This window comes from Ambystoma mexicanum, chromosome 8, assembly GCF_040938575.1.
Source record: "Ambystoma mexicanum isolate Mex_15411 chromosome 8, UKY_AmexF1_1, whole genome shotgun sequence".
Classification (NCBI taxonomy): Eukaryota; Metazoa; Chordata; class Amphibia; order Caudata; family Ambystomatidae; genus Ambystoma; species Ambystoma mexicanum.
In genome coordinates, this window is record NC_090929.1 from 1,165,885,880 (window position 1) to 1,165,957,968 (window position 72,089).

The window sequence follows — 72,089 nt, forward strand, 5'->3', positions numbered from 1 at the left end:
TTCATTTTTACTACAGTGACGCTATTAGGGCATACTTCCAAGTTCAACTTTAACACTGTGACGCTATTGAGCATACTCAATGATGTTGGGAATGGTATACACGCATTTCACTGCAGTATTTTTCATCGCATGTTTTTTCATCGCATTTTTATTTTGAAAAAAAACTCTTTTTGTTTTTTTTGGGGGGGTTAAAAAATTAAATATATGGTTGTGGGTGTAAGGGGATAAAAAAAAAAAGGGGTGCTTGGGGGGTAACCCCCCCCCAAAAAAGTGTTTTTCGAGAAAAAAAATGCGATGAAAAAACCTGCGATTAAAAATACTGCGGCGAAATAACGTAGAACCCTTGGGAATACCGTATAGATTCAACAATTAACACAGACTAAATATGTCTATGTAGTGAATACTAAGTCCGGCTATACTTATTTGATTAAACACGGAGGGGCTATTCTGAGGTGCATGCAAATGTAAGAAAGTGTTCCTCCGTGAAGGAGAAACACTTTACTCACAAACACTATATTCTGATGAAGAAAGAATGTGGTACAGGGACATGGACGCTTCAGCTTTTGCATGTGCTTGATTTATGGATTAACAACAGCCCGAGCAACCTTTGAAAATGCAGGGAAGCCACATGGAGACGATTTTCTTCCCAGCTTCACTGGTTTAGCACGACAAAAAATAAGTAACAATACAGTACCTTTGAGGTGCCCTTAAACTCTACTGCACACTTCTTCCCTTTATAAACAATGCATTTCTTAGACTGCAGCACCACCTTTCTAGTTTAATGAAAGCTTAAGAAATATTTCTTAAACTTGAGAAGTGGCAGTCTATTAAGAAATGCTTGTAATGTCACTGGAGCACATTCTTCCCCCACAAGGTGTGATTTTAGCAGCTTTTGCTGGTGGAAAGCACAACATCCCCCCTCCAATATTTCCAATCACCTCAGAATGATGGAGCTGGAAACTGGAGGGTCCAATGTCATAATTCCACATATGGTTACACAAGCTCAGAATCATGCCCTTGATCACCTGAATTTCTGCTGACATGGCTGACATAATGTATTTTTTTTTATTGATTTGCAGATTGAGTGGGGTTCGTGGCCAAGATCTGACGGTATACACGCATTTCGTCCAAGTATTTTTCATCGTGGGATTTTTCATCGCCGACCCTTTCATCGCCAACATTTTTTTTTAAAAACATTTTTTAGGGGGGGGTGTTTGTGCAGGTTTTTGTATGATTATTTAAGTAACGGGGGTTTGGGGGGGCGCACTAAATAAAAAAAAAAAAAAAAAAAAAATGTTGGCGATGAAAGGGTCGGCGATGAAAAGTCCCACGATGAAATTTCGTTCGCCGAAATAACGCAGAACCGATCTGACATGCAAGTTATTGTTCTGGAATTGGTGTTCAGATCTGTACGCGGAATAGAAGGTTGGTACATTAGATGACGGTAAGGTAGAACATTGAAATGTACATATAAGTTATCTGAGGGTGTGGTAGAGAATTGAAAGATGATTTAGATGAGGAAGAAATGTGAAATAGGATAATCTGGTTATTTATTTTAAAATCCCACATTCATTGGAAGCAGGCAGGAGATTACCGGCCTGTAACTGAGTATCCCATCTGTTTGTGACTACTGCTAGCGATCAGACTATCCTAGTGACCTATTTGCATGATGTTTGCACATGAGGCATTGATTGCTAGTGAGTCAAGTGACTACAGCAGCAAAGTAATTTCCATCACTTATGTTATGTGTTGTATTATATGTCACTTGTATGGTGCCTACTGCCATTGATGTGGCCTCAAAGAACTGTGGGGTTGAACACCCCCCGGAAGACCGTAGTCAGAGATGTAAGAGGTGAAGATATGGGCTCTAAAATATGTGCATGAATTTTTAACCGCCATAAAGGTGGGTAGGGAGTGGCAAGGTCCCCAGCAGCAGCCCATAGTTAGCAGGTGAGAGAATGGGTGCCAGGAAAAATTGTTAGGGGAATGGGTTAGTTAGACAGGTCAAAATATGTGAAAGGCTGGTCTGAATTTTGCGTAGATCTCAGCTGTAATCCTAGTTGTAGTAGCCTTTTCTAGATTGCCCTGCCTATAACTTGTTGGTACTATTCAATTTGAATAACCTTGTCTTTTCTCCCTTATAAATTGCTGGAGTGCCATTTTGCTCACACCTCATTTTGTGTTTAACTTGTCCAGAATTGATTGGGGGGTGGTTTTATAATATTAAGACTGTGATTTTGTGCTGCTTTATGATAGTGAACTGTTTTATAAATGATGGTATAAATAAATGTATATTTTACTCAGAAAGCTTGACTCAGTGTTTGTTTGAACCATGGTAATTGTTGTCCTTTGTGTAATCTCTTGTACTGCTCACTTTACTCTTGAGATACTTCTGGCTGCCCAGCCATCATTGCCATCATTACTGTGTAGTACAGGCTTGTACCAAAGGTGAAACTGTACTTACACTTGTAGTCTTAATTGTGTGTAGTGTTCCCAAAGGGTATTGCACATGATTCTGCCTAACACTGGTGTACAGTGGTGAGGATAAAGTATAGTGGTTACACTTAGAGTGCTGCTATTACCTTAGCTCAACTAACCACAAGGCTAAACACCACTAAAAGCAATTTTAATAATGTCTGATATGGAAAGCTACAGTCAGGAGACCCTCCTTACTTACACTGTTGATCATTTGAAAAATCTGTGTAGAGATAGGAATCTCTCTGTTAAGGCAAAAAGTCATAATTAATTGAAAAGTTGTTAGAGAATCAAAGTCAGAGGAGTGGGTCTGGAATGCCTACCCCTCCAGCAAATATGGAAAGTGATGAGGAAGATAATGTTTCAAATGTTATGGATGAGTTAGTTGAGGCAGATGAGTCTCCCAATGTAGGCCGTATTGCTTCTTGTAGGCTGTATTGCTCCTCTACCTGCTCAGAAACCTCAACCTGTGTCCACTAGGACCCCATCAGGTCCTACACTCAGCCCTGAATTCATTGCTCTTGAAAAGATGAGGCTTGAATTGGAATTCAAACGTATTAATGCTCAATCTGAACAAAAGCATCAAGAACTTAAACTCAGAGAAATTGAGTTGAATCATGCACTAGAAATGAAAAAAGTTGTCTATTGAGAATGCCTCTCTCCCAGAGTCTTCTAGGTCTTCCAATCCTAAGAGACCCAGTGTGCCTAAAGAAATTGTGGGTATGTGTGAGGCTAAGCTTGATATTTTGGATTGGTTGGCAATGTTAGAGTATAACCATGGGATTCAAGATATTACAGAGAATCAGTTGCTTCCTTGGCTCTTCTCTAGGCTACCCACTTTTGCATCTGATGTTGTGATGGAGTTGGGGAGGTGGATAAGACGGATTATGAGTATGAGAAGCTAGCTTTAATTGCTAGATTTGGAAAGACCCCTTCCCAGTACCTTAAGAGGTTTAGGACCCTCAAAAAGCATGATGGTACCCCTTGGGCTACCTGGGACTGTGAATGTTTGAAGAATTTAGAGGGTTGGGTTAACCCCTTAAGTGCCAAGGACGAGATATCTCATCCTTGACATTACCTCCGTAGTGGAGAGGTGCACCCCCTTTCACATTACAAACTTCCCTGGCGGTGTAGGGTGCCCGTCAGACCCCTAAAGTGCAGCCTGCCATTTTCATTTTTTTTATTTGTTTACCAAACTTGCCTTGGTGCAGAGAGGCACATTGGTGTGCCAATCTGGCCCCAGGGTGCCCATACCTCACTGCCCCACCCATTGGGGGGCCTGTCCCACCATTTTTGGTGCCCCCCCCAAATGGAGGGGGGATGTACCTCATGCAGCTGTTTGTAGGAGGCACAGGGAGGCCTGCGTGAGGTACCCCTGCCACCCATTTGGGGTGAGGGGGAGAGGGCCACCAGAAATTGTGGGACAGGCCCCTCAGTGGATGGGCAGTCAGGTTTGGGCACCCTGGGGCCAGATTGGCACACCAATGTGCCCCTCTGCACCAAGGAGAGTTGGGTTACCAAAGGAAAAAAGTGAAAATTGTGGACCGCATTTTAGGGGGGGCCTGTGGGGCACTCCAAACCGACTGTGAATTTTCTAATGGGAAGGGGTGGTGACCCCCTCACCCACAATGAAGTGGGGGCCATGTCATGCAGCCCTCCTTGGGGGCAGATATCTGCTCCTAGGAAGGGACACCTGAGCCCAGGGAGGAAAGCAGGACAGCGACAGGACAGAGGGACATGTCTCTGAAATTGGCTGGAAATAAAGACAATTCTCAGACATTTCGCTCTGCCACCCAGCGAAACACACCGTCAACAACACATGGGCTACCTTCCCACGTCCCCACATGTGTCCCGATGAAAACGGTACCCCACATGTGTGGTTGAACCTACCTGGGGTGCAAAAGAAAAAGGGTAACCCACTGGTAACCCCAAACCTTTCGGCACAGCACATTTTGTTCATGTGGGCAACCTACAGATTTGGGCCCAGAGTGTCAAAGCCAGCAAGGAAAACAGGGAACCCCATGCATTTCCGAAAAGAGGACACCCTTGGGAATCCACAGAGGTCTGCCTTGCACAAATTGCCCCAGTTTTTTTGTCCACAATTCCCGACAAAGTGTGATATTTCGTGGGCAAATAACACAATGTTCAATTTGTCTGGGGTACTGGGAAATAAATTCTGGGCCGCTTCACGCCAGTCAGACCTCTATGCATTCCCACAGGTGCCTCTTTTCGAAAATGCATGGGGTACCCTGTTTTCCTTAGTGGCTTGGACACCCTGGGCCCATATCTGTATGTTGTGCCCGTCTGAAAACATCATGAATTTCAGCTGTCGGAAAAGACTTGGGGTTGGGGGTGTTTTAGACTTTCCCCTTGGCGCCCAGGTAGGTGCATCCACACATGTGAGGTACTGTTTTCATCGGGACACGTGTGGGAATGCGGGAAGGTAGGCCATGTGTTGTTGGCAGTGTGTTTCAGTGGGTAAATTTAGTGAAATGTGCGGAAATTGTTTTTTTTGCCACATTTTGGACTTTGCCAGGGTTTCTGGGTAATGAATTCTGGGCCAATTTGTGCAAGTCAGACCTCTGCGGATTCCCACGGATGTCTTCTTTTCAGAAATGCATGGGGCTCCCTGTTTTCCTTGGTGGCTTGGACACCATAGGCCCATATCTGTATGGTGTGCCCATCTGAAAAAATCGTGAAATTCAGCTGTCGGAAAAGACTTGGGGTTAGGGGTGTTTTAGGATTTCCCCTTGGCGCTCAGATAGGTGCACACACAACTGCGAGGTACCGTTTTCATCGGAACATGTGTAGAAACGTGGAAAGGTAGGCCAAGTGTTGTTGGCAGCGTGTTTCGGTGAGTGAGCTGAGTGAAATGTGGGGAAATTGGTTTTTTTTCACTACATTTCAGACTTTACCGGGGTTTCTGGGTAATACATTCTGGGCCGATTTGCGCAAGTCAGACCTCTGCGGATTCCGACAGAGGTCATCTTTTCGGCAATGCATGGGGTTCCCTGTTTTCCTTGGTGGTTTGGACACCCTAGGCCCATATCTGTATGGTGTGCCAATCTGAAAAATTTGTGAAATTCAGCTGTTGGAAAAGACTTGGGGTTAGGGGCGTTTTAGGCTTTCCCCTTGGCACTCAGGTAGGTGCACCCACACATGTGAGGTACGTGAGATACCATTTTCATCAGGACTTGTGTGGGAACGCGAGAAGGTAGGCCATGTGTTGTTGGCATCGTGTTTCAGTGTGTGGGCCGAGTGAAATTTGGGGAAATTGGGTTTCTTTCCCCACATTTCGGAATTTGCTGGGGTTTCTGGGTAATACATTCTGGGCTGATTTGCAAAAGTCAGACCTCTGAGGATTCAGATTCTGACAGATGTCCTCTTTTCAGGAATGCATGGGGTTCCCTGTTTTCCTTGGTGACTTGGACACCCTAGGCCCATATCTGTATGGTGTGCCCATCTGAAAATATCGTGAAATTCAGCTGTTGGAAAAGACTTGGGGTTAGGGGTGTTTTAGGCTTTCCCCTTGGCACTCAGGTAGGTGCACCCACACATGCGAGGTACGTGAGGTACCATTTTCATCAGGACTCGTGTGTGAACGCAAGAAGGTAGTCCATGTGTTGTTGGCATCGTGTTTCAGTGTGTGGGCCGAGTGAAATTTGGGGAAATTGGGTTTCTTTCCCCACATTTCGGAATTTGCTGGGGTTTCTGGGTAATACATTCTGGGCTGATTTGCAAAAGTCAGACCTCTGAGGATTCGGATTCTGACAGATGTCCTCTTTTCAGGAATGCATGGGGTTCCCTGTTTTCCTTGGTGACTTGGACACCCTAGGCTCATATCTGTATGGTGTGCCCATCTGAAAAAATCGTGAAATTCAGCTGTCAGAAAAGACTTGGTGTGAGGGGTGTTTTAGGCTTTCCCCATGGCGCCCAGGTAGGTGCACCCAAACATGTGAGGTACCATTTTCATTGGGACATGTGTGGGAACGCGGGAAGGTAGGCCATGTGTCGTTGGCATCGTGTTTCAGTTGGTGAGCCGAGTGAAAAGGGGGGAAATTGTTTTTTTTCCTCGACATTTCAGACGTTGCTGGGGTTTCTGGATAATAAATTCTGGGCCGATTTGTGCAAGTCAGACCTCTGCGGATTCCGACGGATGTCCTCATTTGGAAATGCATGGGGTTCCCTGTTTTCCTTGGTGGCCTGAACACCCTAGGGCCATATCTGTATGGTGTGCCCATCTGAAAAAATCGTGAAATTCAGCTGTCGGAAAAGACTTGGGGTTAGGGGTGTTTTAGGATTTCCCCTTGGCGCTCAGATAGGTGCACACACACATGCGAGGTACCGTTTTCATCGGAACATGTGTAGAAATGTGGGAAGGTAACCCATGTGTTGTTGGCGGCGTGTTTTGGTGGGGGACCTGAGTGAAATGTGCGGAAATTCTTTTTTTTGCATGACATTTCAGACTTTGCCAAGGTTTCTGGGTAATAAATTCTGGGTAATTTGCGCAAGTCAGACCTCTGCGGATTCCCACGGATGTCCTCTTTTCGGAAATGCATGGTGTTCCCTGTTTTCGTTGGTGGCTTGGACACCCTAGGCCCAGATCTGTATGGTGTGCCCATCTGAAAATATCGTGAAATTCAGCTGTTGGAAAAGACTTGGGGTTAGGGGTGTTTTAGGCTTTCCCCTTGGCACTCAGGTAGGTGCACCCACATATGTGAGGTACGTGAGGTACCATTTTCATCAGGACTCGTGTGGGAACGCGAGAAGGTAGGCCATGTGTTGTTGGCATCGTGTTTCAGTGTGTGGGCCGAGTGAAATTTGGGGTAATTGGGTTTCTTTCCTCACATTTTGGAATTTGCTGGGGTTTCTGGATAATACATTCTGGGCTGATTTGCAAAAGTCAGACCTCTGAGGATTCAGATTCTGACAGATGTCCTCTTTTCAGGAATGCATGGGGTTCCCTGTTTTCCTTGGTGACTTGGACACCCTAGGCTCATATCTGTATGGTGTGCCCATCTGAAAAAATCGTGAAATTCAGCTGTCAGAAAAGACTTGGTGTTAGGGGTGTTTTAGGCTTTCCCCATGGTGCCCAGGTAGGTGCACCCAAACATGTGAGGTACCATTTTCATTGGGATATGTGTGGGAACGCGGGAAGGTAGGCCATGTGTTGTTGACATCGTGTTTCAGTTGGTGAGCCGAGTCAAAATGGGGGAAATTATTTTTTTTCCCCGACATTTCAGACGTTGCTGGGGTTTCTGGGTAATAAATTCTGGGCCGATTTGTGCAAGTCAGACCTCTGCGGATTCCGACCGATGTCCTCATTTGGAAATGCATGGGGTTCCCTGTTTTCCTTGGTGGCCTGAACACCCTAGGGCCATATCTGTATGGTGTGCCCACCTGAAAAAATCGTGAAATTCAGCTGTCGGAAAAGACTTGGGGTTAGGGGTGTTTTAGGATTTCCCCTTGGCGCTCAGATAGGTGCACACACACATGCGAGGTACAGTTTTCATCGGAACATGTGTAGAAACGTGGAAAGGTAGGCCATGTGTTGTTGGCAGCGTGTTTCGGTGGGTGAGCTGAGTGAAATGTGGGGAAATTGGGTTTTTTTCACTACATTTCAGAATTTACACCGATTTCTATGTAATACATTCTGGGACGATTTGCGCAAGTCAGACCTCTGCGGATTCCGACAGAGGTCCTCTTTTCGGCAATGCATGGGGTTCCCTGTTTTCCTTGGTGGCTTGGACACCCTAGGCCCATATCTATATGGTGTGCCAATCTGAAAAATTTGTGAAATTCACCTGTCGGAAAAGACTTGGGATTGGGGTGTTTTAGGCTTTCCCCTTGGCACCCAGGTAAGTTCACCCACACATGTGAGGTACCGTTTCATTGGGACACATGTGGGAACGCAGAAGGTAGCCCATGTGTTGTTGGCGGCGTGTTTCGGTGGGGGACCTGAGTGAAATGTGCGGAAATTCTTTTTTTTTGCACGACATTTCAGACTTTGCCAGGGTTTCTGGGTAATTTATTCTGGGTAATTTGCGCAAGTCAGACCTCTGCGGATTCCCACGGATGTCCTCTTTTCGGAAATGCATGGTGTTCCCTGTTTTCGTTAGTGGCTTGGACACCCTAGGCCCATATCTGTATGGTGTGCCCATCTGAAAATATTGTGAAATTCAGCTGTTGGAAAAGACTTGGGGTTAGGGGTGTTTTAGGCTTTCCCCTTGGCGCTCAGGTAGGTGCACCCACACATGTGAGGTACCATTTTCTTCAGAACTCGTGTGGGAACGCGAGAAGGTAGGCCATGTGTTGTTGGCATCGTGTTTCAGTGTGTGGGCCGAGTGAAATTTGGGGAAATTGGGTTTCTTTCCCCACATTTCGGAATTTTCTGGGGTTTCTGGGTAATACATCCTGTGCTGATTTGCAAAAGTCAGACCTCTGAGGATTCGGATTCTGACAGATGTCCTCTTTTCAGAAATGCATGGGGTTCCCTGTTTTCCTTGGTGACTTGGACACCCTAGGCTCATATCTGTATGGTGTGCCCATCTGAAAAAATCGTGAAATTCAGCTGTCAGAAAAGACTTGGTGTTAGGGGTGTTTTAGGCTTTCCCCATGGCGCCCAGGTAGGTGAACCCAAACATGTGAGGTACCATTTTCATTGGGACATGTGTGGGAACGCTGGAAGGTAGGCCATGTGTTGTTGGCAGTGTGTTTCGGTGGGTGAGCAGAGTAAAATGTGCGGAAATTGTTTTTTTTCACCACACTTCGGACTTTGCCAGGTTTCTGGGTAATAAATTCTGGGCCGATTTATGCAAGACAGACCTCTGTCGATGCCCACGGATATCCTCTTTTGAGAAATGCATGGGGCTCCCTGTTTTCCTTGGTGGCTTGGACACCATTGGTCCTTATCTGTATGGTGTGCCCATCTGAAAAAATCCTGAAATTCAGCTGTCGGAAAAGACTTGGGGTTAGGGGTGTTTTAAGATTTCCCCTTGGCGCTCAGGTAGATGCTCCCACACATGTGAGGTACCGATTTCATTGGGACATGTGTGGGAACACGGGAAGGTAGGCCATGTGTTGTTGGCATCGTGTTTCAGTTGGTGAGCCGAGTGAAAAGGGGGGAAATTGTTTTTTTTCCCCGACATTTCAGACTTTGCTGGGGTTTCTGGGTAATAAATTCTGGGGCGATTTGTGCAAGTCAGACCTCTGCGGATTCCGACGGATGTCCTCATTGGGAAATGCATGGGGTTCCCTGTTTTCCTTGGTGGCCTGAACACCCTAGGACCATATCTGTATGGTGTGCCCATCTGAAAAAATCGTGAAATTCAGCTGTCCGAAAAGACTTGGGGTTAGGGGTGTTTTAGGCTTTCCCCTTGGGGCCCAGGTAGGTGCAGCCACACATGTGAGGTACCGTTTTCATTGGGACACATGTGGGAATGCGGGAAGGTAGCCCATGTGTTGTTGGCGGCGTGTTTCTGTGGGTGAGCCAAGTGAAATATGCCAAAATTCTTTTTTTTTTACCACATTTTGGATTTGCCAGGGTTTCTGGGTAATACATTCTGGGCTGATTTGTGCAAGTCAGACCTCTGCAGATTCCTACAGATGTCCTCTTTTCGGAAATGCATGGGGTTCCCTGTTTTCCTTGGTGGATTGGACTCCCTAGGCCCATATCTGTATGGTGTGCCCGTCTGCAGAAATTGTGAAATTCAGCTGTCGGAAAAGACTTAGAGTTAGGGGTGTTTTCGGCTTTCCCCTTGGCGCCCAGGTAGGTGCACCCACACATGTGAGGTACCGTTTTCATCGGCACACATGTGGGAATGCGGGAAGGTATGACATTTGTTGTGTTTGTGTGGTTTTCATAACGTTTCGACCCATTTGCTGGTGCCCTTTGTCACACAACCCTATAATTTCCCAAATGTGCCCTACATTTAGTTGCTGCTTTAGGCACTATATACTTTTGTAACCTGCACAAGTCACCTACCCTTGAAAAGGTATGCCTGTGCTCTTTCAAAAAATGTATGCTTGCCATTCTTCACCACATTGGTTTTCCAGTTTTACACATACAGTACGTCTGTTCAGGCCGTAAGCATAAAACTCCTGTGTTCCATGGCTCAGTGTTTGGCTTGTGGTTTTGCTTGTTTTGTGAAACACTACAACAAATGTGTGATTTCCTAACTGCAAGAGTCGGTAAAATGTAGCGGAGCATTGTTTTCCCCAAAATTCATAGAAGCCATTGCCGTACCAAAACAACCATGTCCACCACATACCTATTTGTTTTGTAATTTTCCAGCTTTTTCCCCAAACTATGGCATTTTCCCCTACCTAGTTGTTGCCCGACCTGCGCAAATCACCCCTTCCTAAACTTGGAATTTTGTCTACTTTTCAGAAATGTATGCCTTTCTGTCCTCCAATTCGGCTTTCCTACCGTTTTCTTCCATTCCGTCCAAGCATGTCCAATTGGCAAAAATGGCAAACATTGCCTACCTCTCACAAAACGGTTGATAACCACATCAAAATATTCTTTTTTTCTTTCCACTCAACCTGCTCTTGAAATCCAGGAAAATAGGGAACTCAGCACAGAAAACCATTTGTTCCTAGTTCCTACAAGGAAAGAAACACAGGCTTCTTTGTACATCATTTTATTGGCATTTTTTGAAAAAACACAACATTTTCGCGCTCTTTGGTTATTTTCTATCACCCCCCACCCCCCCCCACAGCAACCTAGGATTCCTGGGTGGGGTTACAACCGCCTAAATGTGGGAAAAAAGGGGCCACATTTGGCCAAGATATCTCATGTAAAAAAAAAAAGTTACAAGGCATTGAATGGCAACATACCAAAATCACCGAAAAAGGCCTTGGCAATGGGGGGAAAAACACATGGCACTTAAAGGGTTAAGGGTTACAGAGTTAACACTAATGAAGGTATGAACAATCTTGATATGTTGGAGTCAATATATGATGCCTGCTCTCCTGAGCTCAGATAGTACTTGACTGATTCTAAGGAGATAGATCCAAATAAGTGAGCTAAGGCTGCTGACTTGTGGGTTGCCAACAGGGCTACTCACAAGGATTCTGGGGCAACTCAGAAGATGAATGAGGGAAAGCAGCCAATGAAAGATATCAAGGAGAATTCTAATACCTCCAATCCAAAAGAGGGCCACAAACATAACAAGGGTAAGCCCCAAGGAAAACTGAATCAGGCTAGTGTACCTCCTGGCGCAAACCCAGAGGTGAGTTAGAACAAACCCCAATTCATCAAAACATTTGGTAAATGTTATGTTTGTGGGTCAACTGACCATGTGAAAGGGGATCCCAGATGCAAGGGCAAACCTTCAGGGGTCCACACTGTCTCCTTAGCCTTCTCCCCAGAGGAAGAAGTACCTATGACAAGTGGACGCTTTCACTTACTGGCTGATGAACCCATGAGTCTCATCTAGTGTTTCTTTAGTGTCCCTGGGTTTGTGGGAACATAATTTAGATGTCTATAACTCCCTAACTCCCTCCCTGATAATACTAAAGAGTATTATAACGATAGTGTCCTTGTAAATGGCCAGGAGACTCCTGCCATCAGAGACACTGGAGCCAGCATAACTGTGGTTGATGAATCATTTTTCAAGGTAGAGGATGTTGCTAAGACACCCAAATACCTAACCGAGTTAGCTGGAGGCCCTGTGCAAATGCTTCCCCAGTTACCAGCTCTCATCCAGTGCAATGACATGACTGTCAAAATACCTGTTAGTTTGTAGATTTAAGTTCTTGGAAGAGTCCTGTTGGGTAATGACCTGAAAACTCTTGCAGTTGTGTCTAGTACCACCAGGCCTCCCAGTAAAATGAAACAGGCACTCACTAAGCCTGCCAGGAGAGGACCTTGAGGGGACCACCAGGGGACTTAATAGGGGAAATTATCACCCCCAGTCCACAGGATTTACTAACTGCTATTTAAAAAAAAAGAAAGCGGCAAAGGGGAAACCTAAAACCTCCCAGAAGAAAGCAGATAGCACCCCTGTGCTACCAACCAGGACAACCCCAAGATTGCCCAAAGTCACACCTGTGACTCCGCCACCAGCTGAGGCTGAGTGTGAGGTACAGCCCTATGTGGTTGATCCAGCTACTGAAGAATCAGAACTGGAAGAGGACCTTACTCTAGTTGGAGATTTGGATCCTGCTGACCATCCTGAGCTGCAGTCTTTACTGGAAGAAGGTAGACCCAACAGGGCAGACTCCAGCAGAGGACAAAGAGAGTGTCCTACTCTTGAAGGTCGTCGCCTACAGGCAGCTTCACAGCTTGATGGGCAAGAGCCTGGGAAACACAGGTTGCATTGGGAAGATGGCCTCTTCTACAGTGAACTGACTGAGTCTATCCCTGGTGACTGCAACAGACTTGTAGTGCCCCTATAAAACAGACTCCAGTTCCTACAGTTGGCACCATGAGATACCTTTGGCTGTTCACTTGTGTTACAAAAAGACCAAGGAAAGGCTCTCTTTATACTTCTACTGGCCTAAGAGGGGTACAGAATTTGACAAATTCTGTAGGAGCTGTCACACTTGCCAAATTTATGGCAAGAGTGGAGACAAGAAAGTGGCACCATTGGTGCCTCCCCCAGTGGTGGGAGTTCCTTTTGAGAGGGTGGGAATCGACATTGCTTGTCCCCTTGTCCCTCCCACATCTTCAGGAAACAGGTTTATCCTGGTTGTAGTAGACCATGCTACTAGATATCCTGAGGCGATACCTACGAGAACTGTTACAGCTCAGGCTGTGGCTAAGGCTCAACTTGGTATTTTTACCACAGTAGGTTTTCCTAATGAAGTGATATCCGACAGGGGGTCCAATTTTATGTCCCACTACATGCAAGCCATGTGGAAAAACTGTGGATTGGTTAAAATGTTTAATCGTACTATGAAGAGCATGATAGGTGCTTTAGAAGAACCCCTTAAAAGAAAGTGGGAGCTTCTACTGCCATGCTTTCTCTTTGCTTATAGAGAAGCCCCTCAGGAGGGAGTTGGATATAGTCCCTTTGAATTTCTTTATGGCCATCCAGTCAGAGGTCCTTTGACCCTGATTTAGGAGGGGTTGGAGAGTGCTCCTTCCCCAAGCCAGTCAGAGTGACTGACTATGTGATCGTTCTCCGAAGGAGAATGTCACACATGATGGCGAAAGCTAGTGATAATTTGAAAGCAGGTCAGGCTTTGGTCAAACATTGGCATAACCAGAAGGCCAACATGGTTGAGTTTGCTCAAGACCAGCTTGTGTTAGTTATGGTGCCAACAAGGCAGAGGGCCTTGCAGGACAAGTGTATAGGACCCTTCAAGGTTGTGGGAAAACTTGGAGAGGTGAACTATCTGGTGGACGTAGGCAATTCGAAGGAGGCTCCCAGAGTCTTTCACACCAACCGTTTGAAGGCCTATGTCTCGAGACCAGAAGTGGGAGCTTTGCTTCTAGCTTCAGCTCAAAAGGAGGAGGAGAGTGAACCTCTACCTGACCTACTCAAAGGACAGGCTCTAGATGAGAAAATAGAAGGAGTTAATCTCTCTTCTAATCGGACATCTCAACAACATGAGGAGTGCAAGTTTCTGTTAAATCAATTTGCCTGCCTGTTTTCACTATCACCATGCTTGACCCTTTGGGGCCAAAATGATATTCTAACCGGTGACTGTTTACCTGTAAAAAGCAGAGGTTATAGAATTTCAGACCATGTAAGGACCCACATAAAGGAGGAGGTCAACAAGATGCTTGATCTCGGGGTTATAGAGCCATCTACAAGTCCATGGTCTAGTCCAGTTGTTCTAGTACCAAAGGCAAGGTCCAAGGAGTTGAGATTCTCTGTGGACTATAGAGCTCTAAATGCAGTCAGAAAGACTGGTGCCCATACTTTACCAAGGACAGATGAACTGGTGGTTGAACTTGTTGCAGCCAAGTACTGCAGTACATTTGTTCTTACTTCAGGCTATTGGCAAATAGCCCTGACAGACCATGCCAAGGAGAAAACTGCATTTTCGACCCCAGCAGGCCTCTACCAGTTTAAGGTTATGTATTTTGGATTAAAGAATGCACCTGCTACTTTCCAAAGGATGGTTAATCAAGTTCTGAATTGGATGGAGGACTTATGCAAGGCATACTCGGATGACATTGCAGTGTTCAGCCCTACTTGGAAAGAACATGTTGACCACTTAGGATATGTTTTGCAGGCTCTTCAGCAGGCCCATCTGACCATAAAGGCAAGTAAATGTCAAATTGGTCAGAGCAAGGTGGTCTACCTTGGTCATGAGGTAGGAGGAGGTGAAATAAGGCCATTGCCGAGCAAAACAAGCTGTACAAAACTGGGCCACCCCTACTAAACAAACCCATGTGAGAGCCTTCCTAGGTCTCACTGGGTACTATAGGAACTTCATAGAGAACTATGGGTCCATAGCTTCTCCCTTGAATGTGGTCTCCTCTCCAAAATTCCACCAAAAAAACAGTCAGATGGATTGAGGAGTGCATTCAAGCCTTTGAAAACCTTAAGAAAGCCCTTTGTCAAGCCCCAGTCCTAAGAGCTCCTGATTATCACCCTTCATTGTGCAAACAGATGTCTCAAATACAGGTATAGGTGCAGTCCAAAGTCAACTGGATGAGAAAGGGAGGGAACACCCCATTTGTTTTATAAGCAGGAAGCTGAAGGAACCAGAAACAAGGTGGGCAACCATTGAGCGTGAGTGCTTTGCTATTGTGTGGACTCTGAAGAAGTTTAGACCATACTTGAATGCATCTACTTTTGTGATTCAGACAGACCACCAACCCTTGAGATGGTTGATGCAAATAAAAGAGGAGAACCCAAAACTACTAAGGTCAATCTGCCTGCAATGGTTTGATTTCACCATTGAGCACAGTTCAGGATATCACCACCAAAATGCTGATGGTCTCTCTAGGACGTTTGACTGACTAGAGTGAAGAAATTCATCCAGGAGTGGATTCAATCTTCCTGTTCCTTAGTTTGTAGGGGGGGGGGGGGGCGAGTGTAATTTCCCTTACCTTTTGCGTCCCTCAGCAGCTTTGCTGGACTTCTAGTGTTTACTTTTTTCACTTGGTAAGAGTGTGAGCCTTTTTTCCCACTCTTACATGTGCTGTGCTGTGTGTTGTACATGTTTATGCTCATGGACTACAGAGTCTCACCCACTCCATAGGCATAATCCTTTAACTGTGTGTCACCCAGCACCTTTAGGGCAGTGACACAGGGTTATCTTTTCAGACTTCCCACTTTACATTCCGTTTTCTGGGACTGACTACGGTCTCCCAGAAAATGTAAAGTTACCATTGACTTTACTTGTCTTTTTAAATATACAGACCCAGTACACCCTATCTTCCAATAGAGTACTGGAGGGGTTAATAGTTATCCCCCTTTGTCTGATCCTCATGGAACATTAGTATGTTCCCCTTTCTCTAAGATTTGGCTGGTGGCAGTGGTATCTACCATTTTTATTCTATCACAGACTATGAACATAGCATTTGGTACCATTGGAGGCTATGGTGGTAGCCTCGAACACAAATCCGGTAATCCACATTTATTTTAACTTGGTTGCGGTCGAGTTCTTTTGCCATATCTTTTTGTCAAGGTCTTTCTAGTGTGTTACACTGTGCGCCAAACCAGGTTTGGTTCCTTTGTTCAGCGTCCTTTGACGGGCTTATGCACATAAGCCCTCCTTAGGCACCTGAGTGTCTGGGTGGACATGCACTAGCAAAAACAACCCCTGTGTTTAATCAGAAATAAAAACACACCGAATGTCAGGATGCTATGTAGCACATTTCATTGAGGCTGGAGAGAAGCCAGTTTTGCTGGGCGCAAAGAGGATTCATTGTCTTGGTGGGGGGAGTTAAGAAGTCTTTGCCAATGCATTACAAATATAAATATGCTGACAGATTATGAAAACTGCATTTTTCTAAGCTGCCTTTAAACTTTTCTTCCTATTTCTGGCACATGTTACAGTATGCAATGTTGATGTTTTCTCTGCGTTTATTTAATTCTATTTTACCAAATGAAGAAAAAATTCCAGAGAACGTTATTGTGAAAGCCATGTGTGATCTGTTATTCTGTGACTGTTTATTTTATTATATAGAGTGTGGAGAGTGGGGTATCAGTTCCATTAGTGGCAATAATTAGTGTTTTTAGTGCAGCACCAAGTCTGACATTCTCCTAGCTAAAGCATCTCATAGATAAAAGAGTATAACAGCGAACTATTGTCCCATGCTTTAGCAAATAAAAATCAGAGAAACACAATCTTGTGCTCTACTGCATACAGATGAAAGGGTCCTAGAGATAAAATTCCCTACAGTCCCTGATGCAGAGAGAGACAAGTCTGTCTTTGGCGGTGTGGTAGCCAATGGTGTTGAAGGCTGCTGATAGGTCGAGTAGGATTAAGGCGGCCCAGCCTTCCGAGGATAAGATCACCCCAGAGGGAAACTAGGCATGATTCAGTTCTGCGTGGGGTCTGAAGCTGTAATTGGTGGGGTTGAGGTTCTGGTTGAATTCTGTGAACTGGCATAGTTGTGAGTATGGTTGGTTAGTTTAGCTATACATCGGTTGTTTGAGATAGGTCTGTAATTGGTCAGGACAAAATGGTTAAGTGTGGGATTCTTTAACATGGGCTTGATATAGGAGGTTTTGAATTCTGCTGGAAAGTGCCAGAAATTAGAGAAGTGTTGACAATGGATCTTGTGAGGTCGCCAGCACAGGTGGATTTCAAGATTTCTTTTAGTAACGTGGGTTTGCAGTGATGATGTCCTGAGTGAGGTCAAGGCGGAGGTAGGGGTGACCGATGCTATGTATTTCAGAGTCAGTGGTGTTGTTTCTTTCTAGGACTGTGTTGTGGAAGTGGTTTGGGGGGGAGTTATATAGGGTTTGGGTGTGGATAGGAGTGAAGGCGTGCATGCTGGTAATTCAAATTCAGAGATAAGCTTGTGGAGTTCCCTTGAGGGGTTAGGCGCCTTGCTGATTATATTCCAGTAATAGATTTTTTGGCCCTCCATGTTTCTGCCTACTAAGCCTTGAGCTGGGAGGTGTAGGCTCATTTGTTCGACGGTAAATGGTCTGCATGCCATCTGAGTTCTAGGATGTAGTTCTGAGAATTAAGATTTTTAATGGCAGTGGTGAACCATTTGAGGGAGAGGCATTGGGCCTTTTTACAATTTTGGCAGTCCGGAAATACGGGTGCTGGAAACAACGTACCAACATCCTTTCCGGACTGCCAAACTCTGAGTTTGCTGGTAGGGGCACAGAACTCCCGTCATGCCTGACCTGCCGGGAGTTCAGGCTCTCACTGGCCATGTTTTCACTGAAGATGCACCACTCTTAGCAACATTGCAGGTGCTTCAGTGTTCCAATTAATGGGAAGACCTCTGGGACTCCATGGGAAAGGGGATTTACTGTTCCGCTGCCGTTCATGATATCTTGGTAACGCCGGGATGTCAGGCAGTGAAAACAGTGTTACGGAGTCAGTGGTATCCCACCATTTACTGGCTGGTTTTACCGCTGACCTCGCAATGAGGACTATTTGTCTACTAGAGAATACTCTGAGTGGGGTGAGGAAGCTGAGTGCTTCAGAGATCCAGAGATCAAAGTGGGGATTGGAGCTCTGACTTGAATGTAGAGTAGTGGGGTCATGGAGGCCAGTAGGGAATCTGCAAGGTCAGGAGTTACTTTGACTTTCTTCCACATGTAAGAGCGAGTAAGTGTCCCCTGGGCTGCCAGAGGGGAGGGTGGGTTTACTGTGGAAAGATTGAAGAAGATGGATGGGTGGTCAGTACAGATGAGTGGTCAGGCTGACAGTGCAATGATGAGGTCTGGTGAGCTACAAATTAAGTCAAGGATGTGACCTGCAGAGTGTGTAGGGCCTGAGACTAATTGTCTTACATGTAGGGGGTCCAGGTTGTCCAGAAGGGATTGTGTCAAAGGGTTATGTGGGATGTCAAACCAGATATTGGACTCTCCTAGTATTGTGAGGACGGGGTGGCAGACCATTATGGCCGCTGAGGAATCACTAAGTGATTCTGCAAAGCATCTATTGCATCCCAGGGAACTACATACAAGCAGGAAGCTGACAGAGTGTGTGGAGGTGAGCTTACATTTACCAGGAATGATTTTCAGTCTGAGTAGCAGACTTGTTCCTCCGAGTGCGAGATGGAGATAAAAGGCTTGAGGAGTATGTTAATGACACCTGCCCTTCTTGTCCTGTTATGCACAATACAAGTGTGGCCTGGATGGAAGGCTTCATGTGCAATGGGCCGGAAGTCTTGGGAGAACCAGGTTTCGGTGCTGACGAGAGTATCAGGGCCTTCTGATGAGAATAAGGTCATAAATGATGTGATGATTTTTAGCTACAGATCTGAAATTGATCAGAATGCACTTTAGGCCACTGATTAGTTGTTTGTTTTAGGTAGGGAGGTGTAAATTCTGAGAAGAAGCTGAGGGGCGGGCATAGGAGATTCCTGGTGGAGGGGAATGGGGTGATATACATGGGGGAGAGGATGAAGGCTGAAGTGGGAAACAGCAATACTGAATGGGGGATGCCTGCTGGGGGTGGTCAGGTGGATTGCTTGTATTTGTAATGTGGTTGAGTTGGAAGGTGGAATTGGTGTGGAGTCCGAGATGTGTTTGAAAGTTAGGTGTTTCTCAGGGATGGCTGAAGGCTTTCCGGTGTAGGGAGAGGCAAAGGTGGCTCTATGCGTTGTAGATATATGTGTGAAGGGGACCTCAAAGATGGGAGACCTCTGAGTAGCGGTGGGTGAAGACGATATCAGGGAAGAGAGTATGTGCAGGGGGTTTGTAATGGAATCCCTCGTGTGAGGCTGAGCTGGAATAGTGGAGGTGGATTCTGTGGTGTAGTGGGTGGAGAGGTTTTGAGAGGATCTGAATAGGTTTCCCAATCATTTTTCCAGTTGGGAGTGGGCGGTCTGAAGACCATCTTCTAGGGGCTCTAGGGGAGTCTGGTGAGGGTCTTATGGTGGTGCTCACAGGTAGGGCCTGGAGTGTGTGCCTCATGGGCTATTTAGAAGGTTGAGGATTGATTTTACTGGGCTTGGTGGTTTGGGGAGGCGCTGATGGTGTAGGTAAGGGGCATTGTTTTGGGTCTGTGTGTGAGGTAGAGGGAGGTGTGTTCGATAGATATGGCACAGAAGACACGGTATTTAGGGGAGCTGGGGTCATGTGGGTAAGGATTTGGAGGGACACCTGAACGGGGGAGGTAGCAAGGATTGCACGTAGAGTGTTTAGTGATGCAAAGCATTGATCAGAGTGGTGCAACTGTGGTGTTGGAAGGCGCAAGGGAGAAGAGATGGAGTGCTCCGCAGGCAATCTGGGAGAGAGATGGAGGATACTTAGAAGGATAGGGGGTCTAGGCTAGAAAGGGGGTAGGATGAGTCCTGACAGCAATGTTAGGCCAGGTGGGTGGAGGTGCCATGTAAGGATGAGGTCTGATTGGGGAAGAGAGAGAGTTTCTTGTGCACCAGTTGGCACCTCTGACGTTTGAGCTGATAGACATAGCGGGAGCAGGCACAGAGTGTCTGTAGTGCTATTCTCTATGGGAGAAGACTCCAACCTTGATCGTTATGGGAAAATGAGAGTATGGTAGAAGCCCTGGACCCTAAGGGAAGAAGAGCAAGTATGGCAGTGAAAAACAGAAGCAAAATACAATTGGGTGATCCACATCCTGGATCCAAAGGGAAGCAAAGCAAGTATGGCAGCGGAAAACACAAACTGTGGACCCTAACAGAAGAAGAGCAAGTATGGCAGTGTAAAATAGTAGCAACATACAGTTTGGAAACCCTCACACTGCACCCTAAACGAAGAAGAGCAAATATGGCAGTGACACACAGTATGTTATGTTATGTTATTTTATGTTATGTTTTGGTATTTGGCATTTATATAGTGCTCTATATATCATTGGTATGATCTCAAAGCGCTGGTAGGTTGAATGCCGTTGGGGACGCAGTCCAGGTCAGTGAAGAGAAAAAGTGTTGTAGGGTGCGTGGGAGTACCAGTTATGTGTGCAGCTGATGTAATTGCCTGGTGGTAGCTGCTTCCTAGCGTTAGGTGTGGTGGTGAAGATATCAGTTGAATGTGTGCAGTCTGGTGGGTGGACATCCGGACTGGGTTCTGGCTGCATTAGGCCGGTGGGACGCTTATGTCAGCAGCTGGGCCGTTTTGTCATGGGATATAGTTGGATTTTATTAGAGTGATGAGGTGTTCGTGGTAGTGTTCGTATGTGAACAGCTAGGCTGAATTTATCGAGGGATATAGCTGTACTCTAGTTGAGTGATGGTGTATAGTAGAGCGTGAGCATAGAGATATGATATAACATAATGATTCATCCTTAAAGCACCTGAGACCAGGCAGGTGAACAGGAGGGCAGGGTACGCAGCGAAACACGGGCACAAAGGGGCACACAGTGACAGAAGGCTGGGGTTACAGTGACAGGACGGGGGCCCCGGGGGATATATGGCAATACCATGGGAACAAGAAGGCAGGGTTATACAAGCAGGTGGGCACACAGCAACATCACAGGGACTAGAGGGTAGGGCAGTACAGAGGGATATATAGCAACATCATGGGAACCGGATGGCAGGGTACACAGCAACACACAGGCACAAGGGGGCACACAATGAGAGAGGGATAAATAGCATCATCATGGGGAATAAGAAGGCAGGGTATACAGTGACACACTGACATGGTGGGCATACAGTGACATCACTCAGACAAGAGGGTTGGGCAATATAGAGGGATACATGGAGGCATGATGGGAACAGGAGGGCAGTGTACACAGAGACACATTGGCACAAAGGGCACACAGTGACAGAGGGCTGGGCTTACAGGGACAGGGCAGGGGCAGCAGAGGGATACATAGCAACATCATAGGGAGCAAAGGCAGGGTACACAGCGACATACGGGCACAGTGGGGCACACGGCTACATCATGGGGGTTGGAGGGGAGGGTAGTATGGAGGTATGCATAGCAACATCACGGCAACAGGAGGGAGGGTGTACACAGCGACACACAGGGCACAAAGGGGCACAACAGCATCACAGGCGTTTTACGGGTTGGGGCATATCAGCCTCATGGGAATTGGAGGAGTTATGATCCAGGAGATTATTATTCAGTGTTCAGGGATATGTATTTCTATAGCCAGTTCAATGGGTGTATTCATTAGTGACATGGTTGGGAGTGACGCACAGTAGAAAAAGACAGTTAGGAAATGAAAACCTTGTACACTAAGGGAAGAAAAGCAAGTATGGCAGTGGACAACAGTATTCAAATACAGTTTGGAAACCCACACACTGGACCCTAAGGGAAGAAGAGCATGTACAGCAGTGGAGAAAAGTAGTAAAATACAGTTGGGAACTCCACAACCTGCACCCAAAGGGAAGAAAAGCAAGCACAGCAGAGGAAAACAGTAGCAAAATACATTTGGGAAACCCACACCTTGGACCCTAAGGGCAGAAAAAAAGGATGACAGTAGAAAAAAGTATCAAATAACAGTTGGTTAACCCACGCCGTGGAACCTTAGAGAAGACGAGCAAGTATGGCAGAGTAAAACAGGAGCAACATACAGTTGGGAAGCACTGTGGTAAGAAAATGCACTGAGGTGAAACAACACAACAGCGATGTACAGTAATGCTGCAGTCTCCCACCTGATTGTAACTGCAGACTGTGAGGGCGAGCCCTGGCAGAGTTTGGGTGCACAGGACGAACTGTCAAGCATATTCCATCTAAGTGTTGCTAGTAGTTAGAACATGATTCCAGTGACCACCTGTCATGACATAAACACACCCGACATCTCTTGTCAGTGATTAAGGGGGAGAACATCCAAGAATGTATTGGAAGAACTTACTATTTGATGTCTGCAACAGGATTATTCCATCTTTTTGTGACTGCTAATAGGGAGGAGGGAATCCCAGTGCCTGTCTGCGATAGCCTAAAAACATGTGACATGTTTTTCATTGAATCAGTGAGAAGGGTGGAGAAAGTCAAAACAAATAACAGTTTATAGTGCGCCTGAGGAAATCTCAGAGATGGTTGGAAGAAGGAGAACACATTAAGTGGCTGTAACTTGAGTGTGGCATTCCCATGCAAACCTCGTGTGGCTAGCACCAGGGAAAAGAGAATTCCAGTGACCACAGTGAGTGACATAAAACCACCTCACAATTGCTGTGAATAGGTCATTGACAAGAGGGATGAAACCCGTAGAGATACAAGTGAGTGTCTGTAACATGCTATTGACTTTTGGCTGGTAATAGGAGAAACACTTATTGACTATCTCCATGACAGACACTTATCTGATATTTCCTTTTAATTGACTAGGAAAGAGAATATCCCATAGGTGGCTGGGGGCACGGAGTATGCCATGTTTTTTGTCTCTACTGATAGGGAGAAGAGGATCCACTGACATGTGTTGTTAATTAGTCAGTTACTAGTGAAATATTCAAGAAAGTACCATGTAGTGGCTACAACTGAGTGCACATCACATCACATGTGCCATCTTCTTGTGGATAATTGAGAGGAGAAAAGCACAGTGACCATCTTTCATGACATATATGCATGACATTTCTCAGAGCAGCACATAATAATGTCAGAATGTCCGGAAAACATGTCGACAGGGGGCCTTTTACATCAACCATTCAAACTGATGTGTGTACCCCGTACGCCCCAATTGTGCGTGATAAACTGAAGTCTTGAATCTCTCATTCAGCAGCACCTTTTGCATACATCACTGAATTATGCAAGATACAGTTGTACATTTGCAGGTATTGCAGGCAGAGGAGGCTGTGCTGCCATCGACAGACATAACAACAGATTCTTCCATCTCATCATTACAGGGTAGCATGGAGGTGGTGGTGAGTAGATGTAGTTAAGGCCGTAGTGGTTGCTTCAGGTGATTACACATTGCATAATGCTCATTCTTCTTGTGCTGCTGCACACTCTAGTTGCGATCTGCGTATTCCCTGTGGGTACAGGGAAGTAATGCCTCATGTTGATATTGATGAGGCTATTATCTGTATTTTGTTCATTACCTTTTCCCATATTCCCTCTCCCCAAGGAGGGAGTGACCAACATCAGCACCTTCAGCATTGCTCACCATGTCCTGAACTGGCTGCACTCCTTTCACTCCTCAAACCCTATTTCCACCTGCCTCACATCAATATCCTCATATTGATTCTCCTGCCATGTCTTCACCTTCTCTTGCACCACCTCTTGATTCTCCTCCTTCCTCTGCTGCTCTTAAACTACCTCCTGAAGTTCCACTTACTCCGCTGCATCTTTCTCTTTATGTTCCATCTCCCACTGCCCCTTTTCCACCTGCCCTGTATCTGCCTTCTCATGTTCTTCCTTGTGCGGATGCTTCCTTCGTGTGTCCTCATGTTTACCATCCAGCCCTTTATCTCTCCCTCATCATGTTCCACCTCTTATCACACAATCTCATACTTCTCTGGTCCCGCATCCACCTCATTATTTTCATAACCTGCATCTGGGATCGTTAAAAACACTATGTTCATTTCTGGAGATGGGTAAGCAAAAAGACAGCATCATAGTTGTTAACCCATTCCGAACCAACTAACTCGCCCCACCAAATCCATCATTTTTATAATCTCCTGGGCACCTGATCCCTCAAGTGTTCGAGAAACACTTAACTGGCCTTCCGGCATGCTATTCCAAACTATTAAAACAAAACGTTGAACCGATAGAGGGAGCTAGAACGTAACCCTGCGCCTGCCCTCATTAAAAGCAGGGGGGAGGGGCAGTAACGTGTTGTCTGTCTGCTTCCCTGGACGGTGTCTTGATCTTGTCAATACTCCAGGTTCACAGCGGAGCTGGGAAGCAGAGGTGAGAAGCAGTCTGCAGCAGTCCAGCACAAGAGTCTCTCTACTGTCCTAACTGTGTGAGGTGGAGCCTATAACTACCCACACCTACCGCGGAGCGGTGAGGGGAGCTGGGAAGCAGAGGTGAGAAGCAGTCTGCAGCAGTCCGCTGCAGACGCGGAGTCAGAGTCGCATGGAACCAGACGTAAGACCACAGAAGTCTGCAAAAACCACATGGTTAATGGCAACCGGATTAAAGGAGAGGAGTAAGTCCGAATCCGCAGTGAGACAGACAGTGAGCCCTGTTGAGGAAGAGGTCTCTGGCCGTCCGGCCCTAAAGTCGGGGGCCAAAACTACAGCCCCTACCTCTGAGGAGATAGGAGCTCCGAAAACCAAGCAAACACCTATGGGGGGGGTCGTCGGAGTTTCTAACACTATCGAGACCCCCAGGGGCAGTAGTGGGGCTGATGTGAGGAAACAAACAAAGAATAACGAGAGTGTTCTCGGAAAACGGATCACGTCAGAAGTGGAAGCACCCTTAGACGGTGAGATTCTATGTCCATGGAGTGGAGCAGAATCTCGGGGTGATGAATTTACCAGCACGAGTACCCCGGTGTCTGAGGCCGATCCTACGGCTGGCTTCTCGCAGTCTCCGCTGGAGACGAGTGACGTCTGTGCGAGCGCGGTCGGAGGACGGCGCCCGCCTGACGCCAGGCGGAAGTTCAGGAGCGAAGGGCTAGGCCGGAGCCCTAACGACGAAGAAGGAAGGAGAGAGGAGGACGAAGAGGGGAAAGTGGAGGATGTGGAGGCCGCGGTAGCAGAGGCGGGGGTCTCGTCTCGGAACGAAAGGGCCCCCGTCAACAAAAGCCTCCCAGGAAACAACGATGGGCCCGTGAAGGGACCAGGAGAGTCAGAGGCAGAGGCACTGAGGATCACTCAGTGTCCAGTGCAAAACCAACTAAACAGCCCAGGAGGGACCTGCGGAAAACCGTGGAGCCAGCAGACCTCTACTCTGGAGTACGAACCCGGGGGAGTGGTAGCCCAGAAGAAGAGTAAAATAGAAATAAAAGCTATGATACACCAAAGGAGCAGTGAGAAAGAGAGCTGTACTAAAAAAAAAGTAAGACGGACTAAAAGAAGATCACATGAAAATAATACCACTAAGGAGGCCATTGTCAGCGAAACTGACTCCGAAGATGAATCGGATGTGGCGAGTCGCATAGACTCGGAAGAGGGGCTGAGTGCAGCAGATTCAGACCTAGAGATCATCGAACCTGATGGCTCAGGTGATATAATAAATGGATCAACGGAATTGGAAGCAAACCAGAAGACCCCGGCTAAGGGGCAAAAACGGGAGAAAAGGGGGGAAAACCATCAACTATGTTTGAAAATAAGGAAAAAAAGGAACGAACCCAGGGACAAAAAAGGCAAGAACTGAAAGGAAAACGGGCAGAAAGGGAGGGATCGAACAGACAAGAACGAAAGAGACGAAAAGAAGAGGTTCCCAAAGGAAAGGTTTACCGGCTCCTACCATATCGCACCCATTAAAGAACTTCTTCATACAACATCATAAAAGAAAGTTACTAATTGATGACGAAGTTTCCGATGCTGAATTGTTAGAAGCAGTCGGGGAAACGCCATCTGTGCCAAAGCAGCGAAGAAACGAAAGTGGTCCGTTTGTGTCCATCAGCCAAGACCAGGCGAAAGAGGCAATCTCGGAAAAGACGGCAACTCAGAGTATAGTCCCTCCTAGGATCAGTGAGATGAGTGGTCAGGAGGTAGGTACGGAAAGAGAACAGCTACGTGTCCTCCACCCTGGACCGCTAATGAAAACCCCAAAAAATGGGACTAAAGAGACGGAACAGAAAAGAACTGAGCAGGAGGGGGAGAACAACAAGGAGCAGGTTTCTGCAAACCCTCAACTTGGGAACCCAACACAAAGAGGGGTACCGCCATCAGACAGAGAACAGTCTACGGCATGGAATAAACCACATCTGACAACAGGCTCCCCCATGAAAGCAGCCATCGAAACAAGGGATGCGTCGAAAGCAATCTGGGACCAATTACTGTCGATCAAAGTGTCGGGTGGGCCAAATCAAAGAAAGGACAAAGTATATAGTCCTTTGGTGGACACAACACAGTCAGACCCTCACAAGGCGACACGAAGACAAGAGAAAATTCAAGAATCTCCAAAAAAGAGAAGACTAAGTGACATCGCAGCCTCAATGCAGAAAGAGACGCCTAACAACAAACCAGACATGATCGCAATTATGTCAGCTATGTCAATCGTGCTGGCACCATTCTGCAAGCTATACGAGGCAATAAAGGAAGATGTAAAGGATAACACTGCAATCCTGGCAAATATGATAAGTAAACTAAGCCATGTAGAAAGTTATATCATTGTGGGTGAAAATCGGGCAACGCAGGAAGCATGCAAGTGGGAAACCAAAATCAAAACGCTTGAAAAGAAGATCGAAATAATGGAAGCCCTAAATAAGGATCAAATGGAAAAATGGACCTGTACAAAAGCTAAGATCCAGGAAATGGCAGCGCAGTCGAAGACAAAGGGAAATCCGCCCTCATCTCCCGGAGAGAAGAAAAAAGTACTGACTGGGGAGCAAATCGTTAATAGAACAACCCAAGTATCACATCACACCCCGGAGGAAAAGAGAGGCGTGACATTATCAGTGAGGCAAACGACTGAGCCGTCAGAAATAATCGACCTTGTGTCAGGGTACGTAGGAGAGGAGAAAAACAACAAACCAATGGAAAGACGAACGAAGGAACCGGATGCTAGATCACCGAAAACCATAGAGTTTATGGTGATGTCCGACTTAATGAACATCTCAACCCACGAACACAAGGAAGAAACCAAACAACAAAGTAAAGAAACAAGAGAGGGTGAGATAGAAAGAAAAGGTGCAAGCCAAATAACGGACAAGGTGGATGGGAATGGAGTGGCGGAGAACGAGCAGGCGCCTAAAGTAGCCTCCGATCGACAGTTGGCAAATTAAGACGACCCACAACAGAAAAAAGGCCCCCTGGGTATTCTGAAAAATACAAGGGAAAACCCAAACAATAATAGCAGAACAGAAACGCTTTCGAACGAGAAAGAGGAAAGCCATGAAAAGGCCAGGCACGACAAAAAGAAAGAAGAGACAAGAGTGTTTAAACTGGAACAGAGAGTCAAAGACGGAAGATTCTTGATCTTGAATAGACCTACAGTGCTGAATATAATGAAAAAAATGAAAACCCTGAGAAAAATCAGAACAGAAGACCTGAAACTTGTGGAGCCTTATCATAGAGAAAAGAGGGCCAAGGCCTACCTCCATCTCAAGTCCGCAACAATCGAACATATTGACCAACAAGTCTATGAAGAAATCCAACATTTGGGTTTCCACCTCACAGAGTTAACCAAGAAAAACGATAAAAACACCCTCGTAATGGAAAAGGCAGAAACCCAAAGAGCACAAACGCACTACAAATCAAGGACGGAAGAGCTCTACCATCAAAACCGTTGGAAAGAACCACAGGAGAGGGTGTAAGCACGCAGAGAGCATCGTAACATCAGATGGGAAGATGCACGAAAGAGTGAGAGAAACAAGAAAGAGACAGAAATCCAAGCATCAAGCCGGTCCCGCCTGTCTAGGGAGAACCGGGAGAGACCGAAGGAAGTCTCAGAAGATTCCCCGCCAAAGGACAAAGACAGGGATTTACGGAGGGTAAGAGGGGACGAGCAAAGGAGACATGAGGATAAGAATAGAGCAACATCTAAAACAGAGAGGAAAGTGGTGGAGGAACAGAAAGTAGGCCCATGGAAATGGCTAACACAAAGCTGGAACAAAAACTCAAAAAAATAGCAACGACCTGGGTCCCCCGGCGTCCACGAGATAAATCAAAGCAGTGACGCGGTGAGGCCCGAAAAAGATCATTTTACTTTAGGGTCTTGGAACACAAGAGGCTACGCACATCTGACCACAGCTGGAGAGGTGGAACTGGGCATTTACGATATAATATGCCTTCAAGAAACATGGTTGCTCGATAGGCCAGTGCTCGATGGCTACACCCTCGAAATCTCGCCGGCAGTAAAAGGTCTGCTAGGTAGACCTTCATCAGGTCTCCTAATAGCGATCAAAACAGGACAGGGGCTATCGGAACCAAAAAAATGGAAAGAAGTTTACGAACTATTGGTGGTTTTGACGTCATGGAATCAGTGCGATGGTAAGAAGCAAAAATCTCAGATAAAGCCACTAGCGATAGTCAACTGCTATTGGAACCCGCAACGGACGTCCACCAAATCGTTCTGTTCAAACATGAGAGACACAATTGATAAGCTATACGAGGAGTTTGAGAGGATCGAAATCGTAGTATGTGGAGACTTCAATGCGAAATGTTCCAAGATAGAGTCGGTAGACTTGGGGGGCAAACAAGCAAGTGGAACATACGACCCAGCTGGAGAAAGAGGGAAAGCGTGGAATGAGGTCATCAGAGTCAGGAACATCCAAAACACAGCCAACCTCTTTCCCTCCCAACAAAACCTTCCAACGTGGGAACGCAATGCATCAAAAGCGACCCTGGACTACATCTTTATCTCGGATGGGTTGACAAGTGTCATGAGGAATTTTGAAGTTATAAAAACCCAACAAAGCGATCACAATCTGCTAATGTGCTCATGGCAAGGACACATACCAAATAAGGAAATATATGCTTCAGCAGTTGAAGTAAATGCCCAGAGAACCCGTCTAAGAATAACCGAAACCGACATAGCGAAAATAAACATAGCGTGGTCCCAAAAGACAACCAAATCTCAAATGACATCGGATGAGGAGAGACCGAACTACCTACCATTTTTATTGGCATTGCGAAGAAAGGTGAATAAAAACAGCGAAAACCCAATAGCACCAAAACATGCTTTTGATAAAGAGTTGGTAGACAAAAGGAAAATTGTCCGTAGACTGAAAAGAGTGGAAAAAAAGACCAACGCGCTGGAAGACTGGAAGAAATGGAAGCAGGCAAAGAACGAGTATACAAACTGGAGAAAACAGCACAGAGCTGCCCAAATCCAAAAAGACGCTGAAGAAATGATGTCAAAATTACAATCAAAAAAGGCAAGGGATTTCTAGGGCTTGATAAACGCACCAAATAATACACTCAAGAGCGTGCAGAGCAACGCAGTCCCAGAAGCAAGTTGGATAGGCCACTTTACAACAGAATTCAAGTCCCTGGAACAAGATGAGGGCGCAATGAATAAAAGGAACAACACACCCTGGGTCGACGTATCAGATAAAGCTGACATCAAAAAAACAATCAAAAAACTGAAAACATCCCGCGCACCAGGTCCGGATGGTCTATCAAATACGGACCTTAAAATGTGCCCGAAGGAATGGTTCAATCTAATCAGCAAGATATTTGAGGAGTGCGGCAGGAAAAAAATGATTCCGAAAACATGGCTAAATGCGGTCATAGTACCGATCTACAAGAAAGGAGCACGACATGAGCCTGAAAGCTATAGACCCATTGCCCTATTAGATATAATAGGAAAGATCTTTGCGACTCACCTGCTCACTCACTTTCGCACCTGGGAACAAAACGGCCCTTCAAGAGACGTCCTGCAAACAGGGTTCCAAAAAAGCGGAAGTACGGGGATCAACATCTTTCTACTGAATATTCTGAAGGCAAAAGTAAAGGAGGGGGCCCCAAGGATCTTCCTGGCCTTTGTGGACCTATCAAAAGCGTTCGATAGGATAAATCAAAGAATGCTATGGGACAAACTACAATCCTGGAAGTGCCCAGAGGAGGTGATGGACCCCATAAAAGCCCTACATACAAAGACGAAAATCAGAGTGAAATTAAACCTACAAGGCACCCTCTCTGAAGAGATCGAAGTAAACAGAGGTGTAAAACAGGGCTGTCCATTGGCCCCAGCACTATTCATAGCCCTCCTGGGAGATTACCAACACTCTGAAGAGAAAATAAGAGTGTTCCCTCCCAAAATTGGTAAAACAGAAATCCCACGCCTGCTATATGCTGACGATGTAATCTTGATCGATCAAACAAAAATAGGCCTCCAACGGAAACTAACAAATCTGGCAAGATATATCAGCGAAAACAACCTCGAAATAAACAAATCAAAAACGAAGGTCTTGATATTAGAAAAAGGTTAAAACCCAAGAAAGAAAAAGCAGACTTTGTTTATCGAGAACATGGAAATAGAAAACATAAAAAGTATCAAATACTTGGGGGTAATGATGGACAGCTCCGGAACAGACAGCGCTTGGCAAAGTCAACTATGGGAGAAAACAAAGCGCCTGACAGCACAGGCAAGAGCAGTGGAAAAAAAATACGGAACATTCTCGCTATCTCCAGCTATCATATTCTACAAATCTAAGGTAGTGCCGACCTTAGTGTACGGAGCCGAAACTTCTTTCAATATACCACGCCAGCTGTGGACAAAATTGGAGGGCTATATATGGAAAACGCTGTTAGGGCTCCCGAAATCGACAACCATGCCGGCAATTAGGAGAGAACTGGGCCTGGTATCCTTGGCAGCCATGGTGGACCGAAGTGCGATGAGTCTATTCAGAAAGATAATCATGTCGGACACGTTGAGTCTATTCAGAAAGATAATCATGTCGGACACGCTACCTACCTATGAGTTCATGAGAGATGAAATTGAAGCGGGAAAGTGCAGAGCCCTAAACAATTGGGCGATGGCTAGAAAAGAAGATCTGAAAAAAATTGCCTGCTCTGAAAAAGTTCTAATGGAAAATCCTGAGAGAATCAAACGAAAAATGAAAGAGTGGGATTGGATGACCACAGTGGAGAAAGCGGCTGGCAATAAACTTCTAACGCATCTACCACCCACTTTCAATTGTTTGAACAAACCTCAAAATTACTGCCATAAATTCCCCGACAAAAAACTGAGAAACCTTTTTCTAAAAGCCAGATTAAATCTACTACCAACCCGAGAAATCATAGTCATTCGGGATTCGAATAGGATAAAGACATGCCGCCTATGTGACAATCAAACGGAAATAGAAACACTGAAACATCTAGTGTTGAAATGCCCAGAAACTATGGAAATCCGAAAAATGTATCTCCAACCCCTGGCAAAAAATGCATGGCACCTCGAACCCGATGACTGGTGGAACCGATTAATATCAGGTGAAAAAACAAACTGGACGGTGGCAATGGCAAAACTAATAGATATAGTGATGAAAAAGATAAACACACTTTCGAATGGACCACAACCTGCATCAAGACTGGAACCAACATAGGGAAGCGGACAAAGACGCAAAGCCCAGTGGGACAGAGACACCATCTTTGTGAGACGCGGAGAGGAAGGGGACTTGCGCAAAGTGCTTCCCTAATGAAGAGAAAGAAACTGTGAAGAAGTTTTTGATAAAACTCTTTGTTTTACCACTTTGAGTAAATTTCAATTAAAAAAAAAAAAAACGTTGTCTGTCATTAGCGTTCATGGTGAGAGATACCACGTGATGTTGCCACTGAATCCCATACCAAGTCTCATTCTTCCCTGTCAAGTGGCATATGGCCTCCTCCCCCCTGATGACGTTCCATGCAGATGCAAAGCATATTGTTCCAATTCAGCTTGATGCATTGGCTTCAGTTCAACAAACTTAAGTGCACTCTGACCAGCCGAAAGTTCGTAATCAGTGGTTTAGGCACATAACAGCCAAGCATTGTCTGGAGCCAATAAGGGGCAAAGGCTTCCCTAACCAACGAAAATAATAAACACTAGGGTGATTAAACAGTGTGATGTGACGACCGGGGTATGTTTTTTTTTACGTGAAAATGAAAACCTTCTTTATTGACTTGCAAGTGTGTTTTCCTTCCACATTTCCCCTTACTATCAACCTCCTGCATTTCTAGTTCTTCAATTGCTGCCACCACCTACTCCACTCCAGCCCTCCACCCACCTTCTCCTCCAAAGGAAATCCTGTCACTATCACAACCTCTAGAACCATCAGTTAATGAAGATACCCCAATGACGGCATGCTACTGTGTGTCTGCACCCTGTCTACCCCTCCTCACGCTGCTTTGCTGTCTAGTTCTTGGCAGCCCCACCCCTTCATGATTCCCTAAGCTTATCACATGTATATCCTCAAACAAGGTATCGGCATCAGTATCAATGGACTGTGGATGATCTTCTACCAGATGTACCCCAACATTTACCACCTCCTCCTTTACCAAAAACAAACTCTCCAGTTTGAACCTTTCCCTGATCTATCTCCAAAGTAAATATAAAGAAAATCACTGCAAAAGTAACTTGCGCTAGTTGGCTAAATGTAAGGGTGTCACCAAGGAGGTTTTTTTTGCTAATTATGTAAAGGTTTCTGTATTTCGTTTACTTTGTTGAGTGGAGGAAAGAAGGATAGGTACAAGGATTTAATAAAACAAACAGATATTACAGGGCCTGTGGTAGCGCCCCTGTAGTTATGGTTAAGTTGCTCAACTCATAGAAAGAGCACATTTTGGGCGGCTTACAACGTTGCCCCTCCCAACCCCCCGGCAAATCCTCACCAAACTTTGCAAAACAAGTATATGGCCCCCTCAGAATGATCTTGTGAAGCTTGGTGCGGTTTTGTCCAGGGGGGGCAAAGTTATCGGGTGAGGGGTCCTAACATTTGTGGATATCCTCATAGACGCAATGGGAAAAAATGCTTGCTCGTGCCTACAGCCCAAACCGCTGGATGGATTTTTACCAAATCTGCACTAGGAGCGGCGGCTTACAAACACTCTTGCCACATCGTAGGCGAATACTCATGATTTCCCCTACTCACCCTCATATTTGACTTTCAACAATACTCTGCTTTATAAAGATTGCTTGAAAAGTACACATTCCATAGTGTCACTCAAATATATAAATCCTTATGGAACTATGCTAGGCAAAAAGTGTACAATTTTGCCCTTAGCCCCTCTCCTCCTCTTGACTGGCAGACTACGAATACCAGAATTCAATTCAGCGAAACGCAGGCAAATTGATACTGGGTTCAATACTTTCAACAACTGACAGTAGCACGGTTTACAAACAAAAAGCAGATGCCATGTGTTTTCTTAGTATGTTATGAGATATTTAAAACAAAGAAACACACGGCACCAGAGAGAAACATACTTTATTTTGGTTTTCATCATTAACAGACACATAGAAAAACACATTTAAATATTTTTAAAAACAGTCATATTAAAAACTGCAAAATTAAAATGATTAGCATTTTCTTCCCATATGTTTAAAAGCTGCAGCAATAAACTCAGAGAGAACATTAATAAAATGCGGCTCAACACATGACAGATCAAAATTCATAGCATTGGAGACATGCCTGATATGGTTGGCAATAAAATGATTTTTTCACAGCCACCTTTACAAAGCCTGGTGTTATACAACCACATGATACGTGCTCCCAGAGGCAAAATGTTCAATCACGTCATTCCAATGATGCGCCTTTGCACTGGTTAGCGAACAATGCTCAAAGAGAAATTCTCATTCTAGGTCTAACATGCTTTCCTCAGGTACGCCAACATATGTAATTTATCCATACTATTAATTGCAAATTCAACATTTCTCTTTCTAGCTTTCGTACAAAGTTGATGCTTTGTCATCAGGCCATCCCTTAGTTCATCAAAAGCAATTCCCAATTTCTTACACATACTGGAGCAGTTCTTATACCAAGGGTAAATGGCATACGGCTCTGCCTTTGCTATTTCCTCCCTCATGTTCACAATGTTGGGGTTCGTCTGGGGGAATGAATTCAGTTTGTAGAAAAATTATAAAAACCTACGTTTGGCCTATATGCTAATATTTAAGACACTAGTCTCTAGAGCAAGGGAATCCCTTGGGGTGTGGGCATCAGACCTAACAGCTTTCTCAGACAAATGCATAAAATACGATCCAAGAGTAACAACTCACACTTCCCCACAGCTCACTGCCATACAAGGCGGCAGATTAGATCTTAGCCTTAAGCATTGATAAGTGTGCAAACCAGAGACAATTGCTTATAAAGATAACACCCAGATAGAAGTATGAATCATCCACACTTAGATTCACATTATCTCTGCACCAATTATAATTATTTTCCTTTATGGAACCAAAAACAACTATGTTGTTTCCTTTAGGTTTAGTTTTAAACTATTGAGTTTAAAATAATTAGATACATAGTTAAGACTATTAGCAAGCCCCTTGGAGTCAGATGTAATAGTACTGTATCATCGGCATAAAGCAGAGTGGGGTGCATCACCCCATTCAGAGATGGAGGAAGTGAACCTGGCAGATGTAAAACAGGCATAGAATCCGATAAGAGAAAAATAAACAAAAGTGGAGCCAGGGGACAGACCCGACGGACTCTTTTATTTGTAAAAGAAATGTTTGAAGGGCCTCCTCTGGAATGTCCTCATACATAGGCCATGGTGTGCAACATAGGCATACACTAAGGTGCAACAGAGGAGCTGGGACACCCAGTTTCTGAAGTTTGGCCCACATAAGAGTGTGATTAATAGAATCAAAGACCTTTGCTAAGTTCAAAAAGGCCACACAGACTACCCTTCTTATCCTTAAATATTTATCCAGAACAGTTGAAAGCACAAAAACATGGTCCAATGTTGAAAAACCCTTTCTAAATCAGCCTGATAGAAGGGGCGCATCTTATTTTCCTCAGCCCATGTCTCCAGCCTGCCCAGAAAGCAATTAGCAAATCATTTTTAAATACTGTCTAATAATTAAATGGGATGATAGCAATGGAGATCTGTCCTAGAGCCTTTTAAAAAATAATTGTTTGATTGTGCTGTGAGACCAAGAATGTGGTATGATCCCTGAGGCAGCAATCGTATTACAAAGTTTTAGAAGAACTGGTATCCACCATTCGGGGAACCACCTATAGATTTCTGGTCTGATGCCATAAGGGCCTGGTGCCTTGCCTGGATTAGTGCCTAAGATAGCCTTTTCCACGTCAGCGAGTGAGAAAGTAATGCCTAAATCAAACTATAAAGTTCTACACGCATCCATTACTGCGCCACCAAAAAAATATTGTTCAAAAGCAGTTATGTTTGTTCATTTTCAGCCTTGTTTATTTATAGTTGCAGCCCATATTAATGACACCTGTTTCGGCACTCTAACTTTGCCTTTCTCAAATCTGGGCAATTATTCTTATACAAATTACTATCCAAACGATCTTTTGTTGTTCATGGTTTCTCTAAATGACGTTGGTGATACAAATGGAGAGAGTCCCGTCAGACTCGTGGATGAGGTATGTCTTCACGTAGTTCTTTGTAAGATGGCGGCGGACGTCCTCTTTATTACTGACATTTAAACTTGACCAAACTAATTTCTGAGGACTTCTGACGAGACTTCCGATTGGGTGTTTTCAGCTTGGAGTAGAGATTGCCAAGGCTCAGAAATTAGTTCGGTCAAGTTTAAATGTCAGTAATAAAGAGGACGTCCGCCGCCATCTTACAAAGAACTACGTGAAGACGTACCTCGTCCACGAGTCTGACGGGACTCTCTCCATTTGTACCACCAACGTCATTTAGAGAAACCATGAACAACAAAAGATCGTTTGGATAGTAATTTGTATAAGAATAATTGCCCAGATTTGTGAAAGGCAAAGTTAGAGTGCCGAAACACGTGTCATTAATATGGGCTGCAACTATAAATAAACAAGGCTGAAAATGAACAAACATAACTGCTTTTGAACAATATTTTTTTGGTGGCGCAGTAATGGATGCGTGTAGAACTTTATAGTTTCATTTTTGACAAGCGAAGTGGGAGAACTCTGTGTCTTCGCTCTCTACACACATCATTGCGGCACGATTGAGTTATTACTTTTGTATTAAGTCGCGGAGGTTTAAGAGTGCAGCTAGAAAAGTTCCCCAAATAATGCCTAAATCAGCCTTTGATAGAAACAGAGGAGTTACAGCCTCCTCTGACATAAAAGCCCTAAAATGTTAGCCCCACTCACGGTCCAATTGAGCACCATCCCTGAAGCCACATGGCACTGATTCCAAAAACCTTTTATATCATTCTCGTTCATGGAGCTTTCTAATCTTTCCACGGCACCAGACTGTGGACTGTCTCTCAACCATGCAGTAACCAGGACCAACCCTGCTTAGCTTTGAAGTGAGGAAGAGGCCAGCCCCCTCAGGGCATGTTGCTCTATTTATTATTTTTTTATTTTATTTGTATGGTGTGAGACATGAGCCTGTAGGAGCAAAGGCACTGAACAGAACAGACTACAATTAACATAAAGGAGGTCTAGATGCCGAGTCAGTAACGGGGTAGCAGAAGTTAGAAGAATAGGATGTTTTTCAGTCCTTGTTTAAAGCTGGAGAATGATGCACATGCTCTCAAATCTGGGGGAGAGCATTCCACAGTTGCAGGGCTGCATGTGGTTAGAACCCAAGTGCTAAACATGCAAGTGTGGTCTCTGGTGTGGCTAGAAGAAAGGTGTTATTAGAACGTAGTGTCCTACGAGCTGGTAACCACGAGATGCTATTGGACAAATACTTGGGCCCTTGCCCAAACAAGCATAGATGTGTGATGCAGTGGACGCGAAACAGAATCCTGCTGCTCACTGGGAGCCAATGCAGGAATCTTCTGGCTGTTGAAATGTGGTCTGTTCTTTGCAGCCGTCCCACAATACGTACAGTATTATTTTGGATGACTTAGAGCCAAGATAGCTCTCCCTTAGCAATGCTAAGCATGAGACTAGCACAATAGTCCAACTTGGCCCCTATAACAGCACGAGCAAAAGTGGCAGAGTTGGTGTTATTAAGAAATGGACAAAGCTGGGCCAGCAATTTCAGGTGGTAAGATGTGCTGGGACCAAGCTGTTAACCTGTGCTTTCATGGGGAGCTCCTGGTCCAGAGTTATTCCTAGAGTTTTAACTTTGGACTGGATCTTGATGATGCAGCCTGCAATATTAAATTGCAGGTGCTACGGATATAGCTTGCGCAGTTGTTGTGTTGTCCCCACAACCATGAGTTCAGTTTTGGAATCATTGCGCGCACGCTTAGTTACTTGCATCTAGGTTTAAATCTATGTGGTTGTGTAACTTTGCTTCACTTATTAGACACCATGGCCTGAGACGGCAAGCCTTTTCCTCGCTTTGAAGCTTACCAGAGTCAGTCCTGGTTACTGCATGGGTGGGAGACCTGGATCACCAGTGATTTTTGAACCCTAATGTCACTGTAGCTGTAAAAATATCTATTTTTTGTATTATGTACACATGATTGCAGGCTTTGAGAACTCTCAATGTGTTAGTTAATGCCCTTTGTGATTACATTATTTGCTGAGTATCACCCACTTTAAATTCAGTAGTGTGCTACACGCCTCTTGTTTTACAGCCGGTCTCTTGGTGAATAACCCCAGCTAACCGCATTTAAGCATCACAGAAAATGACCAGCTGCATGAATAGCAAAAAGTGTACAATTGTGGCATTATTCCCTTCATCTTGACTGGGAAAGTACAAATACCAGAATGCAATTCAGCAAAAGGTAAAATAATTGTCTCTGAGTGCAAATCATTCAAGGACTGACAGTAACACAGTTTTAAAAAAAAATATACTGTGCATGCTGTGTGTTATGAGATATTATAAACAAGGAAAACACACAGCATTTGGGACTGTGGATTGTCTCCCATTCATGTAGTAACCGGGACTGGCCCTACTTAGCTACAAAATGAGGAAGGGTGCACCCCCCGTCAGGCCATGATGCTCTAAGTAGTCTTGTATGGTGGGGTTAATAATTAGGCAACATGGTCTGAGGGAGTTGGCCCCTTCCACATTTTGAAGTTAAGCAGTGTCAGTCCCGGTTGTTGCATGGATGGGAAATCCACTGTATCTGTAAACACATTTTATTGTATTTGTTATTATGTATCCAATATTGCAGGCTTTGAGAACTCAGAAGGTTTTTAGTCAATGCGCAGTGAGATTACATTATTTGCCAAAGATCACACACTTTGGTTAAGCAGTGTGCTACAAGCCTCTTGTTTTATGGTTGGTCTCTCAGTATCTGTTGTAATACATCACACAACCCCAACTAACCACATTTTTTGCAGCACAGAAAAGGTAAAAAATTATCAGCTGCAAAAATAACATATGCCCAGGTACTTTTGACCCAATAGCGAAAATCAAAATTTGGCCCCCATGAACATACACACAGTAAGTGACCATATATTTTAAAGTGAAATATACAAATGGAGTTCAAATTATCTTCTCCTTAGAAGAAAGTGCACAAGGCAAAATAGTATTGGAATTAAAAAAAAAAGAATGAAAATGAGAAAAATAACCTGAGAGAGGAAATCTCCCAATAAATGTGCTGGCAAAGTAAAAAAAGGTGCTCTTCTTTAAAACCAGCAATCTGAGGTGAAATATTCCAGGGAAAACAAAATCCCAACACTAAACAAGTGCTTGTGGTCTTTTGGGTAAGCATCTGCACTGGGAACATTGCAACCTAAATAAAATGCTGTTATCAAAATACTTGAGCAAGCTTGCCAACCTAAACCTGCACTCTGAAGAAAGGTTATGCTGTCCACCCACATGTCTCCCTTACTGGTGCCCTGAAATGCAGCCACAATCAGGGGATAATAACTATTAAGTATCCTGGATCGCAATTTTTCTTGCCACATTGTGGAAAAATACTCATGAGTTACTTGCCCTCTCATCATTTCCCCTTCTCACCCCCATGTCTGACTTTCGGGTTTTATTCTGTTTAAAATGTTAATAAACAACAACCAGAGTAGTTAGATCTGGTGTGGTGGTGCCTGGAGGTGGTCCCGTAGGAGTACAGTCCTGTTTTTCCGTGACTCAGTATGATCCTGCACTGACTGCAAAAAACCTTGGTTGCCTGAGCCTTTAGTATATCTGCAATAGTGGTGAAAAAACACCATACCCAAGACTCACAACGGGCGCCGGAGAGAGGCATTTCCTCTACCTCATCTTCATCTTTCCCGTCATCCTCTTCTGTATCCTTTTGCCTGTTCCTCATTATTCAAGCCACTCTACATACGCAATACAATGGTACTATCAAAGCATAAAGTAGCTCAGCTAACTATTAGAGTACACATAATGTGTACATATTAGTCAACTTGCATGTTGGCTATTAAAGTTCAGAATACATTAGCATTTTGGACATGACATGTTCAGTAGATGTTCCTCTTTCCAGGCCCTCTAGATGGTGGTGGTTTTGCAGGGTGGATGGGGAGGAGGCATGGCCATGACAGATGCCATTGGATTGATTTGGATTCAATTTGCAAAGAAGGTGCTGCAAGATGCTCTCTCTTGGATAGACTGATTGAGAATGACTGAAAGTAATGGGTGGGTCCCTTCAGAGGAGCCGTCCGAAGACCGTGCGACTGTCCGCAGACAACCGCGTTGAAAATAGGCCTTGGTAAGGTGTAAAAAAGTTGTCATATCAACTAAGAATGGGTGGAGGAGCTCTGGAAGGGTCAACTTGAAACACCCTAGATTAGCAGAAAATGCATTTTTAAACTGTCTGTGGAGCACAGACACCATTCATGGTTAGGCCGTCAAGCTGCACCAGTGCAGTGACATGATGACATCCAGGGACGTCCTTGGCCATGATGGCTGACCAATGAGACCCATCGGGCAGGAGGCACAGTGCACAAGTGCCCATAGAACAGACGCGCTGTCTGCGGACTCATTAAAAGTGCGTCATGCTAAAGCGGACATGTCCGGACACTGCACGTGTCTGGGGGAACCTACACTTTGAGTGCGGACACTCAGGACAGTCATATAGTCCGCGGATTATTAATTTGTCTTTAAAAAAATATATCACACAGCAATATACAACACATTTATACTATAACAAATATATTTATTTATTCAGTGAAAAAACTTTGTTAAAGGGACGTTATGGTTCAAAGTAAAACCGAAAAACCCCTGAAATTCAGCAGTTATGGTAAGATAAGCAACCATAACCCACGCCGCCACCGTGCACTGCTAACACTAACACCCAGGACATCAAAGATGGCATCACAAATGTCATTGATGATATCACTGATGACATCGCATGTGCATTTACCTTTCATGAAAAGTCTGTACAAGGGATTCATAGTGTAATGTTAATAAAAAAAGTGTCAAAGATTATTGGAATAAATATCAAGTGCTAATCAGTGCATTAAGATATGCATTGATATAAATAGCATTCTATTATTAACTTCAATCAAGTATACTAAGGTACTCATGTAGAAACATAGGCATTGTGTGCAGCATACATGATGGAGGTGCAATATTCATAAGCTTGCCATGTTCAATATTGAAATGATAACTGTTTTCATATTAGAGTTTTGTGTACAGTGAAACTTGTGATAAGTAGGTAATAAAACCCACTTACTACATAATTGCATTATTATACACAAATCACAAAGAGACAACACCACATACATATATGAATATATACAAGGGAATTGAAGTAGGAAAAAGAAACAGCAATAGTAGCAGAAAGTGTTCATAACCTAACTGATTACCTTTATGGAGAGAAATGATTGCTGTGTTTCAAAGCTGTTACTTACCCTATCTATATATATCACATGATGTGTCTGGACCCTAAGGAAAATAGGGTGAGTACAACATATAAAAATATGAGCATATACAGGGAAAGTACAGTAATAAAAAAACATCAAAAGTATCAGAAAGTGCTGATAAATCTACTGATAATTTTAATGCACAAAAAGGAGTGCTGTCTTTCAAGGTTGTGACTTCTCCTATGTATATGTTTCATATGATATGACTGGACCATAAGGGAATTATTCTAAGAACATACTTGAAAGATAAGTCTACGATATAGCAATTTACAATTTTTAGTTCCTGACTGTTACTGAAGAAAATCATGTGGCCTAGATATGTCAGGAAAGGAAAAAAAGGGAGAGGCAGCCATGTGATGTCATCAGTGATGTCATCAATGACATGTGTGATGTCATCTTTGATGTCCTGGGTGTTAGTGTTAGCAGTGCACGGTGGCGGCGCGAGTTATGGTTGCTTATTTTACCATAACTGCCGAATTTCAGGGGTTTTTCGGTTTTACTTTGAACCATAATGTCCCATTAACAAAGTATTTTAACTGAATTTCATAGGTTTTTAGTAGCTCAACTTAACCATAACGTCCCTTTAACAAAGTTTTTTCACTGAATTTCATAGGTTTTTAGTAGCACAACTTAACCATAATATCCCTGACTTCATATACATGTAACATAGAACATACTAACCCCCTCGTAGTGATTTTCATGTCCGCAGACTACCACCATGTCTGCGGACATATCGAAAATCTGAGCGTGGTGAATGTTAATTTAAATAATGTGCCCCATTTCCCCTTTTTTTTTTTTTTTACAGATGCTTGACAGACACCTGTTATTTTGTATTTTTTTTCTTGTTTTTTTTTCTTACTTTACTCCTAACATCTTCACATAACCTTCTCCAAAGCAGCCCTTACATTCCAAAATAGAAAGGCATTTCCCGTAAAAGATAAAGAAATACCATCTTCTTTAAAATTAACAGCATTACTGGCATCAATATTCTCATTGTTACAGAAGAACATACCAGCTCTAAGCATGAAGGCACACATGCCTCGGTTGATGACACACCTAGCAATGTTTTGCTGAGGACAAAAAACTGAACTATTGTCCCATATTGCCCTAGGTAGTAATCCAGAAAAAATTACTTTCGCATTTGGAAGGATCTTCATTACGGCTTGAACCAAGCATTCCAAATCAGCCAACAAAGTAGGGGCACTGACGTTGCCCAAATGGAAAGCACCATAGTGTAAAACTCCCACATGCGGACTGTTCATCGTGGCCATATCCTCACAAACTTGTACAATTCCCTGTACATTGCAATCAGGCACAATGCTCCACACCACCTCCACTCCTTTGACATCAAAGTTCTTTGCAACGTGCCTGCATTCAGCATACTGCTGTAAACCATGCACAAACATATCTCCGAGCACCAACACCCTGACTTTCTCCACTTCTGCCATCTTCACCAAACACAGTCTCTTTCAATACAAATCCACAACCTCGACATCTGATTGGCTGATATGTACAGTCTTCTTTCCATGTTGGATTTCCTGGAAAAACCTGGATGTAGCACGCCCTGTCCACGAACAGCCGCGGTGTCCGCGGACGGCGTCCACTTTACTCTCTGTGCTATTCCCTCATTGCATACAGCTAAGCAATCACACAATACGAATAACGTCCTCAGAACACCCCCATTTTGTGAATTTTCGAACATTTCAGGACAATTATCATTTTATTATTCAACATATTAACATTACAAATATTATACTTTCATCTTGTACTCTGCACACAATGATATCTTTCTCCATTAGTAGCTCAGTATACTTGATAGAATCCCATAATACAATGCTATTTATATCAATGCATCGTTCAAAGCACTAATAACGGTATGATATTTATTGCAATATCCTTGACACTTTTTTCGGAACATTATAATAAAAATCCCTAGTACACAAATTCCATGAAAAGTACATACACATGTGATGTCATCAGTGATTTCATCAATACCATTTGCGATGTCATCTTTGATGTCCTGGGTGTTAGTCTTAGCAGTGCACGGTGGTGGCGCGTGTTATTTTTCATAGCTTACCATAACTTGCTATTTTCAGGGGTCTTTCAGCTGTACTGTACATAACGTCCTTTAAACAAACTTTTTTTAATATCACGCAAACAATATACAAACATGGCGTGCAAAAACCAACTTCTACAGACGGCTTTACACAGAATGTTGCAAAGTAAGAATGTATGCTCGTTCACAGTGAAGGTCAGCTGCTTCCATTTTTTTCTCGGGCCCCGGAGAGGCTCACGAAGCGGACTATAAGGTTGTATTAAGGTTGTGTTTTGACCTTGACAGACAGAGATTGTGATGAAAGACTTCTCTTGAAGTAGTGTTGCTAAAACGTAAGAGAAGATAAGTATGACATTTCTGAAACGAAACCACTTTTATATATTATATCACTATGTGAAAGATCTTTGGCACACACAGAGTCGTGCTTTGGGACTGCACCACTCGTAGACAAGGGAAATTGCAATTGTACTGTAGGTAACTCTTTAGATTATTTTATACCAAATATAATTACAATAGCGTAGCATTAAAGACCGCTCAAGTTGAACTTGTTTGTTGAAAGTGGCATAATGTTTTCTATCGCGCACTATCACGGCCGAATTGATCCCCTGTCGTTTAGAGGGCTCGGAAAAAGGCAGACGACACAGGGTGGGTTAATATAAATAATTTAACCGGTCTATAGGCGGTCTAGCGCTCTACTCGCTGTGCCACTTCACTGTAGCCTGCCAAGTGGCACAGCGAGTACAACGCTCGCTTTGACATCCGTGCACAGCTTGCTAAAGCAAGTTCGAACTCAGCCTTTCATCCTTCCGTGGTCGATAAATGAGCACCACACACCGTGGTTAATAATAAGCACCGCTTAGATACCTCACGGTTCTTAGCGCTATATGAATGGGAAAATATTATTATTTTATTACTAACATACTCCGTTGCACTATCTTCGATAGCAAATAGTTTCACGCCCTAATAAATAAAATGATGATTTTTAATGAAGATCGGCTGGTGAGACTAATTTATGTTTTTTAAAACAGGTATGTGGCCCCATTTTGCCTATGTCACGATTTACAGACTCCAGCGGATGGGGTCTTCAACTGCCAGGTGCAGGTCCAAATATGCAACTTCATGACCCTCACCATTTTATGGGACAATCGCTAAGGACCAATATGCCCTTACGCAGTACTAGCGGCTACAAACAACATACCAACCAATAGGGTGGTCTAATGGCTCGTTGTTGGAGCAACCTTCCGATTATCAGAGCGACCATTTACTGCTTTTATCATAAACCAAAAGCCTATCTACCTCAAAGGAACAACGCGTGGCTCCAAATAAACTTTTGCTGATCGACAGCAGAGACAATAGCAAATCGCTAAATATTCACTAACCATTTCATGTGAAATAAATGTACCTTACCAAATGTACAATCCTGCTGTTACTTTTAAACCACAGTTTCATATTCCGAATTGTGGCGCACTGAGTTGTAAGCTGATCTAACACCCTCTGTACCGCAAAGGAACATTGCGTGCCTCAACATGAACTTTTGCGGATCGACAACAAAGACAAATACAAATTGCTGAATATTCCCTAAACATTTGATGTCAAATAAATGTACTTTACAAAATTTACAATCTTGCTGTTTGCTTTTAAATCACTGTTTCATATTCCGAATTGTGGCGCGCTTTGTTGTGACATAATATGTGTTGTCTTCCGGGTTCTGTGTAAAGTCACTTAGGACTGTAGAGGACTGGGCGCGTTTGATGACGCACCCTGTAACGTCATGGAGAGAGGCGGGGAATATGAATGCTTTGATAATATCAGGCTTAGGGGCGGGAGATATGATTTAGTGTCGCAAAAGCAAGCAGCCAGGTCAATAGCGCCAGTCATAGGATTATCACATAATGTTGGTGCACACCAGCTGGATTTATCGTTTCTTTAGTGGACAAAAAGTCGGTTGACGCTCATAGGAAATTGTACTACTAGCGGACAAAAGGAGTGGTCTTAAAACACTTTCACCCTGACAACGAACAATACAAACAATGTTCTCAGAACACCCCCATTTTGTGTAATTGCAACCATTTCGGGACACCGCGAGTGTTCTTAGAACACATTCAACTAGACAGATTACAATACGGACAGCGTCCTGAGGACACCCCCAGTTTGTGTATTTACGAACAATTAAGTATACCGTAAGTGTTCATAGCTCATTTTTACCTTCCTTGCGAACAAAAATGACACATACTCCGTCCTCTAAACACCCCACCATTTAGTTTATTTACAAAATGTCAGAACAGCCGTGTTCTCCGCGGACAAATCGAACGCAACAAAAACGTCTAGCACATAAAAAAACAAAACATTGAACCTATCTCACTGTTTCATATTCCGAATTGTGGCGCGCTGTGTTGTGACATAATATGTGTTGTCTTCCAGGTTCTGTGTAAAGTCACTTAGGACTGGAGAGGACTGGGCGCGTTTGATAACGCACCCTGTAACGTCACGGAGTGAGGCGGGGAATATGAATGCTTTGATAATATCAGGCTTAGGGGCGGGAGATATGATTTAGTGTCGTAAAAGCAAGTCAGCCAGGTCAATAGCGCCAGTCATAGGATTATCACATAATGTCGGCGCACACCAGCCGGATTTATCGTTTCTTTAGTGGACAAAAAGTCGGTTGATGCCCATAGGAAATTGTACTATTAGCGGACAAAAGGAGTGGTCTTAAAACACTTTCACCCTGACAACGAACAATACAAACAACATTCTCAGAACACCCCCATTTTGTGTAATTGCAACCATTTCGGGAAACCACAAGTGTTCTTAGAACACATTCAACTAGACAGATTACAATACGGTCAGCGTCCTGAGGACACCCCCAGTTTGTGTATTTACGAACAAATAAGTACACCGCAAGTGTTCATAGCTCATTTTTACCTTCCTTGCGAACAAAAATGACATATACTCCGTCCTCTAAACACCCCACCATTTTGTTTATTTACAAAATGTCAGAACAGCGTGTTCTCTGCGGACAAATCGAACGCAACAAAAACGTCTAGCACATAAAAAAACAAAACATTGAACCTACCTCATACTCCCCCACCCTCCCCAAACACTCTTACACACCAACACAGGGCACTAAATACAATTTTTTATCGACGTTTCACCATGCTGTACGCGGTCCACAGCGAATACAAGATGGCGGGCGCCACAGAAAATCTGACGCGCTCCACGCCCCTCGCCGTCCAATCAGCGAACATGTCACATGTCCGCGGACATGACGCAAGGCCATGGGCCAATCTGGGTGCTGTCCGCGGAGTGAACAGGGAAGTCCGTCCGCGAAGCGAACACAGATATCACTAATTTTTTTGCCTTACATTTTGGTAATTTTTAAAAAAAACTACTGGATGGATTTACACCAAATTTGCAAAAGCACGCTTTCAGGACCAGGCCGCGGCTACTGCCGCAAATTTGGTGTAAATCCGTCCAGCGGTTCGGGCTGTAGCCGTGCGCAAAGTTTTCTCCCATTCAGTCTATGGGAAAAAAAAAAGTTTTGAGACCCCCCTATAACTTTTCCCCCCCTGGACGAATCCTCAACAAACTTTGCAAATAAATTCAGAGTGGGCATATACTTTTTTTGCAAAGTTTGGTGAGGATTCGTCCATGGGGAGCGAAGTTATAAGCCGCCCAAAAAGTGCTCTTCCTATGGAAACACCAACTTAACCATAACTACATGGCCGCTACAGTGGCCATGTAATGAAAGGGATGGGGTATCGGAGTGGGAACCATAAATGGGAGAATTTGGAATTTCTGTACAGTTAATATTAGAGGAGGAGGGGGTGAGCTTTCATCAAAGTGTTTTTCATTTAAATTTGGGAAATTTTATGGGGATGATTGCTGGGGACAAAGGGGAAAGGTGCAAGAAGGACAGTGATAGCGATCATTTTTAATCACATGATTTTTGACATAATGTAAAAGTTCGTTAACATCATTACTTAGTTCATCTAATTTTGCAGACAAGTTCATGATTTCATTATGTTCAGTTTGTGATTGTGTATAATTAAGTTGGGGCATGGTTTCTTCATGAAAACTATGTACTGTACGAAATAAAATACATTATTGAAGTGAGGTCTGTACAAATTACATTACTTGTTTATATTAAAAGATGTATACCATTAGAGATGGTTTCATCACTAATTTCTTCTTTTGGGAAGTTATCCTCCAACCACTGAAGTGTGTTGGCCATTCCTGTCAAAATGAAACAAATTTGTGCTTTTTTCTTATAAGACATGTTTATATAATGAATCGTAATAATAGAAACATAAGTACAGTGTACTTACTATTCCGTAAGAGCTTGCTTCCAAGTGAGCGCCTGGTGTATGTGAGCCCGTATGCAGAGATGTATTGAGGTATCAGGTGAAAAGTTATGATTTGTGCTTTCTGCATTCCATTATGTTGCATACTAAATGAAAACATAATGTGTACATTTTCAAATGATAATTTTGTACAAAAGGGTATATTTGGGTCTAGTAAAAATACATTATGTTGTTTTATGTATTTGTTTGTTGTTTGAAGGGTACAACATTTTTTGTTCTCCCATGTGCTTCTGGGCTTTGTGAATGCTACCTCATGTCCATGGACATTCCTACTGTCTATGGGCTCTACAGCTGCTACATTGGGTTGGTGAGTATAATATAAGGAATGTTTAGGTGAATTAAGGGCACACTGGTAAATACCTATGAAATTCAGTGGAAAAACTTTGTTAAAGGGACGTTATGGTTAAGTTGCACTAATATAAACTTATGAAATTCAGTGAAAAAAATGTTGTTAAAGGGACGTTATAGTTACAAGTAAAACTGTAAACCTCCACACATTTGCCAGTTATGGTACGCTAAGCAACCATAACTTGCACCAACACTGTGCACTGCTAAGATTAACAACCAGGACATCAAAGATGACATCACAAATGGCATTGATGACATCACTGATGACATCACTTATGGACTTCATTTTTATGAAAAGTCCCAACAACGTGTTGTGTTTATAATGTTGGTAATAAGATGTCAGGGCTAATTGGAAACTTACCATGAACTACTCAATGTATTAAAGAATGTACTCATGTAAACAGCACATTATATTGGAGTGTTGTTGTTAATGCAGTAATCTGATCATACATGCTGTAAGGTATCAATAGTAAGACAGACACAAGTGACCACAGTTCAAGGGTGTTTATTGAACTACAAAAAGGGTTTGAAAAACGTCTATCTAATCTTAAAGCAAGCTACTACCATCAAATCATAATAACAGTTATAGTGGTGTCTTGTCAAAATAAAAGGGTCTACACTAATAAACCCATTGCCATTCCTTATCTCTAAATACGAATAGTGTGGGAAACAGTGTTACGAAAAAGAAAGAAGGGTTCACAAAATGATATGTCAGGATGTTCAGGCCGTTGTCCTCCCTTCCCCATGTTTTCAGAAAGGGACAAGGCAGTACACTCGAGTTTAGCACAGTCTCTGGCTTCTCTAGCACGATAATACAGCTCAATCATTAGCATCAGGGCCTTCCATGCCAAAGTTATTTGCCTATCAAAGTCCCTTCCTTCTGAGGGCCTGATGCGACACACAAATAATACATTCATTTCCTTTTAGGGTTTCACAAGTACTCAATTTCTCAGGTGATTCAACATTCAGCTTGGATTCCCTCAGCCAGGCTCAGATCCTCTTAACACAATACTAGTAGGACATTCATACATCCAATGCTCGTAGGATATTCATGTGCCCCATTTCTCACGTGATTCACGGCTCACCCTGGATCCCACTCAGCCGGGCTCAGATTCTCTTAATGCAATGTCCAATTATTGTCCTTCCGCCGGGCTCAGACCAATTCCAATTTAACATTTTAACACAAACTTGCTCTGTGCTGATCTCCCTCTGGTGGGCTCGGACCAACTTCATCTACTTTGTCATCAAGTTTCTTTACACTATTAACATCGAAGACTTTCAATTGTGCACAGGATTTTGCCTGACCCATTGCAAGACCACTTTGATTCACAATTATTTGTTACTCTTTCAGTTGGAACCTTACAGAGATTCTGAAATGAGCATGCAAATGTAGCCGGACCACTCCAAGGTATTGTATCTTGGCTTCAAAGTTCAATCACTTATCTGTTGTTCAATTTTACTCACATTGATTATCACATATGCTTCATACAATGTTCACTTCAGTGTTCAATATACAACGTTGCTGCTTGCAACCTTGGCTTCAACACAGACCGGTCTGCCATCAGTCTTGCAAACTCACTGGCTGTGCTGACTTCATGGCACTGCTTTGTTGTAGGGGCCATGGACAGTACCATGGTGGTAAGCGATTCTCCCTGCCTTGACTATCGACGTGGGAGAGCCCCTGGTACCTCTGACACACAATGCAGGATTCTTCAGCTTTGTTTTCTGGTCTTACATTTTCTATTTTTGAAGGTTCATGGAAGTAACGATTCCTCGTCAAAAAAGTCAAGGGTACTTCCCTCCTTGCGATTCCCTTCAGTTTTGCTGTCTTTTCATCTTGGAACTGCTGCTCCCTCATGTGCTTTGCCTCGCTCAGAGTGTTCTCCTGTACTCCACATTTTATCCTTGTGGGGAACTGTAATGGAAGTCAGGTGTGTGTAATGGTCAGTAATTGTCTGACCTGCCTGACCAATGCATTCGGACATGTCATTTATACGGCTCGGGTGTTAGTCTGTTTTCTCTCATAGCAAGCTGTTCGTGAGAAAACATTTGTCTAGTGAAGGGGGAGATGGGATAAAGGTGTTACAGGGAAGGGGATACCGCTTCTCGCCATTGGGTGTCCCACTCCCCGAAGACCCCTCACCCAAGTGATCCTCCCGTACTGGTCCATCCCCAGGAAGTGGATCCAAAATCGATGGCTGTGTCCTCACCACCTGGATGACAGATCCCAGGGGACCAGCGGGTGAGACACCTTCTGGTTTCTCACAATACATATAAGGAATGGCTGCAGCATGCACCATAGAAGAACACTATTTTTTATCTGGTGGTTTTGAATAGTAAAATAATGAATACTGCTTTATCAGAGTTTTCGATAAGTTAAAAATTTAATAAATAGCTAACAAATCAAGAATTACTACACACGTGTGTTAGTAGAAACATGATTATGAAGACCCACAATGCCTACAAATTACATGCACATACAGGGAAACTAACGTAAAGAACAAAGAAACAACATTATAAAACAGAATGGAACATGAATTACACCATCTATGGGCAACATTATAAAACTGAAAAAACGAAATAAAAACATATTTGTGCTGAACGCTGCCTTCGAGAGCCCCAGCATTCAGGTGTTTGAGGCGCAACACTTAACTTTCATGCTACAATGATTTGACTGTTTGTATTTTTAGACGTTTCATACTTTACTATACTAAATTGTAAGCTAAGTATGAAATGTATGCACCATGAATCACTAAGCCATTGTGGTGTAGTGGTTGAATGCTGGTCCTTGAACTCTGGCAGACCAGATTTCAAGATTTAACACCGTATATTTTGGTAAACACTCTGTATTCTGGACAATGTAGTCTTAACAGGCATGCCTTTGGTTATTCCCATGATATATTGTGCTACTTTTAGACTTTGAAAATGGCGGGGGCAAGTAGATACCACTCTCCAGCCCCTTATTCTCACTTTCCCAGCTGAAAAATATTCTACACTATGTACCTCCTCCATGAATATAGCCAAGTTACATGTCTTGTATATATTGTTATTTGCCACACGTCCCATGTTATTTGGAAGATGATCATTCAGATGTCCCTTTTACTTTGCATTTTGGGACTTGTAGTCACAAAATGCAACAACAAAAAAAACGAACACAGACACACACTCAACCTCTCACAATGCTCACATACACACACGGGTACACACTTGTGTGCAGGCACTAACACTGGCCTTCCCAGAGCAAATGCACACTGCACGCACAATCCCTCACATATGCATTCACACCATGTAAACACACACATGCTCACATGAAACACACACACATTGCTTGCACACCCTCTCAGATGACATGCACACCCTCGCACCACACATACCCCCTTACACTGCCCATATTTTCAAAAAGAGGACTACACCGTTTCTGGGCAACATTATAAAATGGACAAAATGAAATTAACAGAAAATCATATTTATCATGAACGCTGCCATCAGAGAAAACTGGCCTGCAGCAGTTAAAAATGCAGCACTTAAACATTATGCTACAATTATGTAATTGTTTGAGCTATCACAAGTTTCATACCTAGCCTTTTTATCATTTAACCTACTAAATGATAAGCTAAGTTGTGTAAGTGTTTAGAGTACCAAACCTAGTGCTTAAATGCTGGCCCTTGAGCTCTGGCATACCAGGGTTCAAGGCTGTATGTTTTATCTTTTTATTTAACTATTTTATTTTAATTAAAAGAAAAGCAACACAACAGGGAGGTGGCAGGGTTCGTTGCAGTGCTGTCCTGTGATCTTATTTGGCAAGAGGGCATTTAGACGTTGCTGCAATGTCAGTCACATCCAAAACATACCTGACAGCAAAATTATGGTGCCAGAATAGCTTTCGCTCCAAAAAGGGTGCACTGAAATGGGCGCTGCGGTTGAATTGCCATGCCAGATAAGACTGCGCCAAAATATTGGCTCCTAAAAGGGGTGTACGCAGGCCTCAAACACACAATTCATTTCTATACATGAACATAAACTTTAATGTTAACTGCTTATCTGACAGTGATTTTGAGCACACTTTTTAGAAATTAAATATTCTAGACTAAATATTGTGCCCATATATCAAATGTTTACGGTTAAATCCGCTTTTTTGACTTTAGCTGATTAGGATATTACATTTCTTGCACTTTAGCTAGTATTGATATACAAATTTGAACACAAGTGCTTTTGATTATGTTACACTTTGGCCCAATTGGGCATATCGTGGTCACAGGATGTCTAGCACAGAACATTTTAGAAGTCTTTAGCCAACTGGGGCATAATCTTTATACCTAATCTGTTAGCACTATAATCTACTGTTGTTTTTTCCTTTTTTTCTTGGTTTTCTATATATTGAATGTTCTGTCTATGCTGCTCAGAATTCTACTGCAGTAGGGAATAACATTAATTGTGGAGCCATTTGGCCCTAGGACTAGTACATTGTGTTTTTATAGCTACATGTAACACTCTAACAGGTTGAGAAGAAAAGACACTATAAGCTTTCTTATTTTAAGTAGAACATGAATTTGATATAATAGTTGTTGAACACTCCATCACAAAATGGCCACCAGGTTATTAGATAGCTTGAGTGTGAATTTAACGTGAGTTATATGACTGTGGATATCAAGTGACCTGACAGAGTGTGACAATAAAAGATATTACAGCAAAGCAAATTTTGTCTGAAGAAGTCCCAGAAAGAGGGATGGAACGCCTGGCGTTAACATTACATGGCAGAACTTAAGATGAGTTGTTCAATTAGACCATGTTGGTTTAAGTTTTAAATCATGTATTTGATATGTGATTTTAATGGTTAAGTAATTATTAAAGTTTGTCTACACCTTACACAAGACTGAGTGCTCTCATAAATTGGGGTTCAGCATATTGTGCTTTTTGTCTATGGCAGCTATTTATAGCATTAGTAGGTGAACACACTTGTTCTTTCAAATATATATATATATATATATATTTATTTACACATCCACGGTAGGTTTATAAAGACTTATTACATTGCATAATAGACATTTCTGCTTTATTTCGACCCTCATATTTAGTAGTTTACAAACCAGCGTACTGTGCAATTTGCTCAGTTTCTATGTTTGTTGTTTAAATAATTTGGGTCTGTGGGAAAAAAAAAATCATGTTGGATTTTTTGTTATGGTACAGTACATTTCTTTCTTTGTTTTCAGTGTTTACTTGTTGTTTCTGGTTAATGTTCTATCTATTGGTTTGTTTTAGATAGTTAGATAACTGTTGTTGAATTGTAACCGGTTATCATTTTTTATTTATATTAAGTTGTAATCTATCTGTTGGGTTGTTGTAGATTCTTGGGCAGTTAGATACATGTTGTCATATTCTAACTGTTTATTTCTTGTTATATTTTAGTGGTATTGATTTATCTGTTTGATTGTTGCAGAATTTTGGGGCAGTTAGATACCTGCTGGTTTATTCTAACTGTTTATTTCTGTTACACCTTTTCGCTGATGGCAGCTTAGGCGTCATTGGTCCCTATGTGGAGCTTTAATTCGAGGAAACTCCGATATAGCAAGAGAATCCTATGCTAGGAGTCTAGTTGTTTCACGTTGCCGTCAGGAACACGTGATCAGTCATCTGATCCCTCTTAAGGAACCCGGAACTCCGCTTCAACGCGTCGCTTCTGCTGAATGTGATGCTCCGTACGTTTGCTAAGATTCAGAACCCAAACCCTATTCTATCGAAAGCTATTCAACTCTCTTTTTCTCACTAACATTCCGTTTTGTTATAGAATTGTATCTCGTCTCGGCCTGCTCACTTCCTCTCCTTCGTTCAGTCCACGGAATTCCCTCGTCTGTTCAAGCAGGGCTCTCCATTTGATATTCCGCTCTAGTTAGAAGGTCCGCCTATCGGAAGTAAGTCCAATTCCTACATTTGGTCAATCTTTTCTTTGCTTAGAACCACACTTACCATTCTTGCTTTGTCAGTTGTTACCCTCCTCTTTGGACTACCACTCCTTCAACTGCCCGGGAAGACCCAAAAATGTGAGTTTCATCAAGCACAGATCTCCTACCTGGGATTCGTTCTATCAGCTCACTGTATCTCCATGGACCAGAGGAAGGTTTCAGCCGTTCTAGAATGGCCATCCCCCACATCGGTTAAAGAGATCCAACGATTTCTAGGATTTGCAAACTTTTATCGAAAGTTTATTCCTTGTTATTCTGAGACTGTCTTACCCATAACAAGGTTGCTCAAGAAGGGCGTACGTTTCAAGTGGGATGAACAAGCTCAAAATGCATTTGATACTTTGAAAAGTCTCTTTACCTCTGCATATATCTTGGTCACTCCAGATCAGACTCGTCCATTTATTGTAGAAACTGACGCTTCTCATAATGCGCTAGGGGCGGTCCTATTTCAACAATCAAGTACTGGTGATGAAAGACCCGTAGCCTATCTTTCGAAGACATTCACTCATTCCGAAGAAAATTATTCAGTACTTGAAAAGGAGCTTCTGGCTATAAAGAAAGCCTTTGAAGAATGGAGAAACCTCTTATTAGGTTCCCCCTTCCCAGTATTGGTATGTACTGACCATCAAAACCTTAAAGTACTTCAGCAGGCTCAAACCACCAATAGCAGGCAAGCAAGATGGGCACATTTTTTTCTCCCATATCGGATTGAGTTCACCTTTTTACCAGGGAATCAGAACCTACGAACGGATGCTTTATCCCGTAAGAATCCTCATGCTACTTGATATTGTTCTGAAATTTTTTTTCCCCAAGCTCGATTTGTCTCCATCATTTTTGATTTTCTCCAAGCCCTTAAATCTGAAACCTCAAATCAAAGTCAACTGTGTGAAGGATTAGCTACTTCCTACCATCTAACCAGAGATCAGGCAATGTATTTTCATGAAGGCCAAGTATTGATTCCTACGTACCCTTTACAATTAGAGGTTCTTCGGATGTGTCATGACACCCGTGCAGCGGGACATCGAGGCATTCAAACTACTCTTGACTTGATTAAACGTCACTTTTGGTGTCCTACCCTTCAGTCGGACGTCACAGATTATGTAAAGGCCTGCAGTGTTTGCATTCAATCGAAGACACTACGGTCTCCTCCCTTCGGATTGTTGGCCCGCATGCCTATACCAGAAAGACCGTGGCAAGTCATCTCTACTGACTTCATAGTCGATCTTGCACCTTCTTCTCAGAACACTACTATTATGGTCTCTGTCGACTACTTCACCAAGATGGCCCACTTCACTCCATTACCCAAGCTTCCAGGAACTGCCCAGATGACTAAGATATTCATCTCAGAAATATTTTCAAGACATGGTCTTCCTGATACTATCATTTCAGATAGAAGCCCTCAATATACATCCTGTTTCTGGAAGGGAGTATGCCAAGCCTTAATCATCAAGAGAGCTTTAAGTTCAGGATATCATCCCCAGACCAACGGGAAAACTGAGCGCTTGAATCAGACGTTAGAAGGCTACCTCCGCTGCTTTGTGTCGGCTGCTCAAAACAACTGGGTAGAGCTTTTATCTTTTGCAGAGTTCGCCTATAACAATGCCAGGCATGCAGCATTAAAGACAAGAACCTTCTACTGTTCTTATGGATATCATCCTTCATTTGTGCAATCCATCTCCTCAACCTCATCACAAATTCATGGAGTAGTCAGTTTGATAGCTGATATACAAGAGGGACATCAAACGGCACGAGTGGCACTGCAAAATGGACAAGATCATGCCAAGAAATATGTTGATAAACGCTGTCAAGCCGAGCAAATTTGAATCCAGGGGACAAAGTTTGGTTGGCCTCTCGCTTTCTACTCAAACATCTGATCCCTTCCAAACTATCCCCAAGATTCTTTGGACCCTTTGAGGTACTAGAGCGGGTGGGTTCAGTGGCAGTGCAACTGTCTTTACCTCCCTAAAGGTTTCACATTCACCCTGTTTTCCACTTGTCCCAGATCAGGCTGGATGTACCAGACCATTTCCCTCGGTTCACCAAACCTTTACCTCCTCCCGTTATGACCTTTTCTGGGGATGAATATGAGGTTGCCGGTATCCGTGATTCCAGATATCGTCGAGGCCGTCTCCAATTCCTTATTGATTGGAAGGGTTACTCCCCTGCAGACAGAACATGGGAACCGGCATCAGGAGTACATGCTCCTCGATTGGTGCGCCGTTTCTTCGCCTTCACCGGGTTCGCCTCTCCTGATGGCAGCTTAGGCGTCATTGGTCCCTGTGTGGAGCTATGATTCAAGGAAACTCCGATGTGGCAAGCGAATCCTATGCCAGCAGTCTAGTTGTTTCACGTTGCCGTCAGGAACACGTGATCCGTCATCTGATCCCTCTTAAGGAACCCAGAACTCTGCTTCAAAGCGTTGCTTCTGCTGAATGTGATGCTCCGTAAGTTCGCTAAGATTCAGAACCCCAAACCCTTTTCTATTGACAGCTATTCAACTCTCTTTTTCTCACTAACATTCCTTTTTGTTATAGAATTGTATCTCCTCTCGGCCTGCTCACTTCCTCTCCTTCGTTCAGTCCAGGGAATTCCCTCGTCTCTTCAAGCAGGGCTCGCCATTTGATATTCCGCTCTAGTCAGAAGGTTCGCCTATCGGAAGTAAGTCCAATTCCTACATTTGGTCAATCTTTTCTTTGCTTAGAACCACACTTACCATTCTTGCTTTGTCAATTGTTACCCTCCTCTTTGGACTACCACTCCTTCAACTGCCCGGGAAGACCCATTCGAAGGATCTTAACTCCAGTCATATCAAAAGTTAGTTTCGCACTTTCCTCATCAATTTACCCTTCATTCTGCTCTTCTTATACTTACCTGTTATTCTCGTTCTATCGGTCTCTTTCCACTTTACCACATAGAGAAGGGCCATCCTGAGAGACAACCAGTCCTGACGTCCAGAGTCTTTCCTTACAAGAAGGCTGATTCAAGATCTCCAGGGTTTTCTTGCCCAGAGGGTTTCCCTGGGGTCCGTGTTTCCCCTCACTGATTCTTTGATGTTCGGTACTAGGGGGAACAGGGATTCCGGGGTGATTCTTCTCTTCTGCTGTTGCTGCTCTGAACACGTTGGCATCCGATCAGGTTAGTGTTTTTCTAAATATCCTTTTTGGGAATTGGTAACACAATACCGAGAGGTATTAACCTCAACAGAGTTATAACTGTTACAATTTCTTTTCATAATTTATTGGTATTGATTTATCAGTTTGGTTGTTGCAGAATCTTGGGGCAGTTAGATACCTGCTGGCTTATTCTAACTGTTTATTTCTGTTACACCTTTTCGCTGATGGCAGCTTATTCTAACTGTTTGTAATTTTCTAATTGAAGTTATGTTAATGTTTATGTACATATTAGTTATTACATTTTGGTTTTTAGAAGATTAAATAAGCATTTATAAGGTTTGCTGGTAATCTCTGCTTTAGAGGAATGGTACTATCATAACATTTGAACCATCCAGAATTCTTTTTTATATATGCAGTGTAGTGACCTGCATTGGTTATGGCTCCTGCATGGTAGATTATACCAATTGTTGGGAAGGTTTTCTTACCAAATGATACTTGACCATGTGTGAATCCAGTCATTTTGCAGTTGTTTTTGGAACCATCTGCATTGTAACGTAGAAGCATTAATATTATGTATTTACTATGTGTTTGTATTTGTAAGGTGGAGCGATTATCTGAATTGCAGGTAGTACATAATCTGCCATGGTTTGCATTTTGTACAAGTTGCTGAAATGGAACAGATTTACAGTTAGGTTTGGATACATACATGAAGCGTTCATTAGAGATTTGTTCATGTGCCATATTGTTGCACAGAGTGCATGTATATTTCCAAATGTATGAAATCTGGAAGATTTCATTCATAGGTATATTTTTGTTTTCCAGTACTTGTAGTAAGTACATTAGACATTCTTGTGGATCTTCTTGTGAGTTTATAGTGAATTTGCCATTCCAGCACAGTAGTCCAATTTTTGTCTTATTCCATGAACACTATGGGCCTGATTCACAGAAGTGTGTTATAATGGTGCAATCTCATAGGAAAACACTCTGTGAATCAGGCGCTAGATGTATTGTCAGGATTGTTGCTTGCATTTCTAAGGACTAACATTTGCAAACACAATTGGTCCGTATTGTGTAAGTAAATATTGTCAACAATTGGTGGCAATTGAAATATAATGTTTATTGCTACATGTGCATAGCAATTTACACCACTTATATTTGAAAATTTGAATGGACCAGATAGTTCTGCGTTGAAGTCATTTCTTTGGAGTGTGTGTTGCTTCTTTGAAGAAGTACCTGAATTACTTTGAGTAGTAGATTCTGCTTTGGTTGTAGTAATTGATGAAGTATTACCTTCTTTTCCTCTCTTTGGAGGATTTGCAGTGAGATCCTGTTGCATTTCTGTTTGAAGTAGTTTTCTTTTTCAATGTTTTGCTTTTTGTGGAACAGGATAGGTTTTTAGATGGGGGTGTACAGTGAAAGTAGTCTATTGTATTCTAAAATGCAAGGAATATCTGCTTTTACTTTTTCTTGCAAGTTGATTAGAAATAGACTGTCAAGTGTGCATAAGCGTGATAGTGCTCTGTAGCTCATGCCTTCTTTAAAGACTGTATTCCCAATATCTATCAATGCTTAATCTAGGGTAAGACCTTGTGATTTGTGAATGGTGACTGCATATGCCACAGTTAGAGAAAATTGTTCTCTGCGTACATACATGTCTTCGAAAAGAAGGAATCGGGCTGTTGAACATCCTATTCTTTTTACTTCTGATAGTTTGTCAAAGAGAATATTGACAAAGTGAATGTTGTTGTCACATGGGTATGTTTGAAAGCCAACAGCTGTACCAAGTGCTCCATTAACTAGTCCTTGCTCCACATCAAGGTTGCGTTTAAGCATCACTCTACAGTTTAAACATAATTTTTATATTTTCTCCAAACCAGCTGTGTTGGAGATAGAGTTTTCTAAGGTATTTAGTCTTGTTGTGGCTTGTTGACACATGGGTAGTGTCATACCATGTACATCCAGTTTGTCTGGGCAGCAAATTTCAATTATTGGTTGCATTTCTTTTTTCAACATTGTTTCATTGAATTTGGAACAGCTTGCAAGAGTTAAAATCAAGGACATACAATTGACATTTTTGTGTGCTAATTGTTCCATGACATCAGTAGCACATGAGTTATGGCCATAGAGTGCATGGATATGCCAGGTTTTTAATATGGCTTGTGCTTCTTGAGATAGTACACCAACTCTAATACTTTTTAAAATGTTGGCGTAGATGAGGTCTTCAGACTGGCACATGTTTTCTGTTAATTCTCTGTATTGGAAATCTTGCCAAAGGTTAACATTTCCTATGCTGCCAACAGTTTTACGGAAGAGTTTGTGCCCAAAGTTTTTAAAAATAGATTCACCTTTCACTGGTGTCAATTGAAGAAGATCTCCGAAAACAATAATGTGTTTTCCCCCAAAGAGGTCTTTGTAGTTTGCTATGAGTACTTCATGTAATCTGAGTTGAATCAAAGCTAACATTAGGTTGGAGACCATGCTCACTTCATCTATTAGTAGCATTTTCATTTGTTTCAAAGCTCTGCGTAGTTCCATTGTAGCTTCTGTAGAAAGTTTGTAATATTTTAATTTGTTTTGGTGTTCTACTGGAAGGAGTAGTAATCGGTGTAAAGTGACACCGCCTATGTTGTAGGAAGCTAAACCTCTGAGGGCAGTTACAACAGCTGACAGTTTGTTCTTTGTCAATTGTTGAAGCAACTTGCTGATGATTTTGATTAACAATGTTTTGCCTGGACCAGCTTGACCACTGACATATAGTAGTATAGGTTTGTAATTTTGGCAGTTCCATTCTTTATTTTCATGTTGTACACCATGTGCAATTTCTTTTGTTACTTCTAGAAAAATGCTACGCTGCTCATTGTTCAGTTTTGATTGCAGTACAGTTAAGTCTTCTGTATCTTCTTCATAGTGAGACATGGTGTTTTCTACTTCTGTCATAGCTGCCTCATTTGCTATTAGTGGCTGTCCCAGTGGTTCTTGGCTTACTGTTACAGAAGGTTGACTACTGTCGGGAGTGCCCTTATCTAGTTAGGCCAGGAGCTCTTCACCGTGTTGCTGTTCATTGTGCAACAATGTTTTGTACTGTGTACATTTTACATCGGTTATAGTGTTTTCATTTGCTTTCAAAGCGTCTTCATAGGAGTCATAGACATCTAGTAACTCTTCTTCTTTAAAAAGTTGTGGCAGGGACATGTAATATAGTGCTTTATGTTGAGGAGTTATTAATGACAATTTGATTTGATTAATTAAGTTTTGTTTGGTAAGTTTCACTAAACTGCCTTCACAATTGGTCACTATGTATCTACCTATATTTTCATCAGCTTTTATATTATTGTTGTATGTGAAGTTTTGAGCTATGTGGTATAGACACATGGTTTCCAAAGTGGTACTTCTGTTTGGGTAGTATGTGTCCAGTAAATTGTTTTTCAAAATGTCTTGGCTGTCAGGATAATTTTTGGCTATTGTTTCTATGTCGTCGAATGATTTGAGAACTCTTTTTCTAGATTTAGCAGGACCAAGACTTAGCCATACTATATTTTCAGATTTTCCATACAAATCAGTACCAGTTAAACAATCTGCAGCTTCATAGTAGCCACATTCTCTATGAGAGAGCATTTTTATGCCTAAACTGTATAATTTCTGAGACAGTGTTTTGTCCGATGATAGGTCATCCCAGAGGTCTTGAAGCTCTGTTTTTTCTGCTTTGGTTAAGTAGGCTGTAAGTTATCATGCAACTGCAGTTGAATTGTCTGCAATGTACTGCACATCTATGTTTGCATTCCATAAGAGGGCAATGATTGCATTGTAATCATTGATATATTTTGCTTCTTCTGTTCTTTTTATGTAGTATGTGTTCTTTGGTGATTTACCTTTAACACTATGTCTAACTGAAGACATGAAGTTGTTTACTTGACCTGTTGCTGTAACTTGTCTAGGGAAACCAAAGCAGCATTTGGTGTAGTATTTCCCTTTGTTTTTGTGTTTGCGACAACAATATTTCCCACATTTGTGTCTTTGAAATTGTGAAATTTGTGCATGAAGATCACTATTTGTTGCATCCGATGGAATTTCACAAGTGGCATCACTGTCCTGACCAGATTTAGGAGCATCTTTAATCCATAAAAGCATGTGGATATGTGGTGCTCCTCTGGCTTGGTATTCTTTTCTCCAAAAGAAGTGTTGCACTTTTCGAGAGGGGAGGAACAATTTTATTACAAATAAAGTGTAGCATAGCAATGAAGCGATGATGGAAATATCTTGAAACATTAACAGGATCTAGAGAGCAAAGTTCTCCAGGTGTTAGTATATCTATGTTTATTTTGTTTTTGTTTGCTAAGCCTAGGAAATCATTTAAATCTTCCCATGCATATTCTGCACAACTTAATGTAACAAACCAAGTGGGTGGACCAAGGTTTCTTATCATACAACGTACATCTCCGTGAAGTCGGAACCAGTACTCCTTAGTACCACGCATGTTTGCTAACAGATTTGTAATGCTTGATTGTAGAACCTCATCTTTTTCTTGCACTTTCTGTAGTAATTGTGTAGCTGACATATTTTGAGAGTGAATACCTGATTTCAATGTGTGTGCAACTCTGTTGCATAGAGTTGCTAGTTCACTTTCAAAGAGTAGGTGGAATATGTATTCCACATTTTGTCTAAATCTGGGATCTTCAGAATACATCCGTAATGAACGATATTCTGATGCTGTTATTTGAATAGGTCTATCATCGTACCTTCCTCCTTTCCCAGTAGGAAAGAGTAGAGGAAAAGCACGTGCTTCTATACTTATTTCCCATATGCTGATTGGTGATCCTTTGGTTTGTCGCATTTGGTATGTTTCTAGTGCATCATCTATGGTGTCATTAGAGTGTAATGGATGAATTGTAAAATGGTCTAAAATATTGGATACTGTAGCAGGATCTAGAAGTTCAAATTGACCAGTTTCTGCTGACGCTTGAATTATTTCAGTGGTTTCCTTCAAGTTTTCTTCAATATTAATTTATTTGTAGTATTCATTATTGTCTTTTAGATATTGCAAGGCGTGTCTAACTTTATGTAAGTCTACGAGTTGTTGCCCAATTTTTTTGTCTTTTGTTGTTACACCATTTACTAAGACAATTAAAGATTGCTCTAATGGACGTTGCACTCTAAGAGTCTGCACATTTTCTTTGAGATCTAATGGTATATAAACTACTTTGCCACGAATGCCTTTCACTATTTCAGAGGGAGGTAATTTTGCTATTTTTGGTTGAAGATGTATTATTGCTTGAAATGGGTGCACTGTTTGAATTATGATGCTCTCATATATATATATATATAACATATATTGTTGCAGCGGCTTTGGTAGTGGGAATAATTCCAAGTTATTTGTGATAGCGCGTGAAGGAGTTTGGTTGTTGTCTAGTTTTGTAGTGCAGTAAGTTCAAAGTATTAAGGGGTCAGTTATTTCATATTTGTTTTCTGCTATAAGAAGAGAGCTAATTCAAACCATTTGGAATCTTCATTGTCTTCTATTTTGTATGTTACGTCTACAGTTTTTGTGTTACTTTTTTAAAAAGTTCTGCGGCAACACACACACACACACACACACGGTTTGGTACTTTTTGTATGTGTGTAGTAGAAGGTTACCATCTGTACAATTGTTGCTAATCTGTTGTAAAGCTATTGCATTTTGGAAGTGGCTTTCACTTCCAAAATATGGTCTCTGGATATGCACTATTTCTTCGAGTAGGTTTTTGGCTGTACCATGTAAAAGATTGTTATTTAAATTGTCTAGTGCTAAAGCAGGACTTTTAGCACAGTACAGTTTATAGACTAGGTTTCTTATAGTTGAATGATGTGTTGATATCATTTTGATATGATGAAAGGTGCTTTTGCAAATAAGTCCTGAAATGCAGGCTAATGAATGTTCTTGGAGTCCTGTGTGTTTGCGCACTGCACAGGTATCCATATTTTGTAGTAGTTTCATTTTGATTTTGTCTTTGCCTTTCACATACTGATTGAGGAACTGGCATAAAGATTTAAAAGATTTTTTGGCAATGATACACATTGATATGCATGGCCATTTTTATACTGGACGGTCTGGTTCAGTCGAATGGAGAGTGAAATTGACTTTTCTGGGGACAGTTTTTGTAAGCAGTATTTCTTGTTGCATTATGGTATTATTACGTTTTTCATACCCTCGCCCACTGCTATGTATTTGTTTGCTTTTGTTTGTATGCTTCTTCATTGAAATATGGTTCTGTGTTCGTGGTGTGACTCCATTCAGCTCCACAGATATTTAAGAAGTTATTTTTGTTGACATCACGTTTATTGAGAAGTCTTTTTTGTAATTTTGTAGTTCGTTTTGTTAGTGGTTTCATTCTATTTAATAATAAATTAAATAACTTCCTTTTGAGAATGATTGCACTGACTGTCAAAGCTTCTAAGATTAATTTTCTACGGTAGGTTTTAAGGATTGTGCATGATTTGTCTCCTGTTTTTATAAGATTCTGAAGGACTCTGTGGTGGAATTATTTTTCTAAAATACTTTTTTTGGTATGGTTACTTGCCATAACATCAAGATTTATGGGAGCAGTGTAAGCAGTAGAGGTAGCTGAATTCTAGTTAATCACTTTCTGTTTCGTTTTAGATTTTGAAAGAGGAGGCAACGTTTTTGTACTGGAAGCTTGTTTTGTTTCGCTTAATGACTATTAGATCTTTTGTTTGAACTTTTTGTACAAATTCTGCTTGAAATGGATGATTATTTTGGATACTTTTATTTTTATTTGCTCTACTTCTGCGTTGCTTTCTACGGACTTGCTTGCTGGTAGGCATTCATTGGGGTCTGTTGAAAAAAAAAGAAGGTATGGGTTGGGCTATTCTGCAATGTATGTGTCCTGTGTGCATGAGTGTCTGAGTATGATGGTAAGGATGTATGTGGTGGTATGTGATTGTGCATTGGGCATCTAGAGGTAGTTGGGAAGGCTATTCTTGTATTTGTGTTTTACTATACTTGGGTTCAGATGACAGTTCAAAGTAAGCTAGTGGTGAAGAGAAGCACTAATACTAAATCTAATAGTTTAGAATTAAAACATTTTTTTGTTCTGTAATACTAATTTTCTAGGGGCTGAGGTATGTCATTGGTGTGCCAAAAAACAGGGAATTGTACGCCATTCTGCCTGCTAATCCTTGTTTAACAAATGGGGATTTGTGGGCAGAATGGTGCACACATCTCTGTTTTTGGCGCACAAATTACATGAATCAACCCCACAGTGTGTTTGATTAACAGTAACAATATTATGGTAGTATTGTACTTATTTTTTTTGTTTGGAATGAGCAGGTTTCTTCTGAGTTGTTGTTTGTACTTTAGAGGCTTCTGCTTTTCAGGAGAGTGGTCTTCACTGCAATTGTAAAAGAAAGAAGTTAGTAATTTTATGTGTTTATAGCACTGATGTTAATTTAGACGTTGATTTTTATGTTTTTGTAGTAGTATTCTTGTTTGATATCTGAACATAGTATGTAAATCCAGTTTTCTTCGACTTTATATTTTACTTAAAATACGTTAGTTCAACATCCTTTGCAAATGAGTAGAATACTAAGTGTATGACACTCACTTGGTTTGTTAAGGCTGTGTTATTGAATATTAGGAGATAGAAGAAATAATGATATACCTATTTTGCAATTTGTATAAGATAAATGGCAGAAAGTGTATAGAAAAGCATGGGATGTATGCATTTATGAAGGTATGGGTAATAAAGCAGAAGGATGTGATTTACAAGAAGTGGTGTAATTTCAGTTGGGAGTTGTTCAATGATAGTGTATATCTGTGTCAGAGTATGAACATGCATGACCTTATCCTGGCTGTGTGTAATTTTATAATAAACTACTAAGTGTTTTTCTACAATTATACGGTTATTTCTCCTATCTTTTAATATTATATTTTTTTAGATAGCTGTGTGTGTAAAAGAAAAAATAGATAGCAGACAGGTTTGGAAGTGACAGTTATAGTAGATGGGAAAAATGACAGTAATTTTATTTTATAGGTTATACAGGTTAAGTGGCAGTTACTCTGTTTATATGCATTTATAATAGTTGTACATGTACTCTGCATAAAATATGCATATCTGCAGTTTGTATTCATGCATGTGGTCATGCATGCAGCTGCAAGTAGAAATCTTGGAGACTTGTACAGTAGTTTTTGTAGTAGGTGCTTTCCAATGATATGAGACTTGCACTCAGAGTGATCAACAGTACATTTGAAATGCTGAACTCTGATGATGGAGTTAGATGTAGAGGTCTTGGATGTGATTTGTGGATGGTTGTGTGTCTGCTTAGCTGTATCTAATGAGGGAATGGCACAGAAAGTGAAGTGGAGAGGGTAGAAGGGCTGTCCAAGAGTTATACAGTCCACGGACACCGCAGCTGTCCGTGGACAGGGCGTGCTACATCCGGGGTTTTCCAGCAAATCCATGCTGGAAAGGGGACTGTAGGGAATAGCCAATCAGGTGTTGAGGTTTTGTTGGATTTGTGTTGAAAGGGACTGTGTGTAGTGAAGATGGCAGAGGTGGAGAAAGTCAGGGTGTTGGTGCTTGGAGATATGTTTGTGCATGGTTTACAGCAGTATGCTCAATGTAGGCATGTGGCAAACAATTTTGATGTTAAAGGAGTGGAGGTGGTGTGGAGCGCTGTGCCTGCTTTTAATTTGCAGGGAATTGTTCAAGTTTGTGATATGGGCAGGGTAAACATTCCACAAGTGGTTGTTTTACACTGTGGTGCTTTGTATTTGGGGTATGTCAGTGCCCCTACTTTGTTGGCAGATTTGGGATATTTTTTCAGGCAGTAATGAAAATACTTCCAAATTTCAGGGTTATTTTTTCTAGTTTAGTACCAAGGACAATATGGGACAATAGTTTTGTTTTTTGTCCTCAGCAGGTTGAAAGAAGAAGAAATAGGGTGTGGTTTATTGAGGTAGGTCACAGACCTCTCATTCTATGTTTTACAGTAACGTAGGTATCATTAAATTTGACCCATCCACACTTCTTTTCTATATATGCAGTGTAGTGACGAGCATTGGTTGTGGCTCATGCGTGGTAGATTATACCTACTGTTATGAAGCTTTTTTCACCAAGTGATAGTTTACCATGTGTAAATCCAGTTAGCTTGCAGTTGTTTTTGGTACCATCTGCATTCTAACATGAAAGCATTACTATTATGTATTTACTATGTGTCTTTATTTGTAAGGTGGCAAGACGCCCACACCGTTCATCTCTCTAGTGACCGAAAGTGGGATAGTACAAACACGCATATGCAAATTATGGGCCTCTAATATATAACTGCATCATTGGGGTCATGTTCCGCGGCGTGGCCAGAGGGGGTTGCAGCAGGGTTTGCTTGGACATTCTCATACGAGCACATTTTGTCAGGGCTCAAGACTTGATCCTTTCAAAAATGTTTACGTGATGTGCCATGTGAAGAGGAGATGGGATGAGGTGACAGGTGGTGTGGCCTGACTGTGGGAGTCGCTGGGAGAGTGCGAACTTCTCCAGAGGAAGAGTTCTCCAAGCTTCGCTCGGGGCCTTACCTATGGCCCCTGGGGCATTACCTGAGTAGGTAATGCCCCCGCCGCGCGGGTTATATTGCTTAAATAAGTACCTAACCATGCCTCCCTTACTGCATAATTGTTCTACTACACACAAACCATAACAAGACTACAATGCATACAAATACGAGTATGTGCAGGGAAAGTAAAGTAAGCAAAAAAACAGCACTATTACCAGACAGTGTTCATAACCTCACTAATCAACTTCATGCACAGAAATGATTGCTGTGTTTCGGGCTTTGTTCTTCTACTTTGTATAAATATCATATGATGTGCGTGCACCTTAAGGAAAGCAGTGTAACAACATATGAGAAAGGTACAATCTACAAACATAGTACCTTTTGCATGTTTAGTTGCTGACTGCTAGTGAAGAAAACCACCTGCCCCACATATGTCAGTGCTCAAAAAAAGAGGGAACCAGACTGTGATGTCATCCGTGATGTCACAAATGACATTTGTGATGTCATCTTTGATGTTCTGGGTGTTAGTCTTAGCAGTGCACATTGGAGGCGCGAGTTATGGTTGTGCTAGCCATGACCATGAGGGACTTGCAGTGAGATTAAAGTGGGCATGGCCACTGGCGAATGGGTATGTGGTAAGGTTTTTCAAAATTGGTATAGGTTTGAATATGAACTTTTGTTTTACCTGTGGCTAAAATTCTGCCCGTGGCTACCGCTTGAAGTGCTGCACAGCATTGCATCAGCAGATCGTCCTGACTTCCTCTGCATACACTCTTGAGACAATACTAATCAGGAGATAATTACCGTGGATGCCAAACCAGGTGCCCACGTGGTCACTGGGCCACACCTTCAAATAATTAACCATCTTTATTTGCGACCATACATGGACAAGATATTGGGATTGCAATGCCGCACTCATTTCCACAACCTCACAGCAATGACTGGCCAACATTCCACACGCATTGAGAAAGAGTCTAGGGAGTCAAAACACACGTATATAGCACAATACACAATAAATATAGCACCAACAATGGTTTTGAAGACTGCTTTATTACCACAATCGTTTTCTATTGAATAAACCAGCACTAAAGTGAACAGGGCTCACTCGCCTATTCAAAACCTAACACTTGAAGAACGAAGGGCACCTTCACAAAAGAACCCCATCACTAGCAGCAGGGTAATCTGTTTAAAGTACTCGATGAAGTGCAGTGATCTATCCATTCTACTGCCCTGCAATTTGTGTACTCTGATATGATTATTGGGGCATGCAGCATGGCCGAAACCCTAGGTTTTCATGGGAAAACATATTTCACTTGCAGCCACAACCTGAAGTGCTGTACTGAATTACAACAAAACTGCACAAGCAGCATCAGTAAGGACATGAAAGCATGCTTATGCAAACCTGTGTTGTGGGGTTTTCTTTTTGAAAGTGTCCAAATGTAAACACAAAAAATTGTGGTATAGGTTTGGTGCATGGACAAGGGACTGGCCATCGACAAGGAGGAATGCCTACTCTGATTTACTTATTGGGGCATACAGCATGTCCGAAGCTCTAGGTTTAAATGGGAGAAAAATATTCTGCTTGCGGCTATAGTCCGGAGTACTGATTGGTATGTCAGTAAACTTGCGCACAGAGCGTCAGCAATGACCTGAAAGGATGCTTTTGCAAATCTGTGCTGTTTTATTTTTGGGAAAGTACTACAACGTTAAGTACACAAAATAGTGATGTCACTTGTGTCACAACAAATAGTGATATACGCTTGGTGCATGGACAATGGCCCTGGCCTTTTTCAAATATGAATGCCCACTCTGATTTATTTATTGGGGCAAGTGACATGACCGAAGCTCTAGGTTTAAATAGAAAAAAAAACTGTCTTGCGACTGCTGCCCAGATTGCTGGATGGGATTGCAGACAACTTGTGCCAGGAGCATTAGCAAGGACCTGAAAGGATGCTTTTGCACATCTGTACTGTGTTTTTACTTTTTTCAAAGTGTTGTAACTTAAGTACAAAAAATAGTGATATAACTTTTCTGCTGTGGGCAGTTGGCCTGGCCCTCGGCAAGGACACATGTCTACTGATTTGCTTATTAGGGTATACAGCATGGTCGAAGCCCATGCCGCATGTATTGTGGAGACAGGACATGAGTGCTATCCATTGGATACATTATGAGGGTATAGTGGACACTGAACTAGGATGCTGGGTAGGTGCAGTGGATAACGTGGGGGGTTTGGTGGGGCAGTAGAAGGGCTGTCTTGTGTGATGGCGTGCATGTGCAATCCAGGTATTCTAATAAGGCATAGGCAAGACAGGGGAATGCAGAGACTGAAGCTAGTCATAAAGGGCAATGGATTATGGTGTTTATTAAATACTAGAGAGAAGAATTTCAGACAGAAAATAATTTCTGTGCTTTTTTCTTTTTCTCTAGTATACAATTGCCCATTATTCCCATTAGCATATTAGAACATTCTAATGTGATGCAGGAGAACCTTATTGAATCTAAATACTTCACTGAAAAATGTAAAATAGATGGAGTCTCTTAGCTTAATTTTTTTAGTTATATTTTTAACTGAAAAATGGTTCCTAAAGGAACCTTTTTTAATGTTTTCTTTTTGCAGGATAGACCAGAAAGTAAGGTGGGGAAGGAAATGAGGGAAGGGGCATCAACCACAAATATGGAGGGGCAGGTGGAGAGGGAGGATGTTGCACATGTGTTACATCTAATGTAGGGGGCAGTGTTTCTCATGTTATGCTATGGTTGTGTGGGAGAAACATATATTTCCCAAATCAAATGTCCCTGCTTCTTTTTCTATAGGTAAACAAAAAAGAGACACTAGCCCATGGACCAATATGATTGATTCATATGAACGTACCTGCCTCAATAGATTGTCCCCAGGAAATGAACAAAGAGCATTCACACCTGATAGTGGGAAAAGTGCATCATCCCTTGATTATGTATTTCTGAATTCCGCTGAACTAATATGGGTGATAGATATGGGGATAGTGGTGCAGGATGTGAGTGGACACCTACCGCTGTGTGTGTTGTTTAAAAGCCTGGCCAATCACCTTGTGAAAAAAATATGACAAATCAGGAGATATATTTCTAAACACTGCCTGTAATCGTGAATTTGACAAAAGGCAAAGTTGTAAGTGAGCAAGTGATTTCAGAGTTCATGCAACTATGCCAAGAACCCGGGAACCATGGAAAAAAGATAAGTGACGCATTTTCCGCCATGATAGAACAAATGAAAAACGCAGCAAGCTCCATATGAAATTATAGGACCGCACAAGAACGTACAAACAAATGAATAAACAAAATGATTTTGATCCTAAGATCAATCAGGCAAAAAACAGTTTTGTGCCACTATCTCCAATAAAACTACCCTCACTGGCTGGAACCACAAAGCTGTTGAGGTAAACACATAAATTAAGGAAGCTAAAACATATTACAGGCGATGGCTTCAACAACACAAACAAATTGTGAAAACGAGCACAACACAACCGGCATATGGCAGACAATGAGAGCAAATAAAAAGAGTGCGTTGCTGATAAACTGTGTCCAGGAAGCAACATGTGTTGAATACATAACAAATACACTAGGCTCCAGTGACAAAAACAAAAAAGCAGTAGCAATCCCAGAAATTCCTTGGATATGCAAAGCATCCCAATCTGACATAAGAGCGGTATTTGAAAAACTTAACAGCTCATGGGCATGTGGCCCTGATGGGATAAGTAATGTCATTCTAAAGATGTCGTTTGATACTTGGGCAGTAGCGTTGTGGCTTCTCTTCATGGAAATTGGAAAGTGTGAATTTCTCCCAGAAACATGGAGAGAGAGCCACACACTGGGTGTGTTTAAGAAGGGCCAGTGCAGCGATCCACAAAATTATCGATTACTGGCCATACTGGATATCTCTGCAAAAGTTTTTGCACAGATTTTACTAGAAGACCTAAATACGTGGATAAATGACAATGATATCTTAAGCAAGTATCAAACCAGCTTTAGAGTGAAATCTAGAACAACCCATAGTATACTTACACTGATATCCTCAATCGAATATGCATGGTTATGTAGGAAAACAAAAGTATATGGTGCAGCCGGCAGTCGAGCAAGGCAGAGGAATAAGGCGCCTCCTGACAGAGCTGACTGCACACCGGAATCATCAGCCCAGGAGCAGGAGCTCCGTTCTTCGTGCGAGCTGCTGGAGCAGCTTTCTAACAGGCTCTGTCCCTGCAGCAGCCTCGGCTAGGAGACCTGCATCCTGATCACTCCGGCCAACATTGCGGATCATCTGATCCTATTTTCAACCTAACTACAATTAATATCCATTTAATTGTACCATCTGCACTGCAAGCGTAATACTTTATGCTTCCCTTTAAGCACGAACCTAGCAGCATCTAAATACAGAAAACTGCATGGTTTACCCCTTCTAAGATGGCCGCCGCCTTCCATCTCGCACCTCGGCCAGCAACAACAACGTGCCTCTGACCTAGGATTGGTCAGGCACACCTTCTTACCATAACACAGCTGACCGGTAGGCGTGAGCAGGCAGTCGAGCAAGGCAGGAGAATAAGGCTCCTCCTAACAGAGCTGACTGAGAGTAACTGGAGTAGGGCGCCGGTATGCTGCTCAGCCGGTCACCCACTCTACGCACCACGCCGCCCCCTATACAACAGGGGGTGCCGAAGCATCCTGCTCAACGCTCATGACCCCGCAGGTACAGAAGCAATGGGCTAGCCTTCCTGCTGCTGCCCACTCTGACTTTTTGGACAGTTTGACCACTGCAGACAGTTCTCACTCTGCCTGGTAAGCTCCTTGGTGTTCATCATTGTTTGCCCAACGCCTCATGTAAATCACATTGTATCTCTGTATGCGCCTCTGTTCAAGTATTATGTCACAACCTGCTCTGCTGCAATTCCGTTGCTCGAACAGCCCCATGTTCAATGTGTGCCTCGCATATGACGTCCCTTGCTTCACTGTTTACATGCGCTATGAGTTTCTGCTCATGCCCTACTCGTTGTAGCATTGCCCCTTGCCAGCATCCGCTATGATTAGTTCGTACCCTTGTGAATTGCATTATAAGTATGTTCCTCCTGTGCCACGCTACCTTGTTGCATTCCTGAGACCAGCAACCTACTCATCTGTTGCCCTGCCTGGCGCTGTTAGGCAGAAACCTGTGCAGTTCCCTTTGGGAACACTGCAAAAGATTTAGGACTACAGGTGTTAGCAGTAAACCCACTTGGTAGCAGTCTGTACCACCCAGATTTACCTGGTAGCTGTGGCTGAGCAGTCACACTTCCCTCAAGAAGAGTTAGGTAGTATGCAAAGTATACACAATAGGCATTCAGATACAATAATACAAGCAAACACTGACCATAGCTTTGGTATCAAAGTATATCATTATTTATTTAAAAACACACTGTTTGAAACCCTCCAGCACTCTTATTGTAAAACACTCTAAACACAGTTACTATTATATTATATACAACCCTTATTCCTTATCAGATAAGTTCATGAAGAAGGGAGGGAAAACAACAGAATATGGACAGATACACCACTCTAAGACTTAGGAACACTATTAGCAAGGCAGAAGAGCAGAAGTCACTTTTGAGCCAAAGTCCATAGGCTGGGCCCACTCTTAGAGAGAGCAGAGTACAAATCCGCCCAGGATCACACAGTTACAATAGGCTTAGAAAGTCTTGCAGAGAATTCGAAACGAGTTTAGAGAGGCTCAGAAAAGTTTAGCCAGGGTGTCCCAGGCTAACCCAGGTTGGAAAGCCGGGGGCTAAATCTACCCCGTACAGTCGGTGGCAAGGGAAGCCAGGCGGAACACGGTACCTTAAGTGGGAAGGAT